This window comes from Eumetopias jubatus, unplaced genomic scaffold (genome assembly GCF_037043125.1).
Source record: "Eumetopias jubatus isolate StellerSeaLion01/CBP00866 unplaced genomic scaffold, mEumJub1_p1.0 scaffold_1, whole genome shotgun sequence".
NCBI classification, from domain to species: Eukaryota; Metazoa; Chordata; class Mammalia; order Carnivora; family Otariidae; genus Eumetopias; species Eumetopias jubatus.
In genome coordinates, this window is record NW_028274807.1 from 15145066 (window position 1) to 15217154 (window position 72089).

The following is a 72089-nucleotide window of genomic DNA, read 5'->3' on the forward strand; positions in this document are numbered from 1 at the left end:
TAAAGTAAACTGCTGTCATTCTGTGTTGTTTCCATGATCATACACTAAAACTCACCTTTATCAGTATAAAAAATCAGATATTGCAATCTGTGGTTTCACCACTAGCATTTACTTGGTAAGTTTAGTAATATCTGATGCTGTAAACTATATCTGCACTTTGTTCATTTCCTAGTAGGCTGTGTTTCTGTTTTGTCTATGGTGCTGAATTCAAACAAACAAAGCAATAAGGAAAATCGAAGTTGAATGTAATACCAGACTCCCTTTTCGGTCCCCTAATTTTTTTTTCTAGATTATGCACATCTTTGAAAACTTTCAGGATGGGGATTTGAGAACCTTGAGAACTAAGGTTTGGAAACAGATGAGGAGTTGACTATTTTCTAATTCTTTTAGAAAAGTCAGCCTTGTTTATCAACTGACAAGCAGACTGAAGATGGAACCTCCACTAGGTAAATGATACAGGCAGAACCCAGGGAATGATCTTTACTTCAAATGCAAGGTGAAACCTATCACCACGTTCTGTTGCTTTAGTAAGCACAGCTAACAGAAGACCTGAAAGCAAAATGGGGTAGAAAAGTGGCCATGCATGTCTGCACAAAATGCTGGAAAGGAGAGAACTAGGGCATCCATTCAACTGGAGCATGTATTCTGTTTTGAGGCAATCAAGTTTAATAAGATTCAAAAGATGTTTGGTTTCTTAAAGTACTTTTAATAAAAAGACACAATAAAATTTCATTTGAATGTACATCTGAGTGAGAACAGTTATATTAATATCATGGCAGAAATGATTAGCATGAAAACAAAACAAATGAGATAATACATGTGAGATTGTTGGTTTTATGTCTTCTGGATTCAGATTTTGCTCCAACTGGTATCATCGAACTTGCCTTGCTTTCCAGCCAGAGTGGCCCTTGGAATGGCTTATGCTGTCCATGTGGTCGTGAGACAGGTCACCACTATTTCTACCTTTTTTATAGCCCGAGCAGATTTATATGACTGCTGTTGCTGGATTCTGAGGTCACTTGCTGGGACACCATAGGTGAAATGGGAAAATTCCTTGGCAGATACACACTAACAGCTCAATCAGGAATAATGATACATCCTGGATTGCCCTATATCTATAAAATAAATTAAAATGACAGTTAAAAACCTTACAAGAAAGCAAATTCCAAGCTGAGGTAGCTTCATTGGAAAATTATTCAAAATTATTGAAAAAAATTCTACATAAAATATTTTGGAAAAAAGAAGTATAAACACTTCCCAACTAATTTTATAAGATCAACATTAACTTCATAGAAAACTAGACATGGACACTATTATAAGAAAATCACAAACTAATACCCCTCATAAAATAGGCATTAAAAAAAACTTAGAAAATATGTCAGTAAATCTAATCCAGTAATATATTAAAAGTATAATACATCATGATCAAGGATGTTCTTCCCAGGAATGCAGAATTGATTTAATATTCAAAATCACCTACTGCAATTTATCACATTAACGGATTAAAAACTCAACTATAAGATAATCTCAACAAATGCATGAAAAAGCATTTAGAAAAACTCAGCATGCATGCACTTATGGTAAAAGCTCTCAGCAAACAAGATTTAGAAGAGAACTTACTCAGCCTAATAAGTGATATTTACAAAACCATACTGGTAGCATCATAGTTAATAAAGAAAGATGGAATGCTCAGGAACAAAGCAAGGATGTCTGCTTTGACCATTTCCATTCAGCATTGTATTGGAGGTTCTACTCAATATGATGAGACCAAAAGAAAGGAGTCATACATATTTAAAGGAAGAAAGAATATTGTCTTTATTTGCAGATGACATTATAGCCTATACAAAAAGACCTGAAAAATTCACAAAAATCTGCTAGAACTAATAAATGAACTTTGGACACTTGCAGGATACAAAGCCATATACAAAAAAAAAAGTAATTCTATGTAAAAGTGATGAACAAATAGGAATTGAAATTTTAAAATACCATTTAAAATAGCACCAAACTCCACAAAGTACTTAGCTGTAAACCTAATAACACATATGTAAGATTTGTATAATGAAAACCACAACACATTGATGAGAGATATCAAAGAATGTTCAAATAAATGAAGAGATATGTCATGCTCATGAAACAAAGACTATTAAGATTTCAATTCTCCCCCAATTGCATGCAGATTTGACATCATACCAATGAAAAAACATATCAGCTTCTTTGTAGAAATTGGCAAACTCATTCTAAAATTTATATGGAAATGAAAAAGAACTTGTACAGGTAAATAATTTTAAAAATAAATAACAAGTTTGGGGATTTACAATCTGATGTCAAGGCTTACTATAAAGCTATAGTCATTAAGGCATGGTAGTGTTGGGTAGACATGTACCTTAATGGAACAGAAGTCTGACTCCAGAAATAACTCCATACATACATGACTTAGACAAAGTTGTTATGGTGATTCAGGAGGAAAAGGGCAGTCTTTTCAACAAATGGTACTAGGATAATTGGATACCTATATGACAAAAAATAAAAAAATCCTTGACTCAAACTTTGTACCATATACCAATATTTTTTCTGATAAATTGAACTTAATAAAAACTAAAAACATCTGCTCTTCAAAACACTTTTATAAAATGAAATGACAAGCCACAAGCCACAACCTTGGAGAAAATATTTGAAAAACACTATTGGATAGAAATCTTGGATCTAGGATATACAAAGGACTCTTACAACTCAATAATGTAAAGAGAAACAACTCAAAAATGATAAAATAATTTAAATAGGTACCACTGTAGGAGAGCTATGGAAGGCAAATAGCACATCAAAAGCTGTGCACTATTATTATCATCAGGAATATGAAAGCCAAAATCACATGTGACACCACTACATGCCTCCTAGAGTAGGCAAAATAATAATGGGTAATGGTAATGATAACAATAATATGCGTGGTGCTATTGAGGATTTGGAACATTGGAACTTGCTGTTGGGAATGCAAAATGGAAAATGGTCTCACAGAGTTTTTGTAATGCTAAACATGCAGTTACCATATAAACTAGCAATCCCACCACCAAGTATTTATCTAGAAAAAACAAAACATATGTCTATGAAGAAACTTGCATGTCAATGGTTATGGCAGTTTAGACCCTAATAGCCTCAAATTGGAAATCATCGAAATGTCCATAGATGGTGTGAGTGGATAGCATACATACAGTGAAATACCACATAGCAATAAAAAGGTAGGGGCCATTGGACTGTACAACAACATGGATGAATCTCAAAAGCAGTGTACTCTGTGAGGAAAACTAGCCACAAAAAGCTGTGTAATGGACAGATCCATTTACAGTGCATTTCAGAAAAGAAAAGACTATAAGGACAGAAATTCAGATATATGGTGGGAAGAGATTGACTCACAAGGAAACTTTGGGTGATAATGGAAATGTCCTGTATTTCCATTGCATTGGTGGTTACTTGACTATATGTTTGTCAAAACTCATTGAACTGTACGCCTAAAAGAGGTGAATTTCATTATGTGTAAATTGTATCTCAATAGAGCTGAGCTTAAAAAAGATAGTCAAACAACCCAGTGGAGAAATATTTTTGTAATGTATGAAAGACAAGGCAAGGGTGCCTGGGTGGCTCAGTCGATTAAGCATCCAACTCTTGATTTTGGCTCAGGTCATGATCTCAGGTTTATGGGATCAAGCCCTGGGTCAGCCTCCTTGCTCAGCGCAGACTCTGCTTGAGAATTCTCTCTCACCTTCTCCCTCTGCCCCTCTCCCTACTGCTCTCTCTCTCTTTAAAATAAACAAATAGATCTTTTAAAAAAAGATAAAGGCATAAAATAAATAATACACAAAGAATTAAAAATTAATTTGAAAGGAGAAATGACTCTATAGAATAATTGATAAAAGGTAATAATAAAAGACTAAACTTGAAAGAATCTGAGTTATATAACTAGCAAATGATAGAGTCAAGATTCAAACCCAGCCGTTCTGATTCCAAGGGCCATGCTCCCAATTACTACACTAAAATTGAAAATGAAATTGAAAATACCTAGCAGGTCTACCTCTAAGTGTGTACCTGACAGAAACCCTAGATGTGCCCATAAATACAAGTATCTTCCTTGTCACATGATTTGTGATAGTGAGAAATCAAAAATAATAAGGACATAGATCAATAAAATGTGATATTATTATGGAAGAATTCTATACAGCAGTAACAACAAACTAGATCTTTATATTATAATAGAGTGCTTGTTTGCACAAACTCTGACAATGGGTCCAGTATTGGGGTTCAAATTCCATTTCTGTTACTTACTACATGAGTGGCCATGGGCAAGAAACTCAACCTATTTGTCTCAGCTTTATCATCTCTAAAATAAGAATAACAGCAGTAGGTACTGAATAGGATTATTATGAAGATTCAATGAGCTAATATTTGTAATAAAGTGCTTAGAACAGTGCCTGACAAAGTGCCCCTGAAGTGATAATAGAACAATACCCAAATATATAAATATCAATATGGCTATATTTTAAAAGTAATTTTAAAAAATTTAAAAAAATAAAAAAGTAATTGTTCATAAAAATACATTTACAAATATATGTGCAATAAGACTGCATTCTTACAACTTAAAACAATAATAGTGAAACAGGGGTGCTTGGGTGGCTCATTCAGGTAAGCATCACACTCTTTTTTTTTTTTTAAAGATTTTATATATTTATTTGAGAGAAAGAATGAGAGATAGAGAGCACATGAGACGGGGGAGGGTCAGAGGGAGAAGCAGACTCCCTGCCGAGCAGGGAGCCCGATGCGGCACTCGATCCCAGGACTCCAGGATCATGACCTGAGCCGAAGGCAGTCGCTTAACCAACTGAGCCACCCAGGCGCCCAAGCATCACACTCTTGATTTCAGCTCAGGTCATGATCTCAGGGTCCTGGGATCAAGCCCCGCATTGGGCTCCCTGCTGGGGAGTCTGCTTGAGGATTCTCTCTCTCTCCTTCTGCCCTTCTTCCACCATTCTTTTGTTCTCTTTGAAATAAATAAATAAAATATGAAATAATAATAATGATAACAAAACAACAAAGTACATACACTTATAAACATGTGTGCAGAAAATTTCCTGGAAGACTCCTTCAAACTGAAGGCATTAGTGGAAAGATAGGAAAGAGCAGAAGACTGAGGGATCGTATCTGTAATGTTTTATGTCTTTAATTGAGCGAGAGAGAGAGATGAAATAAATATGACAAAATGGTAAGAATTGGGAGTTTAGGCATTTCAGAAAACTGCTCTAGAGTTTGCTTTTCACTCTGTGTATTCTTTTTTTTCCATTTTCAAAATGAATTAGGCAAAGGCAAGTGTCAGAAGATCAGTGAGTTCTGGAAGCAGAGTCTAGAAATCAGCTACACTGGCCTTTTCAATTAAAGTTATGGATGATGCAGTTCTGCAGAATTAAAACGGTCAGTTTGCAGCAGGAAGAGGCTGTGGTTATGTTCGAGGAGTGCCAGCACCCAGAGAGTCTAACAGGGCAGCAGGATGACCTCTGGGAAAGTAACAGCTCATGGCTGACTTGCTTGGCGCCTGGGCCAGAAGCCAGAGCAGAGAGGTTGAATGCTTTTCCTCCTCCTTTCCCCGGAAATGGGTCTTTCAGCCCATATTTAGTGATAACCTTTAACAGATAAATCACTCCCCAGGTGAGAGAACTTGGAAAGTAAAATCCTAGTGAGGAATAGCTATCAGGAAGCAGAACCTTTGCAGATGGGGTGATAAAAGTCCCTTGTAGGTCTAGAGAAGGCAGTTTTGAGAATATAAGAGAAAAGTGAACGGGAAAGATAAAGGTACCTGCTGGAATATATGGATTTCTGCTATTTCTACTAATATTCACTTGGTTTGAAAGGTATTCAAAAATTTCTGAAAACATTGCAAAAGGGGATTGTCAGTTTGAAGACTGAACTACATTAATGTGATGACCTGGAAAAATAATCAATACTCAAGTAATTCAGATCATAAAGTTACTTGTGGCTACTGAGCCCTCTAATGCTGGTTTATTCTATGTAGTATTGGTATTTCTCCATTTCAAAAAAAATTGCAATATAGCATTTTTCTTCTGACATACCCAGATAGTGATTTTTTTTCTTAAAAACTCTGCCTGTGTTTGTAGAGTACACAGAGTGTTTTATTAGTTCCAGGATCCACTTCTGAACTATTAAAACCACTCTAGTTTTGTTTTGCTTTTTCTTCCTTTCAGAGGGACACATTTATTAGCATTTATGAGTTATTCACTAGTATCTGTACAAAGTGCACGAATGACTAATGAAAAGTGTTCACCTAATTAGCAATGGGTGTGGGGTGATATTAATTGGAATTGACTTATTCCCGAGTTATTTTCATGTTAATTCCCAGGCATGGGGAGCTAACCTGGAGAAGCAAGAACTTCCGGATATTAGAAAGCCTTTTTTATTTATCTATTTATTTTTACCAGAGTCAACTATGAATAGGAAGAGAGAAATACTGTGCATTCTAAAGGATTTAAAGGTTGGCATTTTAAGGAATCCCATGTGTTGGGGATGGCACATACTTCTTTAGTAAATTTAATAGGTGTCCATTCATAAAGCATAACTTATTTTACTTCAGTGAATCAGAGTGATGGTTTAAGTATTGCACAAGGGCTCTTCATGTGATGCATGCCACACTTTGGATTCTGCATGGGAGAGATAATCATAAAACAAAGTAACTAAGTGCTCCAAAGCAGCGTGCTTTGGAATTCAGCAAGTTAATTTTCAGGTAGTTAAGGAGCTTTCTTTTCAATGACAATTGTAAATGCCATTCCCCTTAGTTAAACCAAATAAAATGTCAGATTCTAAAGAAGACAAATGGGCACAAACCAGATAAGAAGAAACCCTTTTTCTTCTTCTTCCTTTTTTTTTTTTTTCATTAATCTAAGTATGGGTTATCCAAATTCTTTTCTCTTTCTTGGGCTAGAAGGTAAAATATACTTTAAATGCATAAAGATCAATGATGCATGGACATCTACTGTTGAACACTATTCAGTGCAAATATTCTTAGGAGAGGTAAATAAGGCTTTATTAGGCTTTTATATCTTAGTATAAATAAGCTTAATAGATTCTTTTTCTGAGACAAGTTAAAGTTAAATTTGCTTTTATATTTGCAGAGTATTTGGATCTTGACTCTGCATAAGGAGACTGTAGTTCAAGCTTCTATCTTTCCTAGCCCTTAGGAGGCATTTACTGAACCTCTCCAAGGCATAATTTTTCAATGTGTGGGTTGACCACAGATATTAAAGACCCATGTAGCTCTAATACTTCAAGTTAGTTGCTTCAAAAAATGAAGCCACAATTTAGTTAAGCTAAATTAATAGATATCAGTAGTTACATGGATTAATTCAAATAGAAAAAGAGTAAAAGTTTCAACTGATAGATTGTTGAGTCTGCTGAGCATAATTAGTATTTGGAGAAATCCATTGTTATATGGTCATGAAGAAAAGGACAAAGTATGTTGAATAATAACCACTGATGGTCCTGATAGTCTCGTGGAAGTGAAGGAAAAGTTTATGCAAGTCCATTTGGTGGGACAAGGACTCACAGCCTACGTGGATAAAAAAGGGAAGGGTATTTGGAAGTGTGATGATGTATAACTTCAAAGGTCAAATCACAGAGAATTCCTGGAGAAAGAAACTGAGAAGCTTCTTCCAAAGTGTATCAGAGTGATTGAAGCACAATTAACTATGTGAAGATGTGATAAATTAGAGTTAAGCAATAACCTAGAGAGGCATTCTTGCATAAAGTAACAAGCAAGGAGGAGGGAGCATCTGGATGGTGACACACCCATTTCTAAGAGTATATATAACTTGGAGTCCAGACCATGGCTTTGAAACTCAGAGCATCTCTTCACTGTCACTCAGCCAAACTCCCATCTCCTGCCCACATGTCCTACAACTGCTGCTCTGGAAAATACTCCTCCCGCTCCTTTGGGGCATACCTGCGCTCCCCAAGCTCCTCCTGTGGCTCTTCCTGCCCCAGCAACCTGGTCTACCGCACTGATCTATGCTCTCCCAGCACCTGCCAGCTGGCATCCTCTCTCCCCAGTGGCTGTCAGGAGACCTGCTGTGAGTCCACCAGCTGCCAGACATCCCGTGTGGTGTCCAGCCCGTGCCAGACGTCCTGCCACCGCCCGAGGACCTCCACACTCTGCAGTCCTTGCCAGACGACTTGCTCTGGGTCTGTGGGCATTGGGTCCAGCAGCTGCCGTTCCCTGGGCTATGGATCCAAAAGCTCCTACTCACTGGGCTGTGGATCCCAGGGCTCCAGATCCATGAGTTCTGGAGTCTGTGGCTTCCCTTCTCTGGGCTATGGATCCAGATTCTGGCATCCAACCTACTTGGCTTCTAGGAGCTGCCAGTCTCCTTGTTACAGGCCAACCTATAGATCAGCCTTCTCTAGACAAACCTGTTGAGTTTCCAGACACTTTGAGCAAAATATTTCAGTCTCTACATAGAGCTGCTATCAGTAATGTTAGCTAAACACCTCTCACCTCCAGCTCTTCACCCTTTGTCTGGCATCAAGTACCAGCTGATAGACTAGTTCCTTTAGACAGTGAAATTAATGAATGACCAAAATGTTAAGTGTGTGCCTATAATTTTGAACAATTGACTCAGAATTACATAAATTCTTCTTACAAAATGTATGGAAATTCAGTTTTGTTTGACCTAATAAATTCATTGACTGTTGTATCTGATATGTTCTCATTGTTCTTTATTGATTTTCAAAGTCTGATTTGTGATCTATTTTTGGGGCTCCAGACCCTCAGAATACTTTCCTTAGGAAGTAGGTTTGGATTTCCCTAGGAAATGGCAGCAGGCCTGGTATCTGGTGAAATTCTCTGGGCAGTGTACTGACTAAGAGCTAATAAGTGTGCATGTCTTCCAAAGCTGGTAGGATTTTTATTATTGAGAGTATGCCCATATAAAGTCAACATTCTCATCATGTTTTCAGTGAGGACATCATATGCTTATTTGGTTTTGAGTTTACATTTTCAAAACAGTATTGAGTTAGAATTTGTCCAGAGATGTTAACTGGGTAAAAAAGCATTTAGAAAATATATAAATTATTTGAATGAATATGATATATTGACATGAAAAACAGAAAATATGAAGTGTTAGAGTTTGGAGGACATGATGATTGTCTTTAAATATATAGAAATATGGGTTATTCAGCATGTGTGTATTTGTGTGTGTGTGTGTAAGAGAGAGACAGATAAACAGAGTCTTAAAGTTTAAAAAACTGTGAGGAATGGAAAAAGTTATAGGAAGAAATATTTTGGCTTATTATAAAAAATATAAATTTGTGAGTTACAAATTTAAAAAATTATTATGACCTGGGTACTTTGAGGCTATTCAGTTTCTCAACAAGTAAAAGATGAATAATCCCTTGTTTGTTTGTCTTATGACTTCTGCCTTGAATTGGAGGTAAGATTAGATAACTTTCAGTGTCCTGAATCTTATAACCCATGTAGGTATTCTTGGGATCTACTGCTCAGTTGTGGTAGTGAAAAGTGGACACATCCTTGTAGGACATTATGCAGATCTGAGGCAGGGACACCCTTTGTGTTTATTTTTAATATGAGCAAGTTTTTGTCTCAGAGGCTAAATGTAGTGTTAGAATTCAGTTAAAACTTTTTCATAACATATATAGTGACAACTTATCGTGAACGGGAGAAATCACCAACAAAGATTTACCACTTATTGCAATCGTGTGCCATGAGTGTTTATTGATTTGTCTTCCCGGATACTTTTTCCTCAAGCTTTTTCTAATAGAAGCTGAGGAAAGAGAGCTCCATTTCTTTTATATCCAAGAAAATAATGGGCTAAGCATGGATGCGTGGGAACCAGGTCTTCTGTACACAGAAATGTGCCCAAGAGACAGAAAATAGAGGAATAGAGAGGAGGGACATAGAAGTTCCTGGTGACACAGGAGTCTCTGGTTTCCATCATCCCTTAAGCCAGATTTATTAGCCCTTCATGTACTTCGATTATATGGGCCAATAAAGTCTTCTTTTGGTTTAAACTAATTAAAATAATTAAAATAAAATTTAAGATTTCTGTCACATTCAAAGAGTTATAATTAATATAAATGTGTCATCTAGGTGCAGAGTTACTCATTGATTTTGGTGTAAAGAAACACTTAAAAATTTTATTAGTAAGACAAAAAGATTCTGTGAGTCTGAACTATTACCATTAGCAGTGAGGGTGGACTACTATTCCCTTCTTAAAACAATGTGGAATGAGTAAAATGCAGACTAAAGAAAGCATTTGGGAAAGCAAACTCAAGAAGGTCACAGTAGTATGGCCAGTGAGAAAGTCTTGGGGACACAGTCAGCAAACCTAATAGAACTAGAAGCTTCTACCTTCAAGCAAGGAAAGATGGGGGCCCAATAAGGAGTGATGAGTACACATAATGTTTAAAACTGAGAACAACCCCAAGATGGAAGGAAGAGGTATCCAGTGACATAGAGGGTCTAGTTCTGGAATGACTTGGAGATTTTTCCCCACTATAATGGAATCTTTGAGGTGAGAGGCCAAAGACTGAAATGGAGGGTCAAAGGAGGGGAGAGAAAATGCATACATTGGCATACTTTTAATATGTAAGCTTTTCCAAGTATAACATGAAGATTCAGATTTCAGGGAGCAGACATGATGAATACCCTTTGCATCCTTCATTGTCTGCATTGTGATTTTCCCAGTATCTCATCACTGCTAGTTTCCATTTTCCACTTTTCTTCTCTTACCCCTCTGCTTTTCTTTTCTATCTGCCCCCCATATATCCATCTTTCTCCCATATATCCATCTCTCTCTCCATCTCTCTCTCAACCTCTCCATCTCTCCCCCCTCATATCTCCATCTCTCTCTCTCTCTCCTTCCCTTCCTCCTTCCCTCCCTCCCTCCATGATTTTTTCACCTTTTACATGCACTCTGCTTTTTTCCACATCCACCTTCTGATGTCCTATTGAGTCTGGGCACCAGGTAACATTGGTCAATGTTTAATGGATGATGGTGACAGGGTGTAATAGAAGGCAGGGCTCTGTCGTTGGCTAAGAAGAAGCTAGGAGTGAAGAGGGGCATTTGTCTCTCAAGCTCAGTCTGCTCATTCATAACTACCCCACTTCTAATGCCCTTACTACATTAGGTGATGTTAGCTCTTTGCTCTGAATTCAGCTCACTAAATATATTTTGAACTTTCACTTTGCATTACAGTTCTTTTGAGAAAAATTCTGAGAACTTAGAAAAGACAAAGACTTTTGCTTGTAAAGAGCTAGTTCACATGTAGTAGAAGAGACAAACCTCCTCCCATTATCTTGGTGGGAAGGGTGGGTGTAAGGGGATGCCAAGGGAGCCTCAGGAAGAGGTAACTGCATAAGCAATGGTACAGTCACCTGGAAGAATATTGTGTGGGGTTCAAGGAGGAAAACTGCAAGCTCTTTTTATTAAATTCTGAAATCTGGGCACAAGAAGATAAGAGATTACATAATAATAAAAAGTGAGCCGGTGCAACCCTACCAGTCCAGAAATAGATGCTTGAGGAAGCCTGAGCCTCTTGTCTGGAGTGACAAGTTGTCACTGATAAAAAACAACCTTCATATTTGATATGCGGGAATGGTTCTTTGGGCTCATGTTATTCTTGGGAAGCAAAATTAATGTGCTTATTTATGTGACTGGGGACTCATTCAGTTGCAATTAACAATCTAATAAAATGCTAACACACACAGGGTAGAGTTCAGGGATGCAGACTATAACTTGAGAGGCACTGCACTCTGAATTAAGGAAACATGAGTTGTTTCTCAAGTTCAAAGTACTTTATGCAGCTATTCAACAAGAAATCATACCTCTCATCATGCCTTACTTACTGCTGCTCCAGCAGTTCCCCTTACTGCCCCTTTAGGGGTTTTCTGATTTCCTAGTGTTCTGCTGTTTCTGTCCTCATCCCATTGATTTGCTTTAATGCAGCATCTCATTCTTAAGGGGACACTCACCATCAGAGTTGTGCAAAGGACTGCCTTCTTAAAGGATACACCTCAGGCTTCCATTCACTCACCCAAGCCCCAGTCCTAGAGTGTGTTTATCTCTACTCTCTAATTACCATGTATGTTGATTGCCACATGCATGCCAGACAAGAACTGTTGCTTTATGCAGGCCCCACCACATTGCTGACATGGAGTCTTGGGTCTAGGGACATAATAATTGCCACTTCTCGGTTGTGGACCCTGTTTTTTGCTACCCACCTTATCTGCTTCTGTAAATTTTTTGTGTATTTTGCCAACCAGTCTGTATATATAAATTACTCATCAAATTGCTGCTTGATCATATTTTTCATGCACAAACTACACAAGCTTCTGGTGCTGTTGAACCCTCTCTACACAATCAAGATTGTCAAATAATGAGTATTCCCTTATTGGACTATGACCTTTCCCTAGATAAACTGTACCTGTTCTAAGATACCCCTTGTAATTGGACCAGCAACCATCTACCTAGAGAAAAATAGCCTTTGCTCATCAAAGGCTATTTGATTCACCCACTAAAAATTATTAAATCTTAGTAATGTTACATTTCAAGGCTTATCCTTTACAATGAAGTAGATCCTTATAAGCAAGTAGAAAATAATGAAGAAAAATGAGATTGTAGAGATTTAACTTACTGGAACCAAAATTGTGCACTCTATTATTTTTCATTAGTGTGTGTGGTCTGGTATATCTTTTGGATGCTCTAGGTTTTAAAGAAGTACTGATATTTTTGTTAAATAGACACTAAATTTCCAGCTTAGAAGAATGTTGCTATATTTAAGATTACTATCAGTAGACTAGGCTTTTGAAATCTTGTAATTTTCCTTTCCTTTTGTGGCACCATGGACAGGGAAATAAAGCAAATAAAAAACATGTTCGGACTTGGGTTCTATTGCTGGTTCTCTTATTAACCAGACTTTGATTTTATATCCATCACCTCACTTCCCTGGGTATTGTCTTCCATATATGTAAAATGAGATAGTCCTTGATAATCTGTGATCTCTAAGATTTCCTTCAGCATTATAGACCTATTCATATTAAATGATAGTAGTGTCATGTGGGGTGTGGGCTGTTAATGCACCCACTACAGTTTAGATTCTTCTTTGTGGCCTGGAAAGGGAGAAACAGAAGGCTAATGTGTAAAATGGGATACGATATAAAACCTAATAGTATTAAGAGATAACTTTTCAAATAGTAGAATCTCATGTAAATAAAAAACAAACACAAATGAAATAGCTTACTAAACACATTAATAGATGAGAAGACCATTGGAAAGTTACAAATGGCTGGAAGGAGAATTCAAGGGACACAGTTATGTAGGCTGTCGGAAATGCTGAAATGAATTTACAAAGACAGGTGCAAAAGGGTTGCTCTATGGAGTGAAAATCAGTGGCACTGGACAGAAATAATTTTCATTTCTATGGACAGGAATCATTTGCATTATTATGAATTTTCTACAACAAAACAGATCAAAAGCAGTAAAAAGTGCAGATACCCTGAAAGGTGAGCAAGACAGACCACATAGTAATTCATTCCTAGGTCCCCTAGTTCGAAGTCTTTCAAGACTTCTGACAACAGTATGTGAAATCAGAAATGTCAGTTGTAAAACATATTAAACATGTAATACATGTGAACCATGTTTTTTTCCTTTAATATAGAAAATAAGAAAAAGTATTACATACACTATACATTGAAAGATCTACTCTTTCAACTTAGGCTTTTCTAATGGCACTGTGTCTGCTTGAGGAAAAGGGATATTATTACATAGGGGTGTGATTTTTTTTTTAAGATTTTATTTATTTACTTGAGAGAGAGGGAGAGAGCACACAAGCGGGGGGAGTGGCAGAGGGAGAAGCAGACTCCCCGCTGAGCAGGGAGCCCAACAGGACATGGGGCTCCATCCCAGGTGCCTGGGCAGGGCTTAATCCCAAGACCTTGGGATCATGAGTCCTGAGATCGTGACCTGAGCCAGAGGCAGGCACTTAACCCACTGAGCCACCCCGGTGCCCAAGGGATGGGATATTTTGACTTGGTCTTTCTTCCTGCCCTGTCCCACCCCTCACCTCACCTCAATTGTCACACCACTGTTTCATATCATTGCTTAGGAAAAACAAGCTTCACTCTTTTAAAACCTCAGATTTAATTAAATTAAATAACATTATGTATATATAATAGCCACAACTGGGGGTCCATATTTCAGATTCATTATCCCTTTCAATTTTTCTAACATGAAAGAGTTAGCCATTGATGGAATAGTTCTCCATCTTGATTGCAACAGTGGTTACATGAGTCTATACATAGGATAAAATTACATGCAACTGTACAAACGCACACACACATAAATGTGTGCATGTTTAAATTGGTAAAACTGAATATGGTTGTAGTCTGACAGTTTTGAGCTAATGTCAATTTCCTGGTTTTGACATTGTAGTACAGTTAATTAAGATGTCACTATCGAAGGAAACTGGGTAATGCTCAAGGGATTCTATGTGCAATTTTTGCAACTTTCTGTGAGTCTATAATTATTTGTGAAAGAAAAAAAAAACAAAAACCTCAGCTAAATGAAAATTAACCATATGCTGACAACGTAAGTAGACTATCGATTGGCAAGATGTGATATAGGTTTATAATGGGCATTTCTGGAAGATTCATAGGGTCATGTTAACGTCTGTGAGTTAAAGTGACAAGATGCGGTTCTTTCTCTTGCCACTCCAAAGGAGTTTGGGTTTTTCTTGCTCCTTCTGGCCTATAAAGTTCTTCCCAGGGTATTTTGTAGCAAGCTGAGTCTTGAGCATCACCTCCCACTGGACCCCGAAGATCCAGGAGGAGCTTCAGTCTGTGACCAGGCTTCCAATGGATTCGCCAAAGCAGCTTTACCCAACCTGGGCCCTGGGGTCATCTCAGATGCCCAGTGAAGAGAAGTCCCAGGAAGGCTCGGGTGCCTCTCAAACTATCTCCGAAGTATTAACAAAGAATCTTGGTAAATTGACTCTCGACTGTAGTATCCAACTCCCTGCCCCGCTACCAGAATACCCATCCCAGCAGCAGGGCAGAGAGAAGAAACCACAGGGGCTGGTTGAGCGCATCCTTAGCAGCAGCAGGAGGAGGACTGGAGTAAGGACTTTGTTAACTGCTCGGAAAGAAAGGATGGCAAGGATGATTCGAAGGATTCAGTACCAGCGCTACCTCAGCCCGGGGCCCCAGCTTCAAAAAGATCCACAGCAGAAGGAAGCTGAGGAGGGTGAATCAAGAGTAGAAAGATTTAGATGTCGCTGTCATTATTGCCTTTATCATAAAAATCTTTCTGAGGAAACCAGCATGGAGAATAATTGTGACATAGAGCCAATGTAAACATAAACTTTATTCTTGTATGGTTTCTTCTTAACTAGTGATTTTAGGGTCATTTTGCAGCAGCTTGGGAAAGCTGCTCTATGTTAGGGCAAACTATAATATTTTGGTAATCTATGATATTATAAAGTCTTCTGTATCTTTTCTACCTTCATACCAATAATTTGTGAGGAATCCTGTAGTTTGCATTTGAATGACTTCAGTATATGTCCACCTTTTGATTTGACCTAAGAAAGCACTAATAGGTTTTGAGTGTTGCCTGTGTGTTTGAGAGGCCTGAAGTCATTAAGACAAGACCTAACCTCAAAAATTGGAAGCCAAGTAACTTGTGCAGAAGGAATACACAGAAAACTTTGGGTGGTTTGGTTTAGAGTATGATTAGGGCAGATGTGTATGCTAGATTTTGTGGTTTTCAAAAATGGTAATAAAATTTTTTTGTGCTATTTCAATTTTCAGTAGCAAATGTGTGTGTAGAGGATCTTATTAAAATTGACTTATTTGAATACCTCTTAAAAAAAAATAAAGTGACAAGATGCATTCATCACTGATGGCATGGAAGCTCAATCTGCAAAGGGTAGATATGCGGTTTGTGAATGAAGTCAAAGGATTAGAAATTGCCCAAAGTTGTTCTTTTCTTCTATGTTCAGAATTTGTAAGATTTCCCATCAATCTCCATTTTGCTTCTTGATGGAGTCAGTAAAATTCCTCTACTCCAAATGACTGAAGCCCCACTTCCCAATGTTTATCTCTTGGAACACTAGTCTTAAGGGACACATAATAGATTAGATATAAATTTACATTTATGTGATGAATATTGGATTAATCAAATTAATCTGGTTCACTTTCTTCCCCTTTCAGAGTTTTAAAATATGCTTAGGCATATTGTGAATTTCCAAAAGAAAGAAGATTGCAGTCTCCTCTGCCCCCATCCATGGTGGAGTTGACAGCGACACTCCATGAGTTTTCCCAAGTTCTTTAGGCCAGATAATATTGTAATTTTTAGTTAAAATCAGTTTTAGTAAAAAATCTATACTCCAGACAATGAGGTATTGTCCTTACTTTGGGGAATTTTTGCAAATGGATAACATCTAAATTTGTTTTTTTATATACACTCTCATTTTGGTACTTTACTAGCAAAATAATCCCAGTCATGTAATTGAAAGGGAAGCTGTTATCACACTCATAATCATAAAAAGAGTGAATAGTGGCTGATTCTGTGTTTTTAACAGCTTACTCTTCCTGCCGGGCAAATGACCACAGAGGTTAATGTCTTGACTATAAAATTGATTCCAGAGGACTTCGCTTTCTATGTCCTATAGATACTGCAAGGTGAAGAAGTGTCATTGATTGTTCATCTCCTCTAGCTTATAAACCAAATTTGAAAAATGCTTTAGCTTCAACAATTTTAGGGTGATTTCTCATGGTCTATTATTGCACTAGGTAAAGCAGAAAAAACTAACAGTCAAACCACATTTAGCGCATCCTCAGGAGCTGCAAACTTCATTCCGGGAGAATGATGTGGAAATGTTCTTCTAATTGATTGTCAACACATGGAGGGGAAGGCTTTTGTACAGCAAGCCTGAGTTTGCTGAAGTCATGAGATGGAATTCTATTTAGTTTTTCATTTTCAAATTCTCGACGGGAAATGAATATGGTTGTGAATTTTAAAATGATTTACTTTTTACTTTCCTATTCCATACTTTTTGTACGTGGTTTAGCACTTTGCCTGAGATTGTCCCCTATCACCTCCATTTTAGTTCTGTCTTCTGAGGGGTTTGAAGTGCCAGAAAGGCTAGTAATAAAACTCTACCTCAACTGCAGCATGCATTGGTCTTCACATTTGTAGCTTCATATTGTGGCTTAACAAATACAGAAGTTAAGGGTGGGTAATGAAATCTGGAGACGGATAGACCCAGTCTCACATTTTGGCTTTATAGTTTTTATTAAAATAATTTTTAACACATGACTTACCATACCACTACTCTCTTTTTTATATGAAAAATGGAAATAATATTAGTTAATTCACAGGACTATTATGAAGAACATATATGAGAATTATGTAATATACAGTAGGAGATTTTTAATTTATTGAAGGTACTATGTTTCAGACATCTTTGTTCTGAGCACATTCCCTTTGCTATACAAAGTGATTCTCAGATACGTGGCAATTAATGTTCACATATTAATTGTCTCTTAGCAAGTGGGAGGAGCATAGAATGGACTTTGGTCTGTGTTACTGAGATTCCAAAAATGTATGCAAAGGACATTGCTATTTTGAGCAGAAGCAAAACAATAGTTGTTTTTTCCAGTATGGAGAAATACCAATTTTGTGTTCCAAAGTTTACCTGTGACTAATTTAATATATTTCCTTGCTTAAATCTTTACGCTTTGCTGTGTTTGGTTAGGTCAGAGTAAAACAGGCAAAAATGTGCAAACCTTCCTTAAAAGAGTCCTTACCTGCTGAGATACTACTTTGGATAAACCCCTATAAATCATTGCAGCATATGATGAGAGCCATCGAAAAGTTAGGAAAACATGACTATTGAAACAAAGAGCCACCTGGCACCCATTAGCCCACCAGATCCTATTCCTTGGGGTAACAGTTTCAGTCATTATTAATGATTCTGTGGAGAATGCCAAACAAAAAATTACTAATAGTCTTGAAACTCAAAATGAATGAGCAACATACATTATTATCTTTGCCTGTTGAACTTTGAAATTTTGCCAGTATGGGTAGAGAATGAAGACACATCGCCTTCAAGCTGCTGAAACCATATAAATCTAATACGATCCCCAGAGCTCCTCCATGTTAATAGGCATTCGATTCCTGAATAGTGGGGTGTGTTTGTAAGTCAGGACTTGATTATTACCAGAAACTCCTTCTTCCCCACATGTGATTAGAACTAGGATAGCTCTTTCCTGGTGGTAGGTACAGAGTCAGTTCAGAGGAGGCTGGGCTCTCCTATCCATTAACCAACTGACATCCCAACCTGTACCACCCTTGGTCATCAGAATGCCACGCTCGGGATCCATTTGGTTTTTCCACCTAGGGGATCCTCTGAGTTTTTGTGCTTCAGAATAATTTCTTAGAATATTTGAGCATTTAGAGAATCACACCTTTTTTCACTTGTGCATTAGTCTGTCTGCTGTGAGAGGGAACCCAGTTAAACCGTCCAAGTATGTGACTCCTGAGGAAACACCATGCATATTTGAATCCATGACTCTAACACTTATTGGCTCTTTGTTTTGTACATATTGTAGGAACTCTCAAAAATTCAATTTCCTTTAATGTAAAAAAGAGATAATGATAGTATTTATATCACAGGTTTATGATGAGGAATGGATGATAAGATATCCAAAGCAACTAAAAGAGTTCCTTGGATATAGAAAGCACTTTATAAATGTTAATTATCATTTAGACTATAAATGTATGGAACTTACGTCCCCAAAATCAATGAATGTGAGTCCCTTGACCTAACTGTCTGGGTGCATGAGCCATAGACCTCACATTCTTTTTTAAAAGATTTTTATTTATTTGAGAAAGAGAGAGCTAGAGAGAGGGAGGGAGAGAGGGAGAGAGAGAGTACAGGCGGGGGGAGGGGCAAAGGGAGAAGACTCCCTGCTGAGTAGGACCTTGGGATTATGACCAGAGCTGAAGGCAGACACGTAAGTCTCTGAGCCACCCAGCTGCCCATCACATCTTTTATATAGTCTAAAATGAAATATTTATTCTCTCAGTTCCTAAACATTTTAAATATCCACTAAAGTACACAATACTGTACTCTATTCCCTCCCAAACATCAGAAATATATAAATAAACATAGTCTAACCCAATACCTTTAGAATATATATATATATTTAAATATATAAGTATATATATTTAGTCCCTGGTTACAACCTAGCTCAGAATTTCCTTATAATGCTTTTCCTATTCATCTTAAAATATATATATATATTTCTTTTATCCTGTGATCCTTCTAGGCAGTCTTACCTCTCTGCCTTTGACTCCTGGTCTTCACTGGAGCTCTGGTCTTTAAGCCACCACATTCTTCTATAAGGTTAATTGGGGATCTTTAGATGTAATATCCACCCTCACATAACATGAAAATGTGATATCTATAACATTGCTTTGGAAATTTTTATTTGTTCAGCAATTTTCAGTGTGCTTGAGGAAAATAATTTGGTATTTGCTTTACTGCTTATAAACGCAGCCCCTAAGGAGCCATTAAAAATTTACACACTATAAATTTGATGGTAGATTACTTTTTTAAAGTATTTGGGCTGAAATTTCCATTTTCTTAGCTAATATAATTTAAGTCCACTTGTATGAGACATTCCATATTCATCCAGCTGGTAAAGAGAGCCAAGCAGAATTATTTTTCCATAAAACTCATTTGATTCTCATGAAGTATCATGATCATGGAATACTCTTTGTCTTTTATGAACCATTTCTGTCACACACATTAGTTGTTACTGAACATAAGTACATGCTTTATAATATGGCAAGCCACATTAGGAATGACTGAGAAAAGAATCACAACAAAATATAATACCACAAGCTGGGAGGAAAGAAGAGAGCTATATCTCAGCACCTTGTACATGACCCTCCGACTCATAAATTAAACCAGCAATGATGACCAACTGCTTTGAGTATACAGTTATCATCTGAAACCCAGGTAAAAACTAAGCTGGCTTTTACCTACAAAATACAAGTAAGCATATTTATAATAGTATTATTCTAGTTGTTTGAAGTTAGACGATACCCCTTGCTCTTATACAAGTTGTAGTGTAGAAGGATATTGAAGTTCACTGTCAAGAATGTCTCACCAACAGGGTGAGCACATAAGCTGTCTAAACCAGCAGAGAATATTCAGATACTCTCTGACATTGATGACGAATGAATTAGACATAATGATTATATGTTTCAACTGCTGGTTGGAAAATTCTCTTCCTTTTCTCTTACAGAATTCCTGGTCTACCCCATCTTATGGCTATTCTTACCCCAGCTACTGTGTCTACCTACTGATCTCTGTTCTCCCAGTCTCCACCTAGATAGGTCTCTCTGTAGTGACTCACAAGAGAGTTGCCAGAAACCCGTCAGCAGCCAGGAGCTATCATTTTTCCAGAAACTATGAATTCAATGGTTTCCAATCTTTAAATTATAGATCTTGTGATTCCCAAAACCTGAATCGCCCCAGCTTCTGCCATGAAAACTACCTCTCTACAACTTAATACAGACAAGCCTGTAGGACTGGCTTCTATAAATTAGCTTCATGCCTCTTCACATTCCTACAAGGAAATGCTGCTATTATATCCGTTTACTACAACCCCTCACTTCTGGAATTGACTGGCCACCAACTACTTAGTTTCTCTGTTCTGTCATCATTATACAATCAAAGAACAGTCCAAAAAAAAAAAAAAAAAAGAAGAAAGTCAAAGTTAGGAAACTACCTTTTGTCAGATGATAAGAAATTATAAGGTTATTTCATATTCTTTTCTTCTATGATGTGACAGATATGTTTCCATTTACTAAACTAAACTTATGGATTTTAAACATATTCATGTGTTTCTTTGACTTTTTAAGACTTATTGGCTTACTGAAGTTGCATTTTTTTATATTATAAATTACTGTATGGACAGCTTTGCTCGCTGATTTTATAAAATCAGTAAGGACGGCCCATTTGTAAAGAAGCTTCACTTGCTGTGAGCAGAGCATAATATATAAATTTGTGGAATCACTATGTTGTACACCTAAAAGTAATGTAACACTGTGTAAGGAAAGGGCTAAGGTCTAAGCAGGGAGAGATAGGAGGCCCCTGACTTCCCTGACTAGGCTCACACAGCGGGGTGCTCCATGACCAGGCTCACAGAAATCCCAAATGTGGAGAAATGCTGAAACGATCAAAACCAGAGATAAGGGAGCAAACCAGACCACCTGACCATAAATATTAAGGAGTTGTCTTTTGTCGTTGTTGTAGGTTTGTTTTTTTTGTTTTGTTTTGTTTTGTTTTGGCAGCTACATTGTAAATCACAGAAAATGACCAGACCTCAAAGAAGAAGTAAGCCATTAAGAACGTTATCAATACTCCTTGCTCAAACCAAGATGGCACAATTCCAAGGCCACAAGCTTCCTGGTCCATTCTAATTAAAAGACTGCCACTGAAAGACTTCAGTGGCGACCCATTCAGGACCCCTCTCATTCTAGAGAGCTTTTTTCTTTCCTTTCTATTCTCACCTTCACTTAATAAACTTTCACTTCACTACACCCTTTTGTGTCTATGAGATTCATTCTTTGGCTCCATGAGACAAGAACCCAGTGACCCTGTAACACTAAAAATCTCCAAAAAACACTTGAGCAAAGACCTGGAAGCTGTGAGGGCATTAGTACTATGGACTAACTGTTTCCCTTTCTTTTTGACAACCAAGAAGATTAGAACTGAATTTGAGGCTCAAGTCTGGTACTCCAGAGGCCCCTGTGGTCTGCAAATTTGTGGTCTTTTGTCCCTTGAAGAGGCAGGAAAGTAGAGTGGTTAAGGGCATGAGTTCCAAATTCAAACTAGATTCAAATATTGGTTCTACTGCTCACTAGCCACATGACTTTGGCCATTGTATTTAATCTCTCTGGGCCTCTAAATGATGATAATAATAGCACTTTCCTCATAGGGCTCTTTTTATGGATTAAATGAAATAATGAGCACAGATTCCTTTGCATGCAGGAAGAACTCAATAAAAATCAGCTGTAATTATTTTTTAAAAATTGGACAAGATGTTTCAGTTTATTTTTATTTCTTTATTTATTTCAGAGAAAGAGAATGAGAGAGAGTGAGCGAGAGAGAGATCATGAGGGGAAGAGGTAGAGGGAGAGGGAAAAGCAGACTCCCTGCTGAGCAGGGAGCCTGACATGGGGGCTCGATCCCAGGACCCTGGGATCATGACCTGAGCTGAAGGCAGACACTTAACTGACTGAGCCACCAAGGCACCCCAAGGTGGTTCAGTTTAACCAGTGTTTATTCAGTATCCACTCTGTACCAGGCACTGTTGAAATTGTGGCCATTTCCAAATTAAAAAACAAACAAACAAACAAACAAACAAAAAGTGTCTGCAGTCTCCCATGGAGAGATGCTTAAAATCCAGAAAGAGCATCTCCCTAACTTGACCTTTCTCCAACACTCGATACTTTTTTTGACTACTTTCCTCTATTTGTAACATATCTTCAAATTGATTTTGTTTGTTGCCCTCCAGATTATGTTTTTACTTCACTGGCTATTTCCTCTAGGTCTTTTGTGGGCACAAACCAGACCACTTGGCCATAAATATTAAGGAGTTGTCTTTTGTTGTTTTTGTAGGTTTTTTTTTTTTTTTTTTGGCAGCTACATTGTAATCACAGAAAATGATTTGCCAATTCCTTAAATGTAAAATTTTCTCAAGGTGCCACCATAGGCCCCTTCTCATCTCCTTCTGTGTGTTCCTGGGCTTCCATCGTTTTCATGGGAGGTGGCCAAACACTGTGGTTAAGAATACAGGCTATTGAATCATACTCTCATGGTCTGAAGCCTGGGGCCCACTCTTTATTCTAAGGGACCCTCTGATTCATTCTTCACATGACAGCCAGAGTCATTTTGTAGGAAGCAAATTTGATTTAGTTGGATCCATATGTATAACCTATGGATGGTTTCTCACTGTTACAGATTCATACTCCTTTGTCTAAGCTGATGAGGACAGATGAGATTTGGAATCCAGAGTTTTTCAGAGTTTAGAAAGATAATAGAATGAATAAGCTGCAAATTATATAATACCTCAGGTAGTATCTGGGACAACATCCCATAATCAAACATATTGATTTATATATCTAAGGCACAACATAAGATATCCACACTAAGAAGAAGAAATTAATATGCGTAGTTTCCATTAGTTTGAGCTATGTGATTCCATCTAAAAGGAATATATGATGTTGTCTTTCACCTCCAAATTAATTCCAAAGAATTTTTGATTTTCAGAGATTTGGGGACCTTTGAAGAATGTCCAAACCCCTGCCATGGCTTCCAGAGTCCTTGTAATCTGGTTCCTGTCTGTCTTCAACTTCATCCTCTATCTCCTCTTTTCTGACATTCTTTGCTGATGCTGAGCTTCCTTGAAACAAGACCCCTTTGCCTGACTAACTCCTCTGCCTTCAATCCTTAAACTGAGCTGAAGAGATGTGCTATCTTTCAAAGATAAAATTAAGGCATTAAGGTATCCGGTGTAAGATAATTGGGGGTCAGATCATAGGATGACTTGCATAAAATACTTAGAATATTGAATTTAAGTTTGCAAAGGCCAACCTAGACTTTTAGAAAGAGCATTCAGAGAAATGCATAGGACACTGGGTTGAGAGAGGCTTGGCCCATACTGGGGACAACATGCAAGAGCAAAGGCAGAATAGCTGAGATACAGCAAGAAAGGAAAGTATTCTAATATTTTTTGGAGATAAAAAAAAAAATAGGAAGACATGCTGATCCGAGATCGGGCAGGGGATGTGAGGAAGAGGCACATCATAGATATCTCCCGGGCATCCAATTTTCAGGGTTGCCTAGGTGGTTTACTATAACTAAAGTGGGTGCAGAGGAGTAGAAGCAGGTCTGGGCCAGGAGACTGTTTATGAAGACAGTCAAGCTTCTGCTGAGTTTGCTGTTTTTGTGAAATACCCAAGGTGAAGCAAGGAAAAGTTTGGAAGCCTAAAGACAAAATAAGATAGGAGATATTTAGGTAGTGATAAAACCATTGATTTCCTAATTTATCCATTAAGGAAGTATTTATTGAACAACGACTATACAACCCTGTTCTTGAGCTGAGGATTCAGGGTTGAACAAGAGTAATTTCTGCCCTTCCCCCCGTCCCCGAGATTACAGTCAGAGACGTGCTATTCAGAGTGAGTCATAGACCAGGGTAAATCCACGGTGTTACTAAACCTATGATTTAGTTAAGCTGACGTTTTTAATCACGCAAGACTTCTTATTGTTCTTAATGAAGGAAGAGATGCATTGATTTACCTGTTGGTATACACTATCTCATGGTAGATAGTAATGATCTCCATGGACTAATCAATTTCAGTAGCACTGCCCTAGTCAGCGGGACAGTTTAAAAAATAAATATAGTATAAAGATGATGGAAGTAAGTACAAGGAGGATAGACATCATAACATGGAAGCCTAATTTATCCTGGGATACGGTGGTTATAAAGTGAGGAAGGGCTTAATTATCTTAATTATCCAGATGAAGGAAGAACATGTAGGGCACAGGAAATAACATGTCCTTGTGGTAGGGGAAAGCTAGAAAGAGTTTAATTATGAAACAGGGAAAGGGCCCAGGGTGCAAATGAAGTTAGAGACATGGCCAGGGCCACAACTGCGCAGCCTTGCAAATCATGTCTAGGATTTGCATCTTATCACACATGTACTAGAGAAAGTTTCATCAAGAGAGTGATGTCATTGCTTTCCATTTTAAGATTTTCTTTTAAGGATTTTATTTATTTATGAGAGCGAGAGAGAGAGATTGGGGGGAGGAGCAAAGGGAGAGGGAAGCAGACTCCACACTGAGCACTGACCCGATGCAGGGTTCGATTCCAGGACCCTGAGATCATGACCTGAGCCAAAACCAAGAGTCAGATGTTTAACTGACTGAGCCACCCAGGCACCTCTTCATTTTAACATTTATCAGGCAGGGGGTAGGGAGAAAAGAATGGAGGGGACAATTTCTGAAAATGAGACAGACCATGTTGGCACTCTTCCACAGCCTGCCAAGAAAGGAAACACCTTGAACTAGAGCAGGTGTTTTTTCCCAGAAACTGCTTTCACTCCCATGCAACTTTTGGAGACATAGTTAATTGTCGTGGTGTGTGTGTGTGTGTGTGTGTGTGTGTGTGTGTGTCGGTCGGTGGGGGGGTTGGGGAAGAGGTGTGCTACTGGCATCTAGTGGGCCAAGAGTACCACCAAATACCAAGAATTATGCATTCCAAAATGTCAGTGGTGATGCAGTTGAGAAACCCTAGACTAGAAGGTAGGCAGTAAGAAGACTAGACAGATTTATGGAGAATTTGGAAGACAGAATGGGCCACGTTCGGGATGGATTTCATATATTAGGAGGATTCCAAGTAAGTGGGTGGAAATGCTGCTTACTCTTATAAGAAAAGAGATATTTTATTCTTCCTAGGGAAGAGCAAAAGTTCAATTTCATACACATAAAAGTTGGACACCCTTATGAAACCTTCAAACTGAAATGTCTAGTAAGTAATTAGATATCTGAGTCTAAAAAAAAGATGGGGCGCCTGGGTGGCTCAGTCATTAAGCATCTGCCTTCAGCTCAGATCATGATCCCAGGGTCCAGGGATCGAGCCCCTCGTTGGGCTCTCTGCTCGGCGGGAAGCCTACTTCTCCCTCTCCCACTACCCCTGCCTGTGTGTCTCTCTCTGTCAAATAAATAAATAAAAAATATTTTTATTTTTTACATAACACTCTCTCTCGCTGTGTCTCTCTGTCAAATAAATAAATAAAAATTTAAAAAAAGAGGTGTGTATGGAAATAAACATTTGAATGGCACAATATGGATTGTATTTTAAGCCATGAAGGGGAGGTGCCTCCCCTATAGAGAGAATATGTCGAGACATGAGCACCAAACCTGAAGAAACATTATGTACAAGTACCCAACCAAGGGTACAGAGAATTAAGTGGAAAATAAGGAGTGGGTGTCATGGAACAACATAGATGAACATGTCTCAAGATCAAGGGCACAGTCACTTGTGTTGAATGTGACTAAACGTTCATATCGGATCATTCTAAAAATGTCCATGGCATTTAGCAGCATAGAGCCACTGCTGAGCATGGCAGTGAAGTTTCAGAAGAATGTTAAACCAGATAGAGACAATATTGTTATAGAAAAGTGAATAAGAAGTGAGATAGTTGACAAACTTAGAGAATTCCATCTTTAAAAATTAGAAGAGCCCTATCATCACAAAGGAAATGACACTATTTGACATTTTTGGATTGAAGAAAGTTGACCGTGTCACCAGGCTGAGAAAACAGAATTATTAGAATGAATGAGAATGAAACTGTTTGAAAGAGGAAGAAATAGTAACTGGTCAAGGCCCCAAAGCCAGCTTTGTGTGGAGTGGGGGTAGGGGACAGATATCTTAGGGTCATTTCAGGCACTGAAGTTGATATGCTGAACTTGAGAACTATATGGAATTATGAAAGAGATACTTATTTTCACTTAGCATTTTTCTTAAAGATAAATTTAAAAAAACCAATTAGTTCACTATAAAGATAGAAAGTTAATGATTTGATATATTCTTTCAGTTCATAAATAATTTGGAGTACCCACCATGTGCCAGTCTCTGGGTTAAAGATGACTAAGCCCTGTTGCTGACCCCCACATGTGACTCTTCTGCAAATTCAAAAGGCTGAAGTTGGGGTGCCTTGGTGGCTCAGCCCATTAAGCATCTGCCTTTGACTGAGGTCCTGGGATCGAGCCCCAGGTAGGACTCCCAAATGGGCAGGGAGTCTTTTTCTCCTTCTCCCTCTGCCCCTCCTCATGCTTGCTCTTTTTTTCTCTCTGTCTCTCTCTCTCTCAAATAAATAAATACAATCTTAAAAAAAAGACTGAAGTCTTACTCATTCTGCATGAGCCATATCAAAAGACATCCCTTGCAATCCCTTCTCTATATGTGACTGAGTGTGTGTGTGTGTGTGTGTGTGTGTGTGTGTACCAAATAGATAGCATATAACATACTAAGATTCTTATCTCAGAAGAGTTAAAGCTTAGCTGAGATGAACATCTGTCAGATGGGGAATTTGATTTGGGATTTGGGCTTTAAGAGATGAAAAGGACTTGGAGAAGTGAGCAAAACATTTGGTAAAAATTCATAAGCAAAACAATGGGCAGACTCTTCCACTGGTGCTAGATAAGCAAATACTATAGGAGATTAGAAAAAACAATCACCTGGGAAACAAATAGGAAAGATCAAGTTACATAAATAGCTTTTTGTTTCCAATTTCTAAAAGATGCTTTAAGGCAGAAATTGGATATTATAATAAGTGAAAAAAAAAGACATCTCTAATTCCAGGACTTTTCTTTATACCATTGATTTTTTTATAGTGATAAGGATGATTTTAACTACTTAGTATGAAGGTAAGTTTTATGCTTGTCTTTCTAGAACAATGAGCAAAAGAGAAGCTCAGCAGGGAGTGAAATGAATCACTCTCTGAGGTGTCTCATTTCTCACTCCCAACTGAGTTGGCAAAGGTTAGCACACTATTAAAATTCAAGTTTTTGCAAATGTATTTCATTGGTAGTCAACTCAGTCAAAAGGTGTATCAGTTCTTAACAATTATTCTCAGTGATAGTCTAAGTGTTTGCCAAAGAATTCTCTGCCTCACCTGGAAAAAGAATCCAATAACTCCATACTCGATAAAACATGAGTTGCTTATTGATGACAAGCTAAATGAAAGGACAAATAGAAGGTAGTTTGAAACAACCATCTTAATGGTAACTTTGTATACTAAAAAAAATATTAACTAAAAGAATTAAGAAGTTGTTCCTTCAGTGGTTGCATTTGGGAATTTCATAAAAGAGGTAGGACTTCATAAGTAGGGACCTCAGATAAAATGCAAATGTTATCACATTGAAATGTTATTTTTCCACCTGGGCATTCATTGTTCATGTGATTCTGGGAGTGGAAAAGACAAGCTTCTTGAGTTGGCATAGCTATGTGGTTCCTGCTGGTTTTTAGGACAGGCACACATGGGTGACTACATTAGTGATAATACCTATCTCATAAGGTTGTTGCAAGGATTAAATGATGCCACAATTTTCAATGTTGCACTCATGGTAAATGCTCAATAAAACATATACAAATATTTGGGAGGGAGGTGCTGATGACTGTTAGGAGTACATTGCTGGTAACAATTTAGACGTTCATGCTCAAAAATCCCCATAGTCAAGCTTGTGAAGAAGGGAGGGTACTATGTGTGTCATGACAAATGTCTTTTGAAGGCAAACCACACCTTACTTCCAGAAAAAAAAGAAAAAAGGTAAGAAGAGGAGTGCCTTCTATAAACCCGAATAATTAAACAGCAGTTAAGAACACATGAATGAGTTCAATTATAATTTTGGCCTAGGTGAATTGGTTGTTTTCATGACAAGACATGTAAAAGAATGGGGAGGGTCTGAATCACATCTAGTGCAGTGAGGGTATATATATAAACATGCCTGGGAGAAAGAGGGGATATCAGAACATCTCCTCACTGTCACTCAGCTGAACTCACATCTCCTGCCAACATGTCCTACAGCTGCTGCTCTGGAAACTACTCCTCCTGCTCCTTTGGGACATACCCGTGCTCCCCAAGCTCCTCCTGTGGCTGTTCCTGCCCCAGCAACCTGGTCTACCACACTGACCTCTGTTCTCCCAGCACCTGCCAACTGGGCTCCTCCCTCTCCAGTGGCTGTCGGGAGACGTGCTGTGAGCCCACCAGCTGCCAGACATCCCATGTGGTGTCCAGCCCTTGCCAGACTTCCTTTTACCACCAGAGGACCTCCATGGTCTGCGATCCTTGCCGGTCAATTTACCCGGGGTCTCTAGGCTGTGGATCCAGCAGAAGTTACTGCCTGGGCTGTGGATCACTTGGCTTCAGACCCCTGGGTAATGGAATCTGTGGCTTCCCTTTCCTGGGCTATGGATCCAGATTCTGCCACCTAACCTACTTGGCTTCTAGGAGCTGCCAAACTTCTTGTTGCCAACCAACCTGCAGATCTGTCTTCTCCCACCAATCATCTTGTTAAGGATTCTAGACCTGGACTTCACAGTCCTTCAAAGTCAATCCCGGCTGTTATCTGGCTAGAGTCTATATTCTACTACCTAGAAAAGTATAGTTAAATAAAAATCCTGTTAATATGAAATTGTTTATCTCATAAAATACTCACCCTGTTTTCCTTCTATTTTCTTCTATTTTCCCTCTTACTTCTTTAGTTAAAAATGAACCAAGAAGTCTTTTTTTTTCTTCAAATAAACTCATATAATTTGATGTCAGATCACAGGTCAATGTTAAAGAAAAAGCTATCCACTGGGAATTTCAAACCTACTGTTCTTTGTCTAAAAAGAAATATTTAAGAATTAGACTCCCTGGAAGGCAGAATTCTCTGACAACACAGAGTTAGTTCTCTGGAATTTTTGGCAAGTGGAATCATTGCTTGGGGCAGGAGGTCATTCTAAATGCTTCTGTGTATAATCATTTCAGCCTTACTAGGCACCTTATTTTGGTTAAACTACTGAGTCTAATCCAAGAAGAAAAGTTCCAGAGACAGCAGTGATGCTTTCAGTGTACTATCCTGGCTGCTTTAGATGAGGAAATGTCAAAATACTTTTCATGAGCCCCCTTTGTAGACTTATGCAAGTGGTAATGGAATTTTGAGATCCTGATATTACTAACAGCAGTAACTGCTATGATGAAACAAACATCCTAAATATGGATGAAATTAAACATTTATGCATTGAGTATAATAAAATTAATTCAATTTCTAACTTATTTCTCATCTTGATGCTTAACTCTCTCCTTCTTCAATCTGGTCACTGTTTTCAAAGAAGTCACCTGGGAACTCCTGGAAACATGGTGCTATCATGAATAGATAATATCACCTGAGAAGGAGGACTTTACCTTTTGATATCTTGAGGTTAGATCTGGATGTGATAACTAGATAGTCTACTAAGCTCTCTTGTTTTGGGGAACACAGTCATCTACATTTAAAAATACCTAAGCGGGAAGAAAAATATGTAACTGGATGTGGGTACTGATTGTTCATTGCCCTCACAACGTGCTTCTCTCTCCTCTCCCAAAAAGAACTGGGTTTTGTTTGTGTACCCCTCCTTATCTACACAGAGTCAATCCTATAAAGTAAGGTGGCCATGCTCCTGGTTTCAGGATGGATTCTGGCTAGTTCTAGGGCCACCCCAATCTTCCCTGAAAGTGATTGGTTCAGGATGGAGCGTGTGATCTGATTTAAGCCAATGAGGAACAAGGAATGATATGAACCGGTGCTTCTGGTGAAGTCCTTGTGGAGTTTTTTTGGAGCAACCATCTCTTCCTCTGGACTTTGTCATATCGTGTGTGGAATGTTATATCCATCTTGCATGTGGCCTAAAAATTAAACCATCACGTGAAAGACAGCAAAGCCAAGAGCAATGCAAGGAGCAGAGCCCAGACTACCTCATTTCTGGACTTTAGTAAATATGAGCCGGTAAACTTTTCTTATTACTTAAACCATTTTGAAAAACAATTTCAGTTACTTGTAGCTAATGTTTTCCTAAATGAGACACTCATTTAAAAGCTGGAACAACTCCTTTTCCCAAAAAAAGCCTCGTGTTATGTTAAAGATCATTTGAAGTCCACCTTTGCTCTGTCCTAGTGCCTCTCCACATGACTCCACACATGCATTCACTCCACCAATGCTATCTACTCCTGTTTCCTTGAACACATTGTGCAGAACTGAGGTCTTATACAGTCTTACACCTTTTTTATTGTTATGTTAATCACCATACATTACATCATTAGTTTTTGATGTAGTGTTCCATGAGTCATTGTTTGCATATAACACCCAGTGCTCCATGCAGAACGTACCCTTTTTAATACCCATCACCAGGCTAACCCATCCCCCCCTGCCCTCTAGAACCCTCAGTTTGTTTTTCAGATCCATCATCTCCCATGGTTCATCTCCCCCTCCGATTTCCCCCCCTTCATTCTTCCCCTCCTGCTATCTGCTTCTTTTTTTTTTTTTTAACATATAATGTATTATTTGTTTCAGAGGTACAGGCCTGTGATTCAACAGTCTTACACACTTCACAGTGCTCACCATAGCACATACCCTCCCCAATGTCTATTACCCAGACACCCCATCCCTCCCACCCCCCACCACTCCAGCAACCCTCAGTTTGTTTCCTGAGATTAAGAATTCCTCATATCAGTGAGGTCATATGATACATGTCTTTCTCTGGTTGACTTATTTCACTCAGCATAATACCCTCCAGTTCCATCCATGTCATTGCAAATGGCAACTTTAGAAAGAGTGTCATGTCTTTCTAACCCTTCAAAACCCACAGAAATATTATCTCTTCTCTCACTCCTTTTTGGAAGACTCCACAATCAATAGAGTTTATTATTTCTTACACATTAGCATTAAATATGCTTATATTTTTGTTAATAACAAATTCACTACTTTATATTTTAAGTATTATTTTGTTTAATCAGTACTATTTTGTTTGTTTTCCCTTGTTATATCTTCGATGAACACAATGGAATCTTACCTAATGGGATCTGGAAAGTAGTAAATACTCAATAAATATTAATTTAATAGATAAAAGAATGAAATGGAGCTAGGGTGATAGTCTCCAAGATGTATTATGTCAATAGAAACAAACATTCATTCATTGTTGCTAGTTGAACTCAATTTGGATAAGCCAGTTGTCAGTAATGTCATTAATCTTCTGGTCACCATTATTATAAAAAATGACTTAGCTCTATCTTAATGACATATTATCACAACTGCAGTAGCCATAGGTTAAGTGGGAGAACTCAAAAGCAAATTCCCATTTCTGGATCACATAAAGGCAGAAAAATAACTTCACCAAAAGCTAACCTCAGGGACAGGCCAGAGTAAGTGCATCTGGGGAAAAGAACAAAAGCAAGTGTATAATTACTATAATAAACCATGACACTTTCACATCCAAGACATAATAGAACAAAGGGTTGGAAAATATGGGAGTTACTGCTCAAATGGCTGAGGTACTATGATCCATTCTTTCTTTCCAATTACTCTTTGTTAAGGGCTACATAGTATGTAGTTCTTTCTTTCTTTCTTTCTTTCTTTCTTTCTTTCTTTCTTTCTTTCTTTCTTTCTTTCTATTTACATCAAAGTCTGATGTCATTGAACTGTAAATGACCAAGAATTATCCCAAGAAGCAAAATTATTTAGAGATAGTTTCATAGAAAAAAAAATGATGTCACATGTGAATCCTTTTTATTACAGTGTTCTAAGACAATCTATTTATCATTAGAAATAGATAAAACTGGCAAGAGACCATTTCCATATTCCACATAGGGTCATTATTATGGTTTTAGTGTCATAATTCTGAGTATTCCAGAGACTAAGATATTTTTTTTTTTCTGTATACATTACAGTGCCTGAGAGAGGTTATATGGTACTTGACTAATTTTACAAAATGTTATATTTAAAGGAAGGTGGTCATTCCCCTTGGCACACTCTTTTGAGGTGGGCCAATGAAAAATAGACTTTTTCTTTATTTTTCAGAGTTACTCTCAAATACAATAAGACTATTCATTTTAAGTGATAGATTTCTACCACCATGCATGGCAACTAATAGCCTACTGACTTCAGTCTTTGTTCTGTCCTGTTAAAATTTTTATAAGTAATCTTAATAAAAATTAGATGGCTTAAATGAAAGTGCAGATTTCATTCAGCAGGTAAATTTGACAAGATGCCATTTCATGTCCTTTTCAACTCTAAAATATTAAGATTCTGATAGAAAATCATAGAATGTGACAGCTAAAAAGGACCTTTGAGATCCTCTCATCTAAACTCATTATCTTAGAAGATATCCAGAGAGGCAGAGTGATTTGTTCAAATTCATGCAGTGAATTAATAGACTCAGGGCTAGAATCAGATGTCTTCACTCTTGGTCTAGTATTCTTCCATTGCTATGCAATCTGTCTATATGAGTGACTTCCTGGTTGAAGAAGAGGAATTGATTTAAATTAACTTAAGTCATTTGGTTGGTGAGGATAAAACTAAGGCAAGGTTAGAGGAAATACATTGTGGGAGAACTGAGCTGAATTATGTTGCTCTAATTTTTTATTTATTTATGTTTTACTTTAATATAGCTGAACATTGTTTAGAAGTCCAACATAGCCACATAATCAAATATAAAAGTAATATAAACTGTTCAACCTTATAATCATCAAGTGCCAAGCCCTTGAGAGATAGAAACAGGTTTACTAGGCCTGTAATGGGAATGATGAATACAATCCAATCCTTAGAAGAATGGAATGTGCAACATTTATGGACACAAACAAAATAATCTCAAATACACAAAAAAGATACTGTGTTTATTTTACCTGATAGTTTTGTATCAGTACAAGATTGATGTCACCATCAGAACAACATTTTGGTTTGTACAAAGATCCTTAACTTGATCAAAAATAATTGCTACTTTTTTTCATTTACCACTCCATATGTGGCGAGCGTTTGGGTATCATACATATAATCTCTTTTCATCTGTAAAACCATTTTATGAGGTTGATACTCTTAGAATTTTCATTTCAAAAATGAATGAGCCAAGGCATAGACATTTAGGGGAAATGTTCAAGGTTTGTGATTGTAAATCTTGGCTTGGAATCGTAACTGAAGAACACTTCCTTGTATTTAATTTCTTCTTCACAACAATTTTTGATATTCCACCCTCTGGTGGTAAGGAAGTGCTACTGCAGCTGCAATCACTTCTATTTCAAGACCAGGAGATACCAGGGAATTGTTCAACCATTTAGTAGAAAAGTATCCAGTCACCATAAGCAATCATGTGACTATTTCTACCTATATCACAAGAAAACTAAGAAATAGACTACATAATTATCACTGTTCAAATGCCTACAAAGCGAACACTTAGTTTTTAATAGTTTGCTTGAAAACAGTCTGAAGGTGACCAGTTGTCCTAGCATACATCATTCCACAGTGATAAACCTAATCACTCCCTCTATAAATCCAGCACTAGCCAAAATCTGTATTTACTCATTGAACTAAAATGGTATGCTGAAACACCTATTAATTCAGCACTCAGTTAAATAGCATGTGCAAGTTAATGCTTCATCCCAAAGAGAAAAGAATTCATGGGGTGGCCTTATTCACAAATGACAGACCTAGCATCACTATTTGACATTTGGAGATTGGGAACTGCACAGGTATTCACTAATTTGCTACACATTGTGAGGTTAATAAGAAGGCAGTCTGCTGGAGACAATTGTGTGAATGTTGGCCTGGATGATGTCCTGCCTCTGCCCCCCGTCTGAGTTTGGTTTTGCAACAGGACTCTGTTGTGCTGACAGTGAAAACTGGTGCCCTTTTTTCATGGGGAAAGCTTTTTAAAACATGCGTACATACAATCAAACATTATTTTGAAATAATTGACTCAGCTTGTGCCATGCTAATAAGTGGCCTCCTTAATGATTTTGCTCTTATTTCACAAAGAGGTAACTGAAAAGTAAGCACGGGACTTATTATTATTTTTTTTCTCTTTAAACTCTGTACCCTGGCCAATTCTTGAAAATCTTGGGTATGTCAGGGTTTCAGAACTCTATCCCCTCAGACATTAACTGTAATTTGAATATATTTAGCAACTTCCATTTATTTATTCATTAATCTTTCAAAATACATTTATGGAACTCTTATTATGTGTCAGTCAGGCCTTGTGCTCAGTGCTGGGTATATAATAGCACGGAAGATATACATACTTTTTGCCTTTTATGGAACTCACAGCGCTGTGGCAAAGGCACAGTGAAGAAACAAATAAAGTCATTATAAACTGAGATAAGTTCTATGAAGGAAGAAAAACAGACTCTGAGAATGGAATCTTTTTTCAAACAGGGTGATGAAGGAAAGCCACTATTCGAGGTAGCTCTTATGCTGAGACAAAAGATGAGGAGAGGAGCTGCGTGTGGAGTGGGAGAGTGCAGTGAAGGGGTGAGACAGACAGGCAGCTGCGTGCCAAGTAATGAGGCAAAGAGAGGCTTGGCGCACTCAAGAGCCCAGTAGAGTCCTGTGCAAATGGAAGATGTGGGGCAGAGGGAAAGGACAAGATTTAGACTTAGTAAAATAAGCAGCACCCAGGTTTCACAAGTGCTGGGTGGGATGGACAAAGAGGATGGATCTTACTCTCAGGGCAATGAAAATCCATTTAATACTTCTAAGCAGGAGAGTTAACAAGCTACAGTGGAAGCCTCTGTGATGATCAATACAAATATGCATACAATTTAAATGGGGTGCTGTTGGGGTCATGTGGAGGGCATAATGGGATCTTTAAACACACAAGACTGGTAATTCAACATTATAAGTAACTTGCATATGTTGTGATGGCATTACACACAGGTTAAGCGTGCTGTTTGTCAGGTTGAATGTATTCAGATGTGTCCTTTGAAATACAGGGTATTCCCAGTCCATCACATGTTAAGGAGGAGTTTGTATCAGAGCTGTTCCAGGTTTCTGAATGTTTTTGATTTTCTTCAGATCTGAGAAAAGGGGCCAAGCATTGTGCTAAGAACACACTTCTGTTGTTTCACTTTCATAAGCTGAGCTAAGTGAATTATAGAAGGTGCTATAGAAATTGTGCTGGCAGGTCCTGTGTTATGAGTATGAAACTCGGCTGTGTACAGCTGCTAATGTGATAAATTTAGGTGCTGATCAACATTCTGCAGTCAAAAAACAAAACACAATAAACAAAAATGAAAAGCACATCTGAAACAGTTTGTTACAAAGGCAAATTATCAACCGTTGATAAGCACAAATAAAAGTAAATACACTACTTGGTGTAATTCAAGTCCTAATAAAGAATGTGTCCAAGTCCATTGGTAATTCAGAGGAAGAAGTAGTAACCTGTAAATAGGAAAATCAGGGAGAAGTTTCATAAAGAGGCAATGTTTATATCTGACCTTCAATAAGACAAGGGTTACAAAATGTTAGACAAAAGGAATGATGTTTATAAGGCAATGGCCACTTTCAGTACTTTGGGTGAGCCGTAAGAAGAGATTTCATTGTCGAGTCCTTCACACATCCTGATCAATTGGACAGACTGAGATCTGAGTAGAATGAGGGTGAGCTTAATTGGATTGGCTTCTGACTGAAAAGGTCTTGATCATATTATTCTGTTCTGCCAAAAAAGCATCCATCCAAACTCCACTGCGGAATATCGATTAGTTTACAATTGGTTGTTTCCACATCTATTTGTTTTGTCCATTTACCAATATGGAGAGTCATGGCGACTAAGAAAAAAAAAATGTTAGCTTGGGTGGCATGTTGGGACTCATATTTGAGAAACTGCCCTGATGAATCAGCTTTGGGGCTAACATGAAAGTCATTTTGAAGATTCAAAATGGACTGGCTTCTTTGTTAATAGGATGCCATCTTCATATGTTACTAAACAAAGTGCTAATGAGATGTTATCCTTCAAATTAGCTTAAGCAATGAGGTGGAAATGAATCTTGAGAAGAAGCCAACACCCAGTTTTCTGAGTATATAATCTCACCAAAAAGGAAATTTCAGACCTGGCATGCTGGGTCCTTATGACCAACTTCAATGAAGGGTTTCAACAGTATGCCCCAGAGCCAAGGCCACTTGCTCAAGAGCTTCTACAGTGTCCCACCACTCTCTGCCATCATACATGGGTCTAAGCTTATAAACTTTGAAGATGGATTTTTTTTACCCAGCAGCTGCCATGGCCGGACCTGGCTCCTGGACAACTTTCAAGAAACCGGCAGTGAGACTACCAGCTGCAAAGTGTCCAACCATAAACAGGAACTGTGCACAGAGCCTAGCTGTGTGCAAAGTGTTGGCCTCCCCAGAGTTGTCCAAACAACTTGTTCTAATTCCAGGCTCTGTGAAAAGACAATATGCCGATCAAGATATTCCTCAACACTGGCGGAGTGTGTTTCTCAGACTTGCCAGTCAGGAAGCAGCCAGCAAGTGGGTTTTGTAGCCCAGAGCTGCCAGCCTGTGAGCTATGTGGCAAAGAGTTGTCCACCTAAGACATGTGCATTTAAGAGTTGTCAGACTCTGGAACGTGAACCTGGCCAATGTCAATCTCAGAGCCCTGGATCCAGTTCCTGTAGGCCTCCAGTCCATGTGGCACCAGGGTCACAACTCCTGGACTCTTCTTCTAACACTTATGAGCCAACTTGCTGTGTTACTGGTGGTTTGTAACTGCCTCGTAAGTGAAGAATGGGTAGGATGTGTAGATAGGAGATAACAAATTTTAATTGAGATAAATTGATTTCTTAAGATATCTAGGAACTTTTATTTCTCTAAATACATATTATTGTGCATGGGTTTGTGAGTGAATGGACATGTCTTTTGTCTTCAAAGAAAATAATTTTTGTTTTTTTCTCTTTGGGGCATTTCTGGTAGTAAGCTGGATTGGAAAGCATGTTAAATATTTTAGGTCACTAGGACACTATTTGTCACAGAGCACTGAGAGCTGCAACCAGGAGCTAACATGAGTATTTCAGTCAACATGACTCTTTGGCCACTTATTATTATCCATGGAAACACTTAACATCAAATCTGGCTTATTATAATATATAAATACAATGTGCTACTAATATCAGAAATCCATATAATATTGGAACTTAAAGGGATACTGAACCCTGTCTAGTCCCATGAATTCTGATGGATTTAACTCTTATCAGATGTTGTCCATGTTGTTTATAACATCAGAACCACAAATGAAGTCTGTGTCAACTCCCTGTCCATCCACTCTTTTATCTGCTGCATCACAACACTCTTGTAGTCAACTGTGAGGTTGAATCTATTGCTTGAAAAGTGCAAGAAAATTTTCAATTTCACTTCCATGGACTTCATAACCACATAGTAGCCAGAGACCTTTGAATATAATGAGTTCAAGCTTAGTATACCCACTACATTTCTCCTATTCTTCTTCCTCTTTTCACTATTTCTTAAGTGTTTTTAGAGTTGAGAATATACTCTTTGTATCAAATAAATTTACTTCATTTAGAATTACAAACTTAATTGTCACATTATTATTTTTGTTCAACACTTTTGTGGGCTTTATGTTATTGGTTTTTCACCAGATGAAAATCAAATAAATATTTGGAAGAAAAAAGGAGACCATGTTCCCTTCCAATTGTTTGTATAGTATGAACCAGAATAGAAGTGCACGTTTGTGCTAGTCAGCAGAATATGGGGAACATGCTCAATATGAAGATCATAAAACCATGGAGAAAGAAAGTGTGAAGATACATGAATTTTGTTTATAGTAGCCTGGCTATTGTGAATCTGCGGGTGTACTATTAAATATATCTCTCATTTTCAGGGCAACAGAAGGTTGTGGTAAAGAGCATGAACCCTGGAGTCAGATTTTCCTGGGTCTGAATCTTCACCTTGCTGGGTGAAGGCTGTTTGATCCCAACTGTGTGGCTATGTACAAATTATTTAACCACTCTCACCTCAGTTTCCTTACCTCCAAAACCAAGATGATAATGATTGTTCCACTGTGAGACTTAATAAGTTAATAATTTGAAAGTGCTCAGCACATGACCTTGAAGGAAACACTCAATAAGATATAGCAACATGATTAGCTAGCTAGCTTGGAGACTCAATATGAAGAGCAGAGGCAGGGATTTATAGATAAACCCCAGAATCCATGACAGTTTAAGAAAGGTAGTCATCCAAAAAAATGAAAGACTAGCTGTTTTGTATCTTGAATGATGCAAGTAGCGCCTTTTACCAAGGGAAATGTTTAGGAAACACGCCAGGCCTTGCTGAGGTGGGCTGGCAAGTAGCTGAGTCTATGACAAAGCTAATGTTGATTTACCTGTCAGTTCTGTGGGTAGATTAGACATGGGTCATCTTAAAGAGGAAGATTTAAGCCTAAAATCTAGAAAGCACTAATTGCACAGGTGTTTCCTTAGAGGGGTGGAATTGAGAGGTGGCTGAGGCAGGTCTGAAAGAGCCTGAATGAACCTTGTGTGATCCCATCAATAGTAACAGAGCATATGGCAGCCACACGAGCAGAGCATTCCTGCAGTAAGAGACATTGACACGAAGCTTCTGGGCATAGCAGTGACAGAGCATTGGCAACAACAAGGAGAGACTTCATCTGCGTGGCAGCTTCTTAGTATTCTTGTCACAGCCAATCATGCAAATGCAGTTGAAACTCACGCACAGTGAAGATAGATGCAACTCAAATAGGAAGATCTGGGAAGAGTACAACGCATTTTGGCCACTGTTTCTGAAGACAAGAGGGAAAACAGACATTTCATTTGTCTCTCAAGTATGCGTTCCTTTAATGTGTGTGGTTTGTTGAGAGACAGGGTCTTGGTGGCTAAGAGTGGGGTTTGTGTGTGTGGTGCAGGTGGGCAGGGCGAGGCAGGAGAGAGGAACAGCAGTATTAAATGAGGTTTTCATTTTTTTACAGCTACTCTGTTTATCATCCTAGACTTAATTCATTCTTTCCAGGCTGAGCTTGATCAATCCCTTAAGGAGAAGTTAGGTGAAGAAGATGTCAGTATCCATCTAATCTAACCCACCATGGAGCACATTGGAACTCTTTATAGGGAGAAATTGTGTGGATTCAGGAACTAAAAATTCTTGACATTGGAATAGATAATGGTGTGATGACGTGAAGAGATGCTTTGTAGGCCATTTAGTGTGGTGGGAAGAGAATTGGCTTTGGATTATACTGAACCTTGTTCAAATCCAAATTCTGCCATTTACTAGCTGTGTGCCCTAGGACAAGCTAACATTTCTCAGGCTCAGTTTCTCTATTAGAAAATGGAGATAATGCCGAATTCGTTTGATGGCTGTGGCAACGAAATGCCATCATGGCCATCAAATGCTTAATGAAGTGTTTGTGTCAATATATGTAAGATATCATCTGACACTTTAGCTGATATTTGCTTCTTGGGCCACAACCTCAGTTTGTTTTCATGAGTTCTCTATACTGGACTTATATTTTAAGACAGAGACCCAGAAAAGACTTTCCATTATAGGTGCAAGGGGCATAAGCAGTATGGAACATAACCTAGATAGTGTATGCAGTACTCTCAAAAAATGTAGAAATGACTCAGGGGGTACATGCTACAAAACATTCTTCGTAGATCAAGGAATTTCCTCTTGCTTGAACAGAAAGGCTATGGTAGGATTTGTGCACTGATGTTGCTCACCCCAGACTCTTCAAGACATAGATAGATTAACAGCATGCTTTTCTCCAAGAAGCCAAGCATAATGAATTTCAACATTTTCTTGCCTATGCAGTACTGTGCCAAAAGCCACTGATAGATCTTACTAATTTGGTCCTAGTTGTTTACCAACCACTGTGTATGTATTTTTTAACTTGAAACTCAAACAACCCAGTCAGATGAGTACAATTTTTTAATCCTCATTTTTTTTTTTCAAGGAGGATGAAGACACAGATAAATTAAGTAGGTTGTCTAAGATCAGGCAGATAGAAAATGGTGGATCCAGGATTTTAATTCACTGAGTTAGACTTCAGAGATTGAGCTATAAGTCTTGACTCCCTGGTAACATTACATGCTTTGTCACTAGAGCAACTCAAATATGGGGAAAATTTCTGTGTCCTAAGGAGGGTCTATATATGTAATTTGAAAATTATTGGTCTGGCTATATAGTATTGTTGTAAGTCTGTAGAGGAAAGAACCAGAAAATTAAGTATGGTTGATTGGATGGTTTAATCATAACTCAGGAAATAAGTGCTAGAAAGTAATTGGGCATATTTCACTGGAGTTTGTGAAATATTACAGTTTTCCAGTGTCTTAGAAAAGACCAAGAACTTCAAATCACGTGAAATTACATAATCTAAGTGTTAGGGAAGATGTTTAGGTGGCATGGAGACAGATTTTTCTACAAGTAAGCTTGACTGTCTTGATGTTGTTAGTAATTGGTTTTTTATACCATTAGTCCCTACGTCTTTCTTGTTAAATATGTTCCTTTTGAAAACGATGAGCCTGTTTTAGGCATTAATGGGATATGAGGACACATTTTTTTCCATGTGGCATCAGAGTCACTGGAACCTTTCTTGAAGCCAGAGTAGCTTTCTCCCATTCTGCTTCCCATTTTCCCCTTCAGAGAGTTCCTGTTACTCCCTCAGTTCAAAATTCTTTCACTTCAGGAATTGTTCCAGATTCTTCCCCTGAAGTCCAAGTGGAAATAATGATAATCAAATGCAAAAATATCTAAAAAAGAAACAATGAACACAAAACAGGAGTATTTTTTTTAACTTATAATGTATTATTTGTTTCAGAGGTACAGGTCTGTGATTCATCAGTCTTACACAATTTACAGTGCTCATGATAGCACATACCCTCCCCAGTGTCCATCACCCAGCCACCCCATCCCTCCCACCCCCTCCACTCCAGCAACCCTCAGTTTGTTTCTTGAGATAAGAGTCTCTTATGGTTTGTCTCCCTCTCTGGTTTCATCTTGTTTCATTTTTCCACTATGATCCTCTGTCTTATTTCTTAAATTCCACATATCAGCGAGATCATATGATACTTGTCTTTCTCTGACTGACTCATTTCGCTTAGCATAATACCCTCTAGTTCTATCCATGTTGTTGCAAAGGGCAAGATTTCATTTTTGATGGCTGCATAATATTCTATTGTATATATATACCACATCTTCTTTATTCATCTGTTGATGGACATCTAGACTCTTTCCATAATTTGGCTATTGTGGACATTGCTGCTATAAACATTGGGGCACAGGTGCTCCTTCAGATCACTACATTTGTATCTTTGGGGTAAATACCCAGTAGTGCAATTGCTGGGTTGTAGGGTAGCTTTATTTTCAACTTTTTGAGGAACCTCCATACCATTTTCCAGAGTGGCTGCACCAGCTTGCATTCCCACCAACAGTGTAGGAGGGTTCCAAGAGTACTTTTTTGGACAATTGATAACTCACTATGAGTTATCTTAGTGAGAGCTATGGCTTAGAGCTCTGGCTTCGGTTAGCAATAAGACACACCATAGGGAGATAGGTGCAAATAGAGTAAAGATCTAAAAATTAAATGAAATTTAGAATTAAGAAACCCCACATTTTTGTGGTTGCATAGTATTAAGAATTGCCTGACTTTTTCGATAACTTTCCCTGGCTTCATGGAAACAAATTCGCTAATGGGATTCAAAGAGGGTTATTCCATGGAGCCCAGGGGCAAAAGGAATGTGGTTGTATCCAGACACAAGAACAAAAGTATCTCAGAGGTAAATACTGGAAATGGTTAAGCCCATTGTTCTTCTTCAGTTACTCAACATGGTATTTCTTCATGTGCACGGCTAATGCCCCTGCAGGAGTTCAGTAACTACTAACTGACAAAGATAATGACAAAAGGAGATGGAAAACCAAAGAAAAGCCTACGTGTAACACCTCCCTTATCAGGGCCCTGCCTTGTCACCAGTGCTTTGTGGACAGTGCATGCTGCTTATTTAAATTGAATGTGCAGAGTGGAACACCTGGATTAAAAAATGCGTTCCACCATAAACCCTGTCAACCTTTACAGTAGGGTTATTAACTGTTGTTCTTGTTTCCCCTTGAAATGAGCTACATTCACTCTGACACTGTCTGTGTTAGGAAACCGATGTAATAATGCATGTTGAAAGTCTCAAGAACAGAGTGTCTTCTTCTAGACTTCATACTTTATTAAATTAAGTTGCAGGACAGAGTGAACCAAATAAATTTTAGATGTTAGCCATATTGATATTTACGAGTGTTATAATGTATTTATCTAATGACCAGATTTATAGTAAATCACAGTCAAGGTTTGTAATGATAATAGGCGTACTTACCAGATTAAAGAACATCCATTACTACCAAGAGAAATATTTTTCAAAAATGCTTCTCAGGAAACACAGGCATCAGTGCCATTCTATCATTTTTCAAGTCTAGATTTGTTCGGCAGATTACTCAAAGTGGGTTTGCTCCTCGATTCCTGTGTCCTTGTCTCCCCGGGGCTGCAGCTGAAGGTGGCTTGGTCCCCAGGAGTCTGGTTTAATTTCCTGCAGTGAATGAGTCTAGCAATCAAAGAATTGATCTTGAGGTGGTCCTGGAAGGGCTCCTAATGCAAGGCCAGTGGTCGGGGGCCTGTAGGCTACAAATGGAATGGTAGGCAATCAAAAAACAACGTGCTACATTCTAGCCCACTGAGCTTTCCTCTGGAGGACAAGTATCATCCAAAACTGTTTGTTCTGAAAGGTGTCCAATCAGAGTTAAGTGTTTCCCACAACCTCCATCAGGTAGCTTAGCAAAATGCTGGTGGCCTAAGTATTTGTGGCAAAGACCAGCCAACCATTTTTACATGGTTCTTCTTATGCTCCCTCATTTCTATTATGGTTACATCTTCATCAAATCATAATTATTTCTCAATGTGTAAGAGATCTTTAGTGAGCTTCACTCATTATACAGTTTAGCAAATATACTTGCCCAGGTTATGTTATTACTCAAGCAGAGTCATGGCTAGAGCTCAAACCTAGTGATTCCCATTCCAGTGCCCCATTGACCGAATGCCAAAGTGTTCCTCATGAGAAGTTTATTAAAAATATTTAAATGTACTAAGCACAATAATTTTTAATGAGCCCTATATGTGCATTAAAAGCCACACATAACACATAAAAACCTTTATTGGATCATAAATGTGACCTATCTTAAATTAATATGCCAGCTGTAATAAACATTAATCTATTCACAGAATTTCAAATATCTTTTAATGAAGTTTGGAATATTGCTTTTCTTAATGTACGGTTTGTTGAATGGTAAATAAGACTGTAGGTCTCTTGTTTCAGAGATTCAGCTGTAAATAGCTATCTTCCCTGACATTTAAATAACTGAGTTATGTTTATCACCAGTTTTGAAATTGTGAGTTGAGTAAAGTCTGCACTGGATGTCAATACTCATTTTTAAAAAGTTCTAGAAGCCACAGCACAAAAGAGGGAATAGCACTAAGTGTGGGTACTTTGCCTAGAATCTGTACTAAGGTCATCTTGTCTTTTTAAATAATTGCTCAGCTACAAACTACAACTGTGATTCCCTCGGAGGTTTTTGCTATGTTTCTGTTGTCTCCTCAAATAACTCTTTCCTCCACGTGAGCCTTGGAGGTGACCTCTGCTTAGCCAGTAGCAGTTGTGACAGAACCCAGCTCCTGAAGGACGGCCAAGAAACCAGAAGGGGACCATCAGCTGCCAACCAGCATGCCTATGCCCAGCTCCCATGAACCATCCCCTACACCTCTCCATTTGTGGTGTGTCCAGAGCCTGCCACATAATCATCACCTACGTTTTCCCCCTGAAGTCTTTAGTCCCTACCACCCAGTAACCTGCACTCAAAACTTTGAGCTATATGGACAATAATTACTGTCCTAAGATTCACGGATCTTGTGGCTCATCCATGATTGGATATAGCACCTGCTGACCCCTAGTGGAGTGCTTTTCTTGTTAACAAATGAGCTACATATTCAACAGCTTTTGTCCCTGAGTTCCATATCTTATACCTTGAGGTATTTTGAGTAATCCCTCATAGTTGCTGATCCCTAAATAAAGTACCTACACATTTCTACCTAGCCTAGTTGGGAGAGATGGACAGTCTCTTAGAAGACTATGTTATATGGCTGTATTTTTTTTTAAGATTTATTTATTTGTTTTTTTGAGAGGGAGAAAGAACTAGTAAGCAGGGAAGAGGGGCAGAGGGAGAGGGAGAGAGAATCTCCAGCAGACTCCCGCTGAGTATAGAACCCCATGTTCAGCTCGATCTCAATCCTGAGATCATGACCTGAGCTGAAACGAAGAGTTGGACACTTAACCTACTGAATCACCCAGGCTCCCTTTGGCTACATTGTTTTAAAGAAAAATCTAGCATACCCATATATTGCTTTACTATTCAGACTTAAGATTATTTATTAACTAAGTCATGGTTAATATTTATTCTTTTTGTTAATTTTCTTCTTCTTTTAGTGCCCTTTAAGGCTTTGAAATATGTTTTCAATATGGCATCAAGTTGTTTTCTTTATCTTCTAATAAATGTGATTAATCTGCCCTAGTGACTGCTGCATAAATGCCTAATTTTTCATCATTATTTCAATATTACTACAATTATTGTACTTCTACCAAAATTTCTGTCTTATTAAATGATTGTTAAAACAAATAGAGTTAGTTATGACATTGCAGTGCCACAATTTCAACTAGAAAACAGAAATCTTTGGAAGGGGATAACGAGAACCATAAAAAGTCTGAGCTTTTACCCTACTTGCAAGCTACCAAGTTAGCCTAGCACAGATTCATGGATGCTGGCAGAAGACCTGACACCCCTGGGACAGAAACAAAAGCTTTATTATTCATGGCAATAGCAGAAGCCAGAATATTAGCATTTGCACCAATTCATTGACCCTCAATTCCCACAGCAGAATAAGAAGCCAGAAGATACTTGGATTTGCAGTGAGTTGCTTTATAAGAGAGAATCCTTGAGATCAGGAAGCCTGGATCATGGCTATGATAACGGGCAGTAAGCATGCCTGTCTTTTGCCTCAGAGAGAAAGATTATATTTGTTTTCCAAAACTCTTTACTGTACAAACATGGTTGAAAAAAATAATTTAGAACAGAAGGAATCAGTGACCCTATTCTCAAGATATGCAGAAATGCTAAAACCCTACAGGGACCATCTCCCCCACCCAATATCTAATCCTGATTTCTACACTGCTACTGATGAATTTTTCTGTGAGTGTGGCACTCCACTGGCTACTCTGATCAGTCTGATTAGTCTGAAGTTACACCCAAATGTATTCGGTATGTCTCATTCAGTATTTAAGTAAGGTTACTATTAGTAGGTCTCCAAGCAGCATTCAGTAGGTAGAGGCTATTTCCCTTTGCCAAAGGCTCCAATCAGCAAAATCATCAGTCACAGAGACTTGAAGCACAAAGGGGTCCCAAGGGGTACTAACAATTCTATAAACATAGCTCTTCACAATCAGAAGAATCCCCCTTGGAATTTATGAAATGGGGAACTATAGGTCTATGATACTTGTAATAACAAAAGTACATTGAATTGGCCCCAAAGGCCCCACCCACAAGGTCACATTATCTATTCTTCCCTACTGTGATATCTTTCAAAATCTCATTGGCTGAATCCAAGCACTACCCCCTGGACTGACTAGAAAGATGACTTGGGCATCTGTACCAAAAAGAACTATAAAAGTGTGAATCCCTCTTTCCCAGAAGTTTCACATGTATTGAAAGGAGTTCATATGGGCCTCTGTCTTCCTTGGGGAAAGAGAGACAGAGGTCCTATGAGTCCTTCTCTGAATTATCTATCTCCTCAAAGTGACTGATGTCAGGGTATGGGGGAGGGAGGAATCATTAGGTGCGGAGACAGAGAGAGAGAGGAGAAAGAGAGAATGTATTTCAATACCAGTAAGCAAGGTGTCTTTACTTTTGATTTTTAGCAAAGAGACACCAGCTAGGGGCTCAAACAATCTTCTAATGTTTTTAGTGCATTCAATGCCCAATATTGGGCAACAACATCACCATGCTCACTCCATTTATTTAAACCTTGGGAATCCCTTGGCTCAGCCTTCACAGCCAGGTTGCCCTCCAGCTGTGGATCACAAGGTTTATACCCTTGGTTCCCTCGGATTTGAGACATGCAATACAAACTAATTTTTAAGGAGTAAAACCTAATCTGGGGCATCTACTGCCCCATTATTAAGATAAAACTTCTATTATACTCATCCAATTTTAACACAAGGGCTAAAGGAGATTTCCAAGGTGGTGGGTGGACTGCAAGAATTCACCCAGAATTCTTAAAGTCAGTTTTTCATTCTACAGTGGGTCACCTTTATCATCATTATAAACCCAATCCAAGGCACACAATGCCTCATCTGGGGTGTCCCACAGGAGTCTATTTGGGAATTTCCTTGAGAAAACCAAAGCCTTCTTCTAGTGAGCAGAACCCACTGTAAAAACTCTTTGACCTTTTACCATCACCTCCAAGGGGTCAGGCTGCAGGAGGGGTTGAGCTGGGAGATAGCCCAACTGTTCACTCTTCCTTCACAGGAAGGAGAACACCATCTTCTAATCCCCCAAGAGAACTGGCTGAGGTTCTAACAATTTAACCAGTTTCTGATCATAGCATTAGTGAATTTTCTTCATTTCAAGCTCAGTGTAGGTGCACATCTCTGTAACTGTCCTCTGAAAGAGGGTGGAAACTTCTGCCCACTTAGTTGAATCTTTGTACTGGTGATTATATTAGGGAGAACTTGGGATGCACTACCAGAGTAAACTTCCTCCTGCTCAAATCAGGCACTGTTGGTAAGCTCTTTGTGAATCTGTTTCCCTGGAGTTGGCCTTTGTTTGCCCAATTCCTCCTTATTAACTGACAATAAAGTGTTAATAGACAGTTAACAGACAATAAAATATTGCCCTATTAGCCATACAAGCTGGTCAACATGTTTACTTGATTCCAATGGGCTTCCTTCAAATTCTATTCATCAACCTGTGAGGCCTTCTTCCCTCTTTCAGAAAGCAATATTTCTGTTAACATCCCATCTTTGTTGCCAGGGGGAAAATGAGAATGTAGATGAATGTTTGTGGGGAAGGGAGCAGATGAATGTGATGTGAAATGTTGGGGTCTGGGAGCAAACTGTCAAGAAAGAATTCTTGAAACGTCTTCGTTGCAAAAAGGGTGGTTTTATTAAAACACGGGGGCAGGACCTGTGGGCAGAAAGACCTACACTGGGGTTGTGAGGAGTGACTGATTATATATTTTCAAGTTGGGAGGGGGTTAGGGATAGTGTAAGTCTCTAAGGAATTTGGAAGCAAGGTTTCCAGGACCTTGAGAAGCTAGCTGTTGTGAGGAAAATGTCATTAACTACTGTCTATTGAAACCTTAGTCATGAGATCCTTCAGATGTATATCAGTGGGCCATATGCTTGGAGGGTGATTGCTAACATATATCTTGGGGGGGTACAGATAAAGGAAATTTCCAAAGGGATTTTTATAGGATCCTGGAGGTTGGGTTAATGTCAAGCTAAGGTTGCCTTTTGCCTCTAGCAAAACACTAGCATTAAGATAGCTAAACTCCTTAAGGAAGGTCACTCTGCCTGTCTTAAGTACTTGTCAATGGGTTGTAAGTTACAAGGAATTTTTTTTTCCTATATTTCTTTTGCCTTTGTTCTCCACATCAAATGCATAAGTGATCCTGGGTAGTGACAACATTCTGGTGACTACTTAAAACATCCAACTCATTCCCACTTCCTGTTTTTGTTTTTGTTTTGCTCTTGTTGTTTGGCTGAAAATTCTTTAAAAATTTAATGGAATAAACCAGCCCCTTCTTCTGGTTTAGATATTAGGTTTGGCAATACTTTATTTTCTCGATATTCTGATTCCAAGTCAGTACCTCCAAAGAAAGTCACCACTGAGCAAGTAAGGTAGTCAACAAATGCTCTTGAAAGACCCATGGCCACTCCAGCTTGAGCCTCTTCAGTTTCTGGATTACTTCAATTTTATGCATGACCATTAAAACCTAAAGTCAGTTCATTCATTCTCATGCCTAATGCTGACATGCTAGGCAGTAAATGATCATTATGAAAGGAATGATTTTTTAATCATAAAATTAAGTAGTCTATAGTATTAGTGATGTTTCACATCACTTTCAAGATGCATGCTGGTTTAGGATTTTTTTTTAAGATTTTGTTTATTTATTTGAGAGAGAGAGAGAGAGAGCACACAAGCAGGGGCAGCGGCAGGCAGAGGGAGAGGGAGAGACAGGCTCCCCACAGAGCAGGGAGCCCGACATGGGATCTCGATCCCAGGATCTCGGGATCATGACCTGAGTTGAAGGTGGATGCTTAACCAACCGAGCCACCCAGGTGCCCCAGATTTTTTTTTTTTTAAGTTAAAGAACCATTTGCTAAGTAATCCAATTTACCTTCATTTCAGACAGAAAGTGTTCTCCATTCTTTTCAGAATGGCCCTGCATTCCTCCAGAGGACTCTTGGTGAAACAAGTTTGATGAGAATACAACAGCCCTCCTTTCTTTACTCTCAACATGAAAAACAATACTTGTCATTTGTGGTAACCAACTCCCAGGTTTTCAGAGCATTTCATCACTGACTAACTTACCTACATACAAAATAAGACTATCTCTAGAGGTATTAGTCAGGAAAAGAGATGAAAGTTTCTCAAATATTATGAGAAAACTTTTAGGAAAAACAAAATCTCCACCATTAGGAAAAAAACAAAACAACTACTCTATCAGAACTTAGGAGTAGCCTGTGATAAAGATCAAGATAAAGACTTGAATCACTTAAATGTCAGTTTTTCAACTGAAGAAAGTGATTCTCTATCTTTTCTGAAGTGTTATAAAATAATGCTTCAGAGGAAACAAATGTTTTAGGCAACTCAGAGTCTTCAATTGGCCCTGAGTTCTGTTCTATGTGGCAAGATAAGGGTTTGTTAGGGCCAAACCCCCAAAGAGCACCTATTGATTTTAGTGGGACTGCTTAGTTGCTGACAAGTCATAGCATTGACATTTTGATCTCATGTTCTATTAAAAAAAAAACAAACTAGAAAATCTTTATACTTTAAAATGATATTTCTTATTATAGAGTCTCTTCCCAGAGTTTCAGTGTGTGCACAGAGTCTGGAGTAAAAAGGGGCCAGGAGAGGTGCTTTTGCTATGCAAGAAAATAACTGAACAAGCCTCCTCTGTGACCTAGAGGTGAACTGCATTCTTCCACTGGCTGTAAAATGTGTTATGTGAAAAATCCAGGACAAGCACTATAATAGACCTAAACCTCCCTTTTCTTTAGGAATTTTATAGTAAATCTTTGCCTTGGCTGTGAAATGCTCTCAAAGGACCAAAGACAAATTGGTTCTAGTTTATAAAACTAAGGGTCAAAAGAGTTTGAGATATACATGTACATCCAAGTGAATAGGTTAGGAACTATCCAACAGAATGACTTAAATTAAGGCCGACTCTGCCAATCTCTGATCAATTCTTCTCAACAACCATTTACCATCACGGACGTTGATTTACGTGAGAGTCTTCATTCTGATATGAGAAATGCTTGAGATAAAGTAAGAGAAAATAAAATTCATGAACTAAATAGAGGAAAACAGTGACCAAAGCATTTTTATTCACTGTTCGAATAACTATTTACAGAAACAGGATGTTGGGCATATTTAACAATACAAACAGAAATAAGGCTATAATGTCTTTAATATAATTATGACTGAGCAGCAAAAATTAGATGTAAACTGAATAAATATAAGGTATGAAATGATCAGTACGATAGGAGATATGTAAGGTGGGGACAAGTTCCAAGGAAAAGAAATAGCCTCTGGCTGGGCAGAAATGAAAGCTTCTTGATAGTGATTATATTTGACTTGAGCTGTAAAGAGTAAGTAGAATATGGGTAATTACAGAGGGTGGAAAAGCACACAAGACAGCAAAGAGGAAACCAGCAATGTGAGATGCTCATTGAGAATGGCAAATAGGGTCATCTGGAGTTCCATATAAAAAGGACCTGAAGAACTCAGGCTTGGCAGTGTATGCGGGATCCATATTCTGAATAGCTGTGAGTGGAGCTTAAGGATCTTTGATTTTATTCTGTGGACAATGGGGAGGTATTCAAGATAACTGCAACCAAGGAAAAGACATTACCTGAGCTATATTTTACTACTAATATTGTCCTTGGACATACGATAAAGATAGAAGTTTTTGTGAGGATAGATTTATGATAGTTTAAGCCTATGTGACTAAGAGGATATGGTACCATACATAGAAATAAAGTGCATGGAAGGAGAAACCAACTTTGGGTAAAGCACTATTTATATGTAAATATTTAATTTGAAGGGTAAGTTGTCCCAGTGGAATGATCTAGCAGATAACTGCAAATGCAGGAACACAGATCAGGAAAGAGAGCAAGAATGTAATTATAAATACTGAGGAATTTATTAGAGCTATTAATTGAACCCTTATGATTAATGAAATGCAGATTAAGGAAAATGCAGAAGAAGAGGATTGAGAAAAATCTATACTCTGGAGAACAGAGGGAGAAAAAGGAGGTAGATATGAAGACAGAAAGGTGGTCTGTGTGATAGAAACAGAACCATGAAATCAGAGCATTGCTGAATAAAAGTAGGACAAGTTATCAAAATACAGAGTATGGATAGCAATGCAATCCGTCATGGAGCTAAGACTGAAGCAAAAATTGCCATTGCATGCAGGGAATTCATTATTGGTGATCTTGAAGATCACAGCTGAAAATATTGGTAAGGATAAAAATTAGATTTCAAAAATATGGATGTAGAAACATAGGGAAAAATATTTAAGACATGAATGAGGTTCGTTAAAATTTCTTAGCTACAGAACACAATCCATAGTTTAAAAATTGATAACTTGAACTTCATCACAATTAAAAATATTTACTTTTCGAAAAGTCACTATTACAAGAATAAAGACAAGCCACAGACTGGTAGAAAATATTTGTAAATCTTATATCTAATAAAAAAAAGTTGTATCTAAAGTGTTTAAAGAACTCCCCAAACTCAACAACAAAGAAAGCAGACACACAATTAAGAAAAAATGGAAAAAAACATTGAGCAGTGTCCTTACTAAAGAAGATAAGAAGATATACAGATGGGAAATAAGCAATGACTATGCTTGGTATCATCAATCACTAACACATTAAAGCCACAATGAAATGCCACTGTACACTTAATAGAATAACAATTTGACTATACCAAATGTCTGACTATATCACATGTTGAAAGACTTGAAGGAGCTTGAACTCTTATACACTTCTGGTGGGAATAGAAAATGATGCAGCCAGTTTAAATAACAATTTGACAATTCCTTAAAAGTTAAACATTGACCTATCATGTGATCAAATGATTCCACTCATATGCATTTACCCAAAAGAAATGAATTTATATGTGTATTCAAAAACTTGTACATGAAGGGTGCCTGGGTGGCATAGTCGGTTAAGCATCCAAGTCTTAGTTTCAGGCCATGATCTCAGGGCCCTCATTTCAGGGTCATGATTTCAGGGTCATGAGATTGAGCTCCCTGCTTCCCCCAGTCCCAACATCGGGTTCTGTGCCCAGTGCGGAGTCAGCTTGAGATTCTCTCTCCCTCTCCTTCTGCCCCTCCCACTCATGCTCTCTCTCTCTCTCTAAAATAAATAAATAAAATATTTAAAAAAACGTGTACATGAATGTTTATATTACTTTTTGTGTAATTTCCAAAATCTGCACACAGCTCAATTGTCCATCAATGTATGAATGAATAAACAAATTATGTTATATGCGTACAGTGGAACACTGCACGGAAATACAAGGAATGAACAATTGATACATGCTGCAACTTGGATGAATCTCAAAATAAGTATACTTGAGTAAAAGAAGGAAGAAAAAAAGAGTATATACTGTATCATTTCATTTCATTTAGTAAAATGTTAGAAAATGCAAACTAATCCAAAATGGCAGAAAGAAGATCAGTGGTAACCTGGGGATGAAGGTAGGAGTGGGGTGAGGTGGAGAGGGGTAGGAAGGAAGGACTACAAATGATCATGAAGAGATTTTGGGAGGTAATTAATATGATTATAATCTTGATTTTTGATAGAAATGCCAAAACATAACAAATTGTACTTTTTAAATACGTTCAGCTTATTGTATCAATTATACCTCACTAAAGCTTATAAAATATATAGGCAAAGGGAGGAAGTTGAAAAAGACCTTGCAAAGGTGAAAATGACACAATTCAAGGGCTTAACTATGAATAGTGGAAGGGATACCTCCACCTACATTGTCTTTAATACAGATGAGAGGATGCACTACTAGAAAACAGTTTTCTAACATCATCTAAGGGAAATTCTTATATGAATGAATTGGGAATGAATGGAGCAAATTTTGTTCAAATCATGTGTAAACCATAGTTTCCACACTCAAGAATGTTATAATATATAAAAATTCAGTTGTAAGTAGATTACAGCTTTATTAGTTACCCAAGACTCTACATTGCTGATCAGTGAATTAACTTTATTCTTCCGATTGATTATAATTTAATGATTTTACACATGGCATCCAACAGAGGGTGCTATAATCAGACCACTTCCTTATGTTGTAGGTTGAAGTGGACTGACACCAGATAACGCGTTGTCTTCTCTAAGCCAAGCTAAGATGAGTATTAATCAGGGATCATAGAAGGGGCAGGAGAAAAACTGACAAAGGGTTTCCGATTCCCTGAATCTTTTTCTACCTTCATAGTCTTTTATATTCCTTGAAGGTTGACTTACCCTGGTGAAAATGGATGGATGGTAAGAAAAGTATATAAAAGAGATTTTTGAGTTGACTAAGTAAAGGTCAACTTTTATTTGATAAAGAAAGCCTAAGTTATATTTTGTGAATGCTATGATGTTAGTCAGCAAATATTTATTAAGGATTGACTAAGTGTCGTCACATGTATTAAGAATAATGATCACACCTACTCAAATAGAAAAGAATGTTGTGAGGATTAAATCAGTAAGTACGTGTAAAACACATAGAATCATATCTGGTATATAATAAGGACTCTGTAAATAGTAGCTAATAAGGATTCTGTAATGTAGTCAAAATACAAGACTCTACAGCACATACAGAAAGAATGTTTTGCTTGCAATGTAAAGGAATGTGTGTGTGTGTGCATTAGATAATGATAGCCATATAGATTTAAGACCAGAGAGTTTTATATTGATAAGAAGGTATTTACAAAGAAGGGGCTAATTTATTTATTTATTTTAAAAGATTTTATTTATTTATTTGTCACACACACAGAGGGAGAGAGAACAAAAGCAGGCGGAGCAGCAGAGGCAGAGGGAGAAGCAGGCTCCCTGCTGAGCAAAGAGCTCAATGCGGGTCTTGATCCCAGGACCCTGGGATCATGAGCTGAGCTGAAGGCAGATGCTTAACCAGCTGAACTACCCAGGGGTCCCAAGGAGGGGCTAATTTAGCTGAGGTCTGGATGATGGATAAAATCAAAGAATTATTGCAAAGGAGAGGAAGGGTAGTATGGATGAGGAAGTGATGTGAAATGAAGAGGGATATGGAGTTACATGAACTGACAACCCCAAAATACAGAAGAGAATCCCTTCGGGGAAGCAGAGGAGGGCTGATCAAGTGTTTGGACAATTCTCTTTGGACAAAAAGAAGTCATTGGTGTTCTTAACTAAGAAATTCACATGATGAAATTAATTTGAGGAGTATTAATCTGAATACAGTATTCAAGCTAAAGAGAAGACAATAGCGATTATGAGTCAAGTTGGCAGTAGGAAATGTATGTATTCACCAAAGGGGAACAAAACCCAACTTGAGTGATGACAGTGATAACAGGAAGGGAAATGGATGAAAAGATATAATTTTAGTGGAACAAGAGAGAAAAGCATTACAATAGATTTTCCCTCTTTCCAATATAGTCTGCAATTTAATCATAGCACTCTCTTCTCAAAATCAGTTACTAGAGCACCATGCCTGTAGAACAATATTTTAACTGCTTCTTTGGTGATTAAATTAGATTCAGCATGTGAATCTAAGTTTAGTTGCTACGATTTGCCTCTAAAAATCCTCCACTGAAAGCACTGTGTGGTCATTTTTTCCCACCTTTATACCATTTGCCACCATATAGCCTGAAATGTCTTCCCCTTCCCGAGCCCCCTGACATCTCCTCCCACAGTCCAAAATGAATATCAACTGCAAACTCTAGGTAAAGCCAATGAGCAATGTTTGCCCTTCTCTGGATGCCATTTATAGAACTTAGTAAACACTGACATGGATTGGGTGCCTGTCTTATCACTTCTACAAGACTGGATGTGTTTGGGAGCAAAAATCAGTAGTATGTTGGTATTACTGACAGTATCTGTCATAACGTTTAGCACATACAAAATGCTTAATAAATATTTGTTGACTAAATGAATGCAGAATAGCCATTTACCAGCTTAACTATATTGTTGTAATGCTCTAAGGATTCTTTGTGTCCGAGAGAGAGAGAGAGAGAGAGAGAGAGAGATTCAGGACTGTTCCTGTAGAGTAAGAAAGGTAAGGACCCCTGGTTCTTTGAAGAAAAACAACAAAATGGGTAAATCTGAAGGAGCACACAGGATGCCTAATTCCTCAATCTATTCCTGAACTTTTGCTTTAGAAGAAGAGCGTGAAACCTATTTATAGTTTATAGGAGCCTGTTAATGAGATACCTGCGGTTATGTCCGCATGAACGCTACGGTCACTATCAAATAACATCAGTTCAACATTCGCTATATTAAGGTTCAACCTACATTCAGGGTATCCTATTTTCTAAGATGTCATGAATATTTTTGCAGTGTTACCTACCCATAAGAGAAAAAAATTTGGAGTCTGTGGTAGTGCTCTAAACTAATTAGACTCAGGGTGGTACTTTTTGGAATGAGTTAAGAATACCAAAGCAAGAAAACAAATTAATCTAGTATAGTGTCTTGCAGTTTACTTTTTAAGTTTTTATTATATCTCAATGCATCCTAAAAATGAGACTGAAAAACAGATTATTATTAAGATTCCAATAATTCCATGAAATCATACCCATAGTGAACTGGGAATCAGAGCGATTGTGCTAATTGAAGATAATTAATAAATGATGCTATTAATATATTTCTAAATAATGCCATATTGGATAATAAGAAAAAACATTTCGGGGTCAAGGACCCCCAAACAAATGTTCAAATGTTTGAACACCCTTTGTTCAAATGTCTTTCATATCAATTACTGTAACTTTCTACATTTCAAGTTTTCTCATATGAATACTTGAAATAGTAAAATTGACTGTAAGGCATTGCAAGGATAAAGTGATGTGACACATGTGGGTATCCACACTACAAGGCTTGCCCAGCAGAGACAGTAAATCAATGCTAGTTTCTTCTTATTCCACACCCCTTCTCTTCATGGAAAAATGTTCATATATACATACAACATAAATAATATGTGAACATGTATAAACACAAATATACTGATGTACTAATGATACGGGTGTTCAGCTCTTGCTTATTTTAGAGAAGAACAGACATAGAGAAGATCAACACATAAATGTGATAAGCATTCAGTTAAATATGGTGGCTGCACCTATTACTAACGCCATTCGGCTGATGCATCCAGGATTTCACAAGAAGACTCTAACAATGTGTACAGAGTGTATCAGGTGATGAAAGCCAGAAAGGTGGAGATTGGGTTTGGAGGAATTCTTCAAACTCCTCAGGTACAAATCATCAAAGGGTAATGTTCTCTGACCTAAAATACTAAGATAAGTTCAACATGTTAGTAGAGGACCTCTGAGACTATACCATTTTCTTTTCATATTTCTATCCCTGGTGGTAAAATAGTCCTGTATTGGCTCATAGAGAAACTAATTTTCTGTTTCAGAGATTTGGCACCTCCCATCTCCTCCTAGACAGAGGGAGACTTATTAAGTGTGGGTGTATCCATTGAACATTAAAATGGAAGAAACTATTGTGATTTACACTGAATTTTTAGCTAAAGGGAATTGGAAAGTAGATCCAGCAAGGTAATTAAAATTCCCACTGGAACCACTAGATATTCTGGGATATAAAAATACAGTGGAATGGATGAGCTAAACACATTGAAGCATTTTTAAACCAATTTTTACCGGAAAGTATATCCCCAAATAGCTTTCAAAGTACTAACGCTTAGAAAAACTGTACATTTATTCTGATGCTATTTCCCATTTAAAGTAGTTTAGAAGCTATTTTTTGGAAATTGACATCAGAACCAGTGTAAGAAGAAAAACCAAACCCATTTCCAGGTCTTAATCATTATTTCTATTTTTTTTTTTTTTTTTTTTTACCAAGAACATTAGTTTTTGGTTGGAACACAAGTAAGCATGAAATATATAAACCGTACTAGCTATTAAAAAATGTCATGCTGTTCAGCTTTCTTTGAGGGGTTTTGTTTATTTGCTTTTGTTCACAGTAGTATCCATATTTTTACCTGAGCCCATCTTATTGATCTATATTAAGAATACTTTAAACATAAACCAAGCTTTCATCATGACTCTGTTTATTGAAATGAATAAAATGAGTATGGCTTTTTTAAAATAAAAATATTTTGGTGGGAAGTCATTTTCTACCAGGATTCCAAAATAAAGCAACACACACATTTAGGCACATTGAAATTTTTCATATTATACTGCTTTTAAACTTTTTCTGTCCCAAATCATATAGGTTATAGAATTTTTCACATTCTTTTTTTTTTACTAACATAACATAATAAAATAAAATAAATAAAAAATAAATTTTCACATTCTTTTACAACATACTTGCTTTTCAAGTTTCTTACTATTGACAATTTCAAAAAAGAATAGAATTTCCCCCCAAAGAGAGCTAATTTGCCACTGTTTCAAAGAATTTTACTACAATTTTTTTTTCCTCCAAAGAGTTTTGCTACAACTTTTAAAAGCAATTCCAAGAGAGGAATTCTAAGAATGTTTATGTAGTGGTGGTTATATTTGGATTATGTGAATGACCTTCAAACCTGTCTGTTTTCATTGGATAATTTAAGAAGGAGAGATCCTATTAAAATTCAGTCACACTTCCTTATAGATATACTCAATCAATGGAGGGAACATCCAGGTTTATGGGACATGGGAGCACCACTTCCGGGGCTATAATGGAGAGTTCTGATGCAGCTTCCTACAGGGAGGAAGAGTCTGTATACACCATCACCACCTTCTAGGGATATATAAGGGTTCAAGCCAAATGAGGAGAGACACTCGCTTCTTCCCATTCAACTGCAGCCTGCTTTTGAAACCTCACTATGTCTTGCCACAACTGCTCTGCAAACTATAGCTTGGGATCCCTCAGAAGTCCCTGCCACATTCCTCTCACCTCCTCCATTGCCCTCTGCTCTCCGGGTATGAGCTGTGGTGATGTCCTCTGCTTGCCTAGTAACTGTCAAGACCATCTCCAGCCTCTGGACAACTGCCAAGAGAGCTGCAGTGAACCAACCAGTCGCCAGCCAGCCCACTGTGATCCCAGCAACTGTGAAACATCTTGCTGCCCTTCTACTACTTACTACGTGTCCAGACCCTGCCATGGAACTTCTTTTCTTCCTGCTGCTTCTTATATCTCTGGCTCCTGCCTCCCCATATTCTATAGACCTCCGAGCTATGTGTCCAGCAGCAGCCGACCCCTGAGTCTCCTCACTTATGGATGCCGCCCTGTGGGTTTTTTGCCCTGTGGTCCTCAACCACTAAGCATTGTGCCCAGCAGCCTCAGACCTCTGCATCCTGTTTTCGCTGGATGCCAGCCTGTGAGCCACGTGTTCAGTACTTGCCGTCCATCTTGCTCTGCACTGGGAGGCCAGTAGCTTCCTTGTTCCAGTTAATCACGCCAAGGATCCAGGACAAAAATTCAAACTCTGTGGACTTGTGCTTCTTTCCTAGTAGTTCCTTTACTTGCTTTTACTCTGCCTGAGATGTAATTTGAGCTGCTCCTTTCCTATTTTTATCTTTTTTGCGTCTCTCCTTGGCATAAAATTATTTGATTTACAATGCTGTTCAATGTCACTCAGGTGTGGGAAGAATTTATTTGGTTCATGTTGTAATAAATGAGATTAAGTCAGAATTAAGAATCTGGTTCTTCAGTTTGTCTTTCATTATTTCATTTGAACACAGAAATGACCAACCTCAACTGCTTGCAAGATAAGTGAACAAGATATGGGATCCGCAACCATATGTCTTATCTCACAGTAGTGGAATAGCTTGATGGTTTGTTCCTCAAGCTTCTTTCTAGATCTCTGATCCTAGGTACTTCAGAGACCCAAAAAGCCCTTTGTGGAAGTGACTTTGAGAAGGCAAGATTAGGAACGTTTTCCTTATCTCTCATCCAGTGAACATACTTCCACCAAAATCTCCTTTCTAATTGCAAACTGAACCATGTTTCCTTCCCATGTAAGCCTTTGGTGGCTTCCTATGCTCTATTCCCATATAATAACAAAGCCAACCCCTGACCATGGCATCTGTTTTCCATCATTGTCTTCTTCCATCCCGCCTCTCCAGCTCTGTCCCTTTCCCAATGTTGCCAACACTAACCTCTACAATTCTAACTTACCTGTAGGTCCTTGAACACACAGCATTTTATAATTATCTGCCCTTTGACATGTGTCTTCATCAAGGCCTGCACGCGCCTCTGATCAACCTACCCTGAAAACTTGCCCTCAGCTTTAAAAACACAGTCCAACTTCAAAAACACAGTCCAACTTCATTTAGTAATTGCTGATTTATTCAGCAACTATTTTATTCCCTATGTCTTAAACCATCCTGTGCCAGACACAGACACAGAGCTAGACAAGATCAACCTGAACTATTGCAGTATTTACCAGAAGCCACATACTCTGGGACATATCTATATTAAAGATAAATTTTCCCTCACTCAGCATAAAATGTGTAGTGGTATATATATTCCAAATAAAATAAAACTAAACTGTAAAGGCGCAACGTTAACGTTTCTGAAGAACTGGAATATCTACAAACTGTGTCAGCATGCAAAAAAAGACAATGGTTTCCAGGAGCTGATTAGTAGTTGTTTCCTCGAGAGAAGACATATGCCTCTGGTTCTCAGAATTCATCTTTCCTTGTATACTTTCTGACACTGAAGCAGAATGCCACTTCCTCCTATGTTTGTGTTCATGCTGCTGTTGTGAAATCCATTCTAGTTCATTCTTTTGCCTTACCTGCCTGTCTCTCCTAGATGTTTTGAATTTGTGACATCTGTACCCTTTATATATATCTTTAAAGATTTTACTTATTTATTTGTCAGACAGAGAGAGAGAGAGAGAGAGAGCACAAGCAGAGGGAGCAGCAGACAGAGGGAGAAGCCAGCTCCCTGCTGAGCAAGGAGCCTGATGTGGGGCTCCATCCCAGGACCCTGGGATCGTGACCTGAGCTGAAGGCAGATTTTTAACCAACTGAGCCACCCAGGCATCCAGGTGCACCCTTTATATTCTGTAGTCTTTCACAACCCTTTCCTCACCCTTTACCCTGAAGAGTAAATCACACTGTGACTTAGCCTACTGTTATCTCAGACATATTGTTGATTCTATTGTTGATGTTGTTGGACTGTTTATTTTAAAAATAATTTTAAGTGGAATTGTAGTTGAAATGTAACATACTAATTTGTGCACAAATCATTGTTCCAAAGAGGTAGCCATTCTCTGACTTCTAACCCATATATTAGTTTTGCCTGTTCTTGAACTTTGAAATGAAATTATACAGTATCTACCCATTTATTTCTGGCTTCTTTTATTAAATGCTGTGTTTGTGAGATTCTTCCATGCTGTTTTATATATACCAATAGTCTGTTTATTTTTCTTGATATAAAATATTTAGGGTAGTAAAACACCAAAATTTATTTAACCATTCTGCTGTTGATGATCATATGGGTTGTTTCCAGTTTAGATTAGGAATGATGTATAGAATACTCTTTTATTCTTGTACCTATCTTTTGCTATACGTAGAAGGTATTTCTATTGGGTAATATATTTAGGAGTGGAATTGATAAATTATATGGGATGTGCCTATTCAGCTTTATTCTATGCCATGACAAGGTAATGCCCTACAGTTTTGCCAATTTTGGTTTCCACTATCTGAGTATAAGGATTTCAGTTGCTTTGTGTTCTCATCAATATTTGCGATTGTCAATATTTTTATGTTTAGCTATTCAAGTGAGTATGTAGTTATGAAAAATGTTGGTTTTATTTAGAATTTCCCTGATGACTCATCAGACATAGAACATCTTTTTAATGTTTCTTTGCCATTTGAATATCTTTTTTTTTTTTTTGTAAAGTAACCATTCATGTCCCTTGCTGATGTTTTTAATTGATATGTCTGTTTTCAGAATGGAAAGTTTCTTTATGTAATGTCTACATTAGTTCTTTGTTGGGTAGATATAGTTTGAATATCTTTTTCTACATCCCTGCTTATCTTTTTACTCTCTTACTGGTGTCTTTAGATTAATAGAAGTTCCTTATTTTATGTTAATCCAATGTATCGATCTTATTTATGGTTAGTATCTTTTAGTTTCCTTTTTAGGAAATCTCTGTTTACCCCAAATTAATGAAGATACTACATGGCAACTTTAGAAACTTTTGTTTTGTTTTGCCTTCAGCATTTGTATATACCATCAATGTAAAATTGATGTGTGTGTGTGTGTATTGTGTAGAAGAGTCCAAAATTCCAGTTGAACCACCACCATTGCTTAAAAGACCCTCCTTTTCCTACTGCACTGAGTTCAGTGCCCTTTTTTTCATAAATCCCAAGTATCTGTATGGATGTGTCTATATCTAGTTTTTATTCTGTTCTAGTCACAATTTGTTCTTACATAAAAATCATGCTCAATTTTTCCTTGTTTTATTTGCATTTCTGAATTCTTCTCTAGACTTCAAGTTCTTTGAAGGCTGTTTTGTATCAGTAATAACTAGGCTCTTTGAAAATGTTGATTTGAACTTAAATAAGTTACAATTTGGTCAGACGGTTGTGGAAGCTAGGGAAGAGGTATTTAGATTTAGGAGAGTACTGATGAGAAATTGCACATGTTGGGTTTTTTTCCTTTGGCGTTTTATTCTGTACTTTCTTTCTTAAGGTTGGCTGAAATGGGTATTCTCTTCTCATCTCCCCATAGTTCAGAATTCAAACAGCAGGATTTTAAGGGAGATTCTGTATTCAGTATCTCATGACTACATAGGACCTGCTAATATTTATACATTAGCTCACATGTGATAATTTTGTATTGCTAGCCCATGATCATGTTTCTTACTTAGTTAATTTAATTATTTTAATATGCAGCAAAGTAGTTATAATTGTTCCCAATTTAACCAAAATCATATAGATTGTAAATTACTGATCACTTTGCCTTCCACTATGAACTCTAATCAAGAATACATTTTAGGTCTCCATCATAACCAATTATGAAGCATTGTCCCTGAAGTTCAAAATCAGACAGAATCATCTTGTTCCTTATCTCACCTGAAATGGATTAAGGAAAAATAAATATTTAAACTTGAATGATGATTTGCTAAGTCTTTAAATCAAGCATACATAAGGAAAAAAAATGCAGTGTTAGTCTAACAGACTGTTCAGATATTTTGAGGGTAGAATTTGGAATCTGAGTTTTTTTCCTCAGGGCTTAATTTTGTATAATCTCTTCTCAATATAAACAATAGTTTCTTCTTTCTCCACTGAGACATAATTTCTCATAGGGGAATTTTCTAGAAATTGTAGAAGGTGAAGTCAATGGGGGTAACTCTTAGGAATGTTGGGACTTCTAGTTTCAGCTCTAACATTTAAAGAGTGTAGAAACCATCACTTCTGTCTTACAACAAGAAAAATTTGGACAACTTGAAAACCAATGACTTTTCTTGGACCCATCAGAGAGGTGAATTTGCATGGCAAACTGCTATCTCAAAATTAGGAGAAACATGAATCCAGAGAATCACTGCTGAAGCCTGCTTACCTGGAACTGGAAGCTCTGCTGAAATCATAGCCTTGTAGGAATGCTTAATAATTTTGAGGAATTGCTGGGTGCTGAGTGTGAACCAGCATGAAGATAAGAACCTCTTGGGAGTCACAGTCTTAGGGATGCCCCCCAATTCATGCATTTTACCTCCAGGAACCCCACCAGTTTCTCCTAATGAAGAATTGAGGAAGGTGCTCTCATGGCCATAGAGTAATCCTAGTGAAGCATACCCAGAGCCACTTCCTCCGTAACAAATCTCCCCTCTCCAGGAAGAAAGACTTTACCAGAGCTTTTCTCAACCTGAGGAAAGGACACTAGTCTCACGTCAGTCTCTACCAGCTTTCCTGTCTGTGTCACGGAGGAGGTGCAGAAACTAAGAAACACTTTTGAAGTTTCAAGCTCAGGGACACAGGTCCATTACAAGATTGAGTTTTAATTATAATAGAAGGCTTCCCCTCTCTCCTACCTTATCACCATACCAACAGCCCTGCAGCATAATAACAGTGGATTGCAATTGAAAGAGCTACATGATGCAGTCCTCTCTGAGGAAGAGTACATAGGAAAGCCCAAAGTCCATAGGAGAGATTAAAAAAAAAAAAAAAGAATACTAGAGAAATCTGAAGCCTCTGGCACCCATAGCAAATATCTAATCTGTGTGTGTGGAGAGTAGATATTTTCCTTGAAAGAGTTGAGAAAATCTACTTAAATATAAGAATTATTTCCAATTTACAACTCAGTCAATATTTCATTGTATAAGCTGATGAATTCATTTGCAGCATTTAGTGTGTATAGTTGTTCAGTACATAATAAAGAATTCCTATTATGTGCCAAGTTCTCTTCTGGGTGCTGGGGCGACAGTGGTAAACAAGACAACTGCTATCCTTCCCTGAGCTTTCACTCAGTCTGGGGGAGGAAGTAGATAGTAAATAGTGATCAAGAATACGATAATATTAGAGTGGATAAAGTAGTATAAAGGGAAAGAAAATGGTATTGTAAGCAGGGGGAGATAGCTACTTTCAACAAGGTCAGAGGTATTTTGTCTTTTAAAAAGTGGCATATGCATTGTAACTAGTAGCATTAGTAGGAGAGCACCCTGTGATAAACTGAGGGAGGCGTGTTTGGGGCATGGAGAACAAGATCAACAGCACACACTTGGGGAGGTTTCAGAACAGAAGGAGATGAGTGTGGCTGCTGGGCAGTGGGTGAATCAAAGACAATACCAGAATTTGCCAAAATATTCAATATATTAGACACTCTTGACAACAACAGGGTCATCAACTCTATCAAGTATACCTAAACTGTGTTTAACAAGCATTGGTTGTTTTCCAAAAGTACAGTAAACACAACCAGATGGGTGTCCACTTAGAGAGATATTTACCTATACTTACAATGAATCCTAGCATCCTACTGGGATAGTAAGCCTCCAAGTGGTTCACATTATGTAAAAAATGACTGATTCTCTTATAAGAAAAACTTTAAAAAGAATGTTCAGCTATAGTTTTTAGTATTTGTTGATCAGTCATTAATCTGGTGTTTCTCTGGAGTAACATAGATTCTGACCTAAGATTTCATAAGGTAAAAGCCTCTGAGGAAGAGGAGCTGGAGGGCTGGTTACGAATTTTACCATATGGGGTGTGTCAGTGGTCATGCAGAAATAGACAACGATGTTCTTCTCCAGATGTTTTAACAAACTCTCTGCCTCTTATTCATACATCTATTGAACCAGCTGAATAAAAATAGGAACCACAGGGCTTGAACTTTCAGATAGATCCTTCAGAGTTATTATGTGATAGAACAATACATCATGTGGATAACAATACATTATGTGGATAACTCTCAAACCAACAGAAATGAGACGCATAGTTAGCTTGAGATCAGTGGGACATGGTATAGAAGTGTCCTTCTTCGCCAGGTAAGAAAGTGTAAGTACCTTACGATGTCCAGTACCTTCCAATACTTCTGGCTATTGTTCAATACAAAGCTACTCAAGCAATACCTTATGAATATCTTGCTCACTTTTTGAAGGTCAACATTCACAAAAAAATATATGTTGAGATGTTGGAGTAACCCTAATTGTAAGCTTCAAAACATATTTAAAAGAAAACATTCTTAATTCTGCAGTTTTTCTGACATATTTACCGCAGCTGTATTTAAATATTTTCATGAGTTTGTTTAAGGTCCAAGGACTTTTTTCCTCTCAATTATTTTGATATTTCTGCTCCTTTTTACTGATTGCATTACTTTTTTTTTTTGTATGGGAAATTTGCTGAGCGTATGTTAATGTACTTTCCTGATCAATCAAACATATGTCATTAATGGATATTCATTACTGCTAACATGTTTGCCATGATCATTTTTCTATTTTTTTAAAAGAGTTATGTATTTATTTGAGAGAGAGAGAGACTGTGTGTGAACACAGTGGGGAGGGACAGAGGGAGAAGAGAGTCTCAAGCAGACTACGCTGAGCGTGGAGCCCCATGTGGGGCTTGATCTCAGGACCCCGAGATCCTCAGTTGATACCAAGATCTGAGTCAATACCAAGAGTCTGATGGTTAACAGACTGTGCCACCCAGGCACCCCCATTTTTCTATTTTTGGGGGGGAATATAAGTGTTAAAAGTTTGGGTTGTGCATTGAAATGAAAGCAGGTTGTTCGTAATTTGTGCTGGGAAATATCTAAAAATGAAAACTAAAGATCTACTTAAAAAATAAAACATTCAGGACACCTGGGTGGCTTATTTGGTTGAGCACCCAACTGTTTGTTTCAGCTGGGGTCATGATCTTAGGGTTGCGAGCCCAGTGTCGGGCTCTGCACTCAATTGGGAATCTGCCTGAGATGCTCTTTTTCCCTCTCCTTCTGCCCTTCCCCTTACTCTCTCTCTCTCTCTCTCAAATAAATAAATAAATAAATCTTTAAAAAAAGAAGTTATTTATACTCTAAAGTATCTAGCAATTGCCTTGATAAATACAATTAATTAAGGAAAACCCTGTGTATTAATGAAAGCATCCATGTCCTATGCATACTCTGATATTTTTATCTTGTGGAAAGCAGTGACCTTTTCCAAGTGGGTGAGTGCCCTTTACGTGACATCTGGGCCTCCAGGATATTATGAGAAGGCAGTTTACTCAATCACACAAGGAACCTACATATTGTGTCATGCATAAAAAATGCTGCCATTAGAAGCTGTAGGATGAACTAACAGAAAATCTTCCCAGTTGATATTCCAGCAAGGTGAACTGAGGAACAGCACTTCTGTGGACAGTGTAATGACAAGCAAGCCACCCTGATAAACATCCCTCACTTGAATCCAGAGAAATAATGCTGCAAATCAGACATCTGATATATAGATCTTTCAATCCGTGCTAGAAGTTTTCAGTATTTGAAAACTAATCCAAACATACTTTCTTGTAGTAATTTAATCCAATCACAAGAACTCTATGCTCCTCCAAAAAACACATTTAATTCCACTTAGTAAATTCCTTAATGTCCCATGCTAAGTTAATCTAAATGTGAACTGAATGATAAACACCATATCATTATTTAATGCCTATTGCTTTATATTATATTGCATTGCATTATATTGCACAATAGTGTCAAGCCTTTTAAATTATACCTATGAACCAATGCAATATTGAATACACTATGTTTTGGTTTCTTAATCACAGCCTTGCTGACCAGTTCTGACACAATGTGCATGTCAAATCATTTAGGAAAATGTTAACATGTTCTTTTTTTTTTTTTAAAGATTTCACCCATTTATTTGAGAGAGAGAGAAAGTGAGAGAGAGCATGAGAGGGGAGAGGGTCAGAGGGAGAAGCAGCCTCCCCACTGAGCAGGGAGCCCGATGTGGGACTCGATCCCGGGACTCCAGGATCATGACCTGAGCCGAAGGCAGTCGCTTAACCAACTGAGCCACCCAGGCGCCCCTAACATGTTCTTTTTTAAACAGAAACTTTTACATTCAAAGGATTCTAGAAAATAAGCCCATGTGAAAATTTAAAGCAATAGAAAATTCAATTATGAGAGCTCACACTTCCTAATGCACGAGTCTCAGTCATTTTTGATGCATCTGTTAGATTTTAATCATCTGACTATAGACGTAAATTTGTAAGATATCCTCACTCATAGTGAGTATAGGATCACAGGGGTCTTAGCTTTGCATTTCCTCTACTGTTGTCTTATTTTCTGATCCAAAGATGAAAGACACTATGATTCTTTGAAAAAACGAATCTTAAAATAATAATTTTAATTCTTTGATTATTTGCCTCTTTGACAATTATTGAGAAGTGAAAGAAAATGTTGTCAGGACCACGATATAGGACATGCTTAGATAAGCAGACTAGATTTTCTTCCAAATTCAAATCAGAGCTTTACTGAAAATGTAAATATCTTTTTATTTCTGTGATCCAAGGAAATGGAGTTTACTCAATAAGGGATCGTGTATTGAACCTTCAGAGGAGCAACTGAGATTTGTCTAGACACTTAAGGCCATTGGTTTTGGAGGCACGTTGAGAGGACACGCAAAAATATTTTGCTGCCTCTGCACTTTTCTATTCTTTTTTAATTCCATCTGCAAGTGCAACCACCTCTGGCTCCCAATATAAATAAACCATTGTCAGATCTAACAACACAAAGGAAAAGGGAGAACACTCAGGGAAATGTTGGGGGCCCACATATAACATATTTTCTGCTCCTGTTCACACCATCAGCAGTTGTATTGATGAGCCTTCCTTCTCATTAATAGAAGAGCCTTTTCCATTTTCTCTATGGAATTCTTATTGATTGATAAATATCCTGGATTGTCAAGTCTGCATGAGCTGCCTCTCTGGAGGTGATGATGGCCTGCAAGATATATCTGTAATGCAAATTTATGAATTGATTACAGAACTTTCTCAGCTGCAGGGTGAAAAGACTGCTATATTTTAAAGCATACTTGGAATCTTGTTTCTTGTAGAGAAACCTATTCTCCATTACTCCATTTATTATTAGGAGCAAACAGTGCAGTAACATACAACACTTCTATTTCCTTTATAGTCGAGTACAGAGAGGGTGGAAAAGGAGAAAAGAAAGACAAAGAGGGAGAGATTGAAAGGGAAAGGAAGATGGCCAAGGGGTGAATCTCAAACTATGTTGGTGGAACTACCACAGGTATCATTGTTTAAAATTGTATCTCTAGATGCATTCATTCAACATCATGTATTCAACAGATATTTTTGAGTTGTTGTATACTGGACATGATTTATTTGCATGGACACCCATACTACTGAATCTCGTATTATCTCCAAACAAACAGTATAGTTACCATGTTAATGCTTTGGCATCTGGAACAAGACCCTAATATATAAAGCTTTGATCCAATGTGTTGCTCTACAACCTATCCACCAAATGGCAAAGCAATTTGATAGGGGGTAGGGTTGGGGGACATTTTCTGGAAAAGTCTGGAAAGGTAAAATTTGCAGAAAGTTCCATGAGAGCTTTCACCAGCAATAAACTTTTTTAAATGGAAAAAAAGTTTCTTAAAATCTGGAATGCAATGGGTTTGTTTTTATTTTATGTAGGCATGGCTAATCAGAGACTTTTGAGAATTGGTGAATGCCTAAGGGATTTTCTTATCCAGTGGGTCCCTAACCAGGCTTTATAGAGGCATCTGCAAAAGTAAATCAGGTTCTTGGGGGCCAATTATGTCTCTGAATATAAGCCTCTAAGTCATAGATCCAGGAATCTACTTTATATTCTTTTCCCCTAAAATCTCACCATATTTTTCAAAGCAAAGTTGGGTTTGGCAATAAATAATCTAAACTACTCTTTCTAGATGTTCATTTTCTTCTGGGTTCTTAAGGGAATAAGAGAATCTCATCTTATGAAATATGTTTAATAAGTGATGTTAAAATTGACAACCAAGATCCAAAAACTAGAAAGCTAAGCAATCAATACAAATATACCAAAATAGGAAATCCCACCAATCACCCAAAAACTCATATTAGATTAATAATGACACCATTTTTCTTATCAAATTGGCAAAAATAAATAATAGTAACAATACTCAATGGTTTTAAGCATTTGGTAAATCTGATACTCAATGTACTGTGTTAGAAATGTGGATTTAGGGGGCCCCTGGATGGCTCAGTCAGTTAAGGACCGACTCTTGGTTTCGGCTCAGGTCATGATCTCATAGGCTGTGAGATGGAGCCCTGCATCGGGCTTCAGGCTCATGGGGGGGTCTGCTTGAAGAATCTCTCACTCAGCCCCTCCCCCCATTCCTACCCTCTCTCTCTCTCTCTCTCAAATGAGTAAATAAATCTTAAAAAGAGAGAAATGTGGATTTAGAAAAGAGAGCTTTTAAAATATATTGTGATTTGGGTACGTTAGATTTTTTTTTTTTAAGAAATAATAAACTAAACAGAAATAAAGCAGAAATATGGGCAAGCCTCCAAACAAATCCTAATGGATTCACTAGTTGTCATGGGGATCTATTGAAACATTTGCAGTCTGTCAAGACTTTCAAAGCCACTTCACCTCAGGTAGTGAGTGTTCTAATTATTTTGAATGTTACATGCCAGTATTTTTTAATGGGGCATTTATGTGTAGATATAATCTGGACATAATTTTAGAATAAATGCAATATTTAATTTTGAAGAGTTTTGTTTATAAAATTCCACCACACTGTATACATTTCTCCTCATTTTGCTGATAGCCAGAATTGTGAAAACTTCCAAGATGACTAGTCATTCTTGCTTTGTGAGCCCCTTGCCTATTCTTTGATATGTGGTCTCACCACTTATGGATACAAATACTTATTTCTCCCTCCCATCTTCTACTAGATTCTGGAGAAGGAATTCCCTTTCAGTGAGATACGACCCTGCACTTTGCTGGAAATAATAAGAGTGAGGGTATTTGAAAAATACAAGTAAAACTTTATGACAAGGTTGGAGGGTATTTTCACTGGCATCTGGACAACTACTAATGTAATGCTGTCAGGTAAAAGAATCTCAGCAAGACAGAAGTGTGTATATGGAACTGCCAGGAAGCAATGAGGATATATAGAAAATTTACCTAAATGGAAACAATAACATTTGAGAAAGTCACATTTGAGAGAGTCTCTGTAATTCATCCAAAACTCACTCTGATAACGTCTTTCAGCACCTGCTGCTCTGGAAACGGTAGGCCCTACTCTTTTGGGAGTCATCACTATATTACCTTTTATTTTCTTCTTCTTCTTTTTTTTAATCTGTTGTCCTCTGCTCTAGAAGAATGATCTGTGGAAATGGCCTCTGCTTAATCAGTAGTTGCCAATGTGGCTTCTAGACTACTGTCAAGAGCACTGTGGTGAGAACACCAGCTGCTAACCAGCCAACCGTGGACCTAACAACTGTGAAACCTCTTGATGTCCTTCTAAGAATTGCCATGTGACTTTGTTTCTGCTACTTTCTGTGTCTCCAGTTTAGGCCATCTGCCCTGTTGGGTGAGGTCATTGAGAGGATGTGACTGCCATTTGACCAGAAGCTGGACCCAGGGCATTGAGGCTCCCATCCCCCCCGCCGCCCCCGTCCTTGGAATGTGCATTCCATTTGCCTTCCCCACTCCCAGAAACTGCCCTAAGGATACAACCTTGAGATAGAAACGTGGTGTTGAGGCTGTCTGAACTGGGCATGTAACTGAACCCAGTTAAGGCCTCTAGATAAATTTTTAAGATTTGGTGGGGTTGGAGCAGAGTCTCCACGTCTCGCAGTGGCCAAGATAAGCCTTATACAAAAGTTCCCCTTGTTTATCAGACCTGTTACCTGCTAATCTGGAGTGGCCTGCCTCTTTCTTTGGTCTCTCCCCGCCCTTCCCTTCCCCCCCAGGGAAGCTCCCAGGAAGGTTGGGAACTGACGACTGGTGAGCCAGCCAGGAGACTGAAGAAAGGGGCCTTGGGAAAGAAGCATCAGTGAGGGATCTCTATGTGAGAGGGGTGGCCCATATGCTAGATGCTTGTGGACCACTGCATGAGTATGGGGACACCCTGGCCTAATGCTCTTGTTTGAGGAACTGCGCAGAGCCCACACTATAGCAAAGAAGGGGAATGCATGGTGGCACAGTGGCTAGCCTCTACTGTGGGCTGGACACTAATGCCTGACCAAAGACCAAAACTTAAGTTAGAAAGTAGGAAGAAGAGCTGAAATTAAAGAAGGACATGTGAGTGTCTGCCACGCAGCTGGTTTCAGGGCTGGCAGATAAGGTGGGAGAATAAGATAATCACCTGGAGATCTTAGTGGGCCATTTTGCAAAGCTAGGAGGGCTCAAGCTGCTGCAGGTTAAGGTCTGAGAATTTTGGCACAAAGCCTGATTGGAATGCTAAGAGGCAGAATCCCTGGGGAAATAATGAGAATGAAGATCAGGGTGTTGTGGAGATTAATGGAGTAATAAGCAAAATGCCCCAGGCCATTAACACCTGATCCAAAGGAAAATTTTAAATGTCATTTGCCCCAAAATGCCTAGGAGAAAACTTACATTCTTCCTCTATCCTTTGGAGTAATAAATCTTATCACATCTTTGAAATGTAAACACTCTGGGTAACCATACATTGACCAAAAAGACTCAAGAAAAAAAGTAGGGAATGAGGTTTTTTAAATAGACTTCTGTAGAAGCTCCCTTGACCAAAAAATCAAGTCCACAACCTCCATAAGAACACAAATATCAGTAAATAGTCGTAGTCCTGTGACTGGGCACCTGATTCAGGGCTAAAGTTTGGAATGAATGCTGTTTCTGTTTGTGTTTGTGTGTTCGGTGCATCTATGCATGTCTATTGTGTGTATGTGATGTTTTTCTATCTCCAAGTATATTGCCAAATTTGATTGGTTAAAGAGCTTGGGTTTTTACAAACCTACTAGAAATGATAAGGGTAAAAGAAAATAATAGTATATGAAAAGTAGGTAAGAAAAATAGAAGGTGATTTTTGAGTAAAGAAAGAGGAAGGACATAAGAATTTTTTGGTAAAGGGAAAAAAAGTAATTTTGTCCTAAAGTAATAGGATTGTCCCAGGAGAAATAAAGACGATAAGACAAACACTGAATGGATATATAAAGTTGCAGAAGGTTTATGGGAAAGGAATATTGAGAAAGGAATTTTATGTGTAGTCAGGCTAAGATTGGAACAGATAAGTTAAAAAAAATAAGAAAAGGCGTCTGGGTGGCTTAGTGGTTAAGTGTCTGCCTTAGGCTCAGGTCACAGTCCCAGGGTCCTGGGATCGAGCCCCGCATCGGGTCCCTGCTCCACGGGAAGCCTGCTTCTCCCTCTCGCACCGCCCCCTGCTTGTATTCTCTCTCACTGTCTCTCTCTCTCTCT

At 38.0% G+C, this 72089-nt stretch overlaps 5 protein-coding genes across 7 annotated transcripts; all 5 read left to right on the forward strand.

Moving 5' to 3' along the window:
* The first annotated feature begins 5161 nt into the window (after positions 1-5161).
* Positions 5162-8467, forward strand: LOC114219197 (keratin-associated protein 13-2-like). Of its 3 annotated transcripts, none has more exons than XM_088022880.1 (2): positions 5162-5183; positions 7896-8467. In XM_088022880.1, exon 2 carries the CDS (start codon positions 7940-7942, stop codon positions 8465-8467), a length of 528 nt encoding a protein of 175 aa, XP_087879006.1. In that variant the 5' UTR covers positions 5162-5183; positions 7896-7939. The 3 variants fall into 3 exon arrangements, with proteins under 3 accessions (XP_087879006.1, XP_087878966.1, XP_087878981.1); XM_088022840.1 differs by lacking the exon at positions 5162-5183 and having other exon boundaries at positions 7877-8083; positions 8141-8467; XM_088022855.1 differs by lacking the exon at positions 5162-5183 and having other exon boundaries at positions 7940-8291; positions 8382-8467.
* Positions 8468-14920: 6453 nt separating this feature from the next.
* On the forward strand, positions 14921-15418 carry LOC114217676 (developmental pluripotency-associated protein 3-like). Its single transcript, XM_028114593.2, has one exon. It carries the CDS (start codon positions 14921-14923, stop codon positions 15416-15418), a length of 498 nt encoding a protein of 165 aa, XP_027970394.2.
* A 13307-nt stretch (positions 15419-28725) lies between these two features.
* Positions 28726-29226, forward strand: LOC114219261 (keratin-associated protein 13-1-like). Its single transcript, XM_088022907.1, has one exon. It carries the CDS (start codon positions 28726-28728, stop codon positions 29224-29226), a length of 501 nt encoding a protein of 166 aa, XP_087879033.1.
* A 7587-nt stretch (positions 29227-36813) lies between these two features.
* KRTAP27-1 (keratin associated protein 27-1) lies at positions 36814-37419 on the forward strand. The gene has a single exon (XM_028114378.2). It carries the CDS (start codon positions 36814-36816, stop codon positions 37417-37419), a length of 606 nt encoding a protein of 201 aa, XP_027970179.1.
* Positions 37420-58068: 20649 nt separating this feature from the next.
* On the forward strand, positions 58069-58620 carry KRTAP26-1 (keratin associated protein 26-1). The gene has a single exon (XM_028114354.1). It carries the CDS (start codon positions 58069-58071, stop codon positions 58618-58620), a length of 552 nt encoding a protein of 183 aa, XP_027970155.1.
* The last annotated feature ends 13469 nt before the right edge of the window (positions 58621-72089 follow it).

Bases quoted from the DNA above. Each gene is read 5' to 3' on its own strand.
- LOC114217676 (XM_028114593.2), top strand. From the start codon at position 14,921: ATGGATTCGCCAAAGCAGCTTTACCCAACCTGGGCCCTGGGGTCATCT.
- LOC114219261 (XM_088022907.1), top strand. From the start codon at position 28,726: ATGTCCTACAGCTGCTGCTCTGGAAACTACTCCTCCTGCTCCTTTGGG.
- KRTAP26-1 (XM_028114354.1), top strand. From the start codon at position 58,069: ATGTCTTGCCACAACTGCTCTGCAAACTATAGCTTGGGATCCCTCAGA.
- KRTAP27-1 (XM_028114378.2), top strand. From the start codon at position 36,814: ATGCCCCAGAGCCAAGGCCACTTGCTCAAGAGCTTCTACAGTGTCCCA.
- LOC114219197 (XM_088022840.1), top strand. From the start codon at position 7,877: ATGGCTTTGAAACTCAGAGCATCTCTTCACTGTCACTCAGCCAAACTC. The intron at 8,084-8,140 runs GCATCCTCTCTC...ACCAGCTGCCAG, and splicing joins CTCCCAGCACCTGCCAGCTG to ACATCCCGTGTGGTGTCCAG.